This window comes from Anabrus simplex, chromosome 13 (genome assembly GCF_040414725.1).
Source record: "Anabrus simplex isolate iqAnaSimp1 chromosome 13, ASM4041472v1, whole genome shotgun sequence".
Lineage (NCBI taxonomy): Eukaryota > Metazoa > Arthropoda > Insecta > Orthoptera > Tettigoniidae > Anabrus > Anabrus simplex.
In genome coordinates, this window is record NC_090277.1 from 51757209 (window position 1) to 51818156 (window position 60948).

Below are 60948 nucleotides of genomic sequence, written 5' to 3' on the forward strand. Positions count from 1 at the left end.
CCCCCCTATCCGTCACTTGGGACGCGCCACGTGGGAGTATCACCTCTCCCCCTACTACGCCAGCGTAGTAGGTTCGTGGTTTTCAAAATTTGATTGTGAAAAGTTGGGGTGCGAGTATTACTTGCATCAAGGTTGGTATGATGATCTTGACAGATAGGCCGTGACTTTAATTAAGGAACAGCCCCGGAATTTTCCTGGTGTTAAAATGGGAAACCACGGAAAACCATCTTCGGCTGTCGACAGTGGGTTTCCAACTCACTATCCCCCGGATGCAAGCTCAGAGCTGCATGACCCTAACCGCACGGCCAACTCACCCGGTATATCTGGTAATCTTAAATAATCTGGAAGAACAATTTGGTTACTTCTTCAATATTATGATGAAATGACTCATCTTGTTGGTGTCAAAGGAGGTTTATTTCACATATTTTCCTTTGGCATGGCTATTTGTTTCAAAGAACATTCGTCTTAGAAATAATGCTGTCCGAGTTCTTTACACTAGCGAGTGGCTGTATGGTCACGTAGTTGGGTTCGAACCCCACTGTCGGCAGCTCTGAAGACGGTTCTTCCGCGGTTTCCCATTTTCACACCAGGCAAATGCTGGGGATGTACCTTAATTAATATAGTATAATATACTCAAATCTATGAAAATAAAATAGAATGAAGCACAAAGTAAGAAGAATTCGGTAGAATGTTAGAGGGCCGTAGGTAGTTGTAAATTAAAATTAAACATATTAAATAATTTGATGATAGACGAAGAAACAGCGGGATCCAACAAAACTGAACGGTGGTCAGGGGAAGGATCTGAAAAACGGATAATATTGTAACCCTATTTTTGCATCGCTTGGAACACTCCTTTACAATTTCAATAGTAACAAGTGCTTCTTTAGTTTCCTCACCTCCAGTACAAACACGCCTGTGTTGTCTTCTCTTATTCTGTGGTAACTTGTCTCATGCATTGTTGACCGGAAACTAATGAACCATCAGCTCTTTAACCTTCCTATTTCTTACATCAATGCCGAGTGGAAATTGTAGGTCGTAACTGGAATGTTTACTGTTGAAATGCTGCTGTAAATTCCCACTCTTAACCTTAGAATACTAACGTTACCTAGGAGTTACGATTATCTTTGTTTAAACTTTATGATGTACAAATTAAAAATGTTTATACCTTAAAGTAATGTAAACAGTCTCAAGATGTACGAAGTTAAAATACAACAACAGCAGGTCTGATTTGATTGTTCATACGTCACACAAAACACAGTACATAGCATGGTGACTGTGTCCACAGAAATTGGTCGTCATTCTTCTCAACCGCCAACGGCCGTAGCCGTCTTGAAACACCGGATCCCGTGAGATCTCCGAAGTTAAGCAACATTGGGCGTGGTCAAAATCTGGATGGGTTGCCACGCGCTGTTGGTGGGGGGTCAGGGAATTGAGGAGCGGAAAGGAACTGGCCACTCTACCGTACGTAAACTCCGGCTCAGGCACACCTCTGCGGATGTTCGGACCTGCCTTCGGGCAGAATACACACCTTTACCTTCTCAAACACGGTGAGCATACTTGGGAAGCACTTGGAGTTGATTAAGCAGCGTTTCCGAGACAACTATTCTACTTTGTATTCGCGACGTTACACAGAAAAAGCTAACGCAGTTTATTACTATATACGGGTAATATTATATTGTACATCATCTATTTACGCGGGCAAATCAATAAGTACCTGCAATTTCTCTCTAATTGTCTTTAGGTTGGCTCGATGGCGTTGTATGCTCACCAGCCGCTAGATGGCACCGTTGTCTGCATCTGTCGTAGGTTTCAGCGTTATCAGATCAGTACAGCTTGCACTGTTGCGACGTGAAGATGGCTGCGCCACTTTCTGTTTGCACCAAGGAAGAACAGCGTTCCTTATTTTTTTTTTTTTTTTTTTTTTTTTGTGGTCTGAGGGTGTACTACAAGCGGAAATTCATATTGCAGTCACTTGTCCGTTATTCGGGATGATATCACTCACTTGTTCAATATTGGCATCATGGGCTGCAGATGGACGCCCGGATTTTTCCTCATCCTTCACGCTCGTGCGAAACTTTTTGAACTGTTCAATCCACTAGTAATCACTTCGCTGTGGCAAAACATTGCATCCGTATTGTGCTGACAGTCGTCTATGAATTTCCGCTTCTGGTACATCCTCAGACCACAAAAAACGGATTACAGAACACTGTTCTCCCTTAGTGCAAGCAGAGAGTGGCGCGGCCATCTTTACGTCGCAACAGCGCAAGCTGTACTGATCAAGGTTAATAGAGAACTGTAAGGTTAGTCATTCCGCGTTACGGGCTGCCATTGGTTGTCGCTGTGACGTCACCATGGAACATCGCTGGTAGCCGCTGACGGCAGACTGTATTAGCGCGCGGGTAATGTTTCACATTTTAATAATATACCGAAGTGATAGGCCTATTTTATAACGTTTGAACGTCATACAATGTATTCTATAGAAACATACATTCTGTATAAGATAAAGTACGTATAACATCGTAGCGCTACGAAATAAGAGGTACTTAGAAGTGCGCGATATGTTAGGTTTAAATCAACAGATTCGGGACAAATAAGACTATTTTTATTTACTGTTATTCACTCTTACCTCAGTGAAGATGATGTTGACGAAATGCATGGAATCTGCACCTCACTCTGACTGACAGATGGCTTTTATTTTATATCACAAACACTGTTAATTTGTTCAACACTTCACGGTGAAAACTTACACGATACATTGCGATATGTAATAACTTCAAGTCTTGGAACACTAGCACCAAATAAACGGTTTGTCTTTCTTTCCGCTAACATAAGTCTAGAAGAGTATCACAGTCTATACTGCTAATAAGAAGAGATGGCGTCTGACAGGTAAGGTTGGAGGGAGGAGCACTGCACGTGGCATTTCACGATGTTGCCACATTCCAGCATTCCTTTCTGTACATGCTCTTACCCCTCGCTTCCGGCTCACTTGTTCTCTCCGTCATTCTGACCACTGTGATCTGTTGTAGACTGCCTGGCCAGGCGGTGTCGTCCCATATTTTGCGATCACTCTTATACAATCAGGTTCTTATCAGTGACATACAAACAGTCAGGTTGCTGTGAGGGAAATCCTTACTGAAGGATTAGTACAGGAAGACATCCCTCAAGTAACTGGCGAAACTGGGAATCTTACGAATCGTATGTTGAAAGTCATTAAATTACTTATATTTACCGTTTGAGACTGATGCGTTTATATCGGGATTGACAGGGAATAAACAGGACTCAAATAAACCTTTTATGTACCGAGCTGGATAGCTGCAGTCGCTTAAGTGCGGCCAGTATTCAGTATTCGGGAGATAGTGGGTTCGAACCCCACTGTCGGCAGCCCTGAAGATGGTTTTCCGTGGTTTCCTAATTAATTTACACAGCATGTTTCTACTGCCGGATGCCCTTCCTGGCACCAACCTCAGTTGAGGAGCTAATGAAGACGAAATGTGTTATGGTGAATAAAATTGGGTAAGGGGTGCCTATGGATAGGAACTGTACCGGCATTTGCCTGGAAGTGTAGATATTAAGCCACAGAAAACTATTCTGAGAAGAGCCGACGGTGGGATTCGAACCCACGCGTTTCCCGAATGCAGAGCTTGGCTCCATAGCCACAGAGCGTTAAAACGCGCGGCCACTCGGTCTACTTTCATCTATATAAATAAAATTATAATTTTTGTCTGTACGCTTCGATTAGATGTACAAGATTCCAGAACTTAATGTTAAGAAAATGTTTAGATTACAATAAGTTGAAAAAATGACGATTCTATAATGATAGCGCGAAGAGAATATATTGCGTTCGGAAAATAGTGGGTTCGAATCCCATTGTCGGTAGCCCTGTAGATGGTTTTCCGTGGTTTCCTATTTTCACAACAAACACAACAAGCCAGGGTCGTTTCCTTCCCACTCCAAGGCCTTTCCTATCCCATTGTCGCCGTAAGACCTATCTGTGTCGCTGCGACGTAAATCCAGCGGTAAAAGAAACCCTTGTTACCAAACATCCTCACTTTTCCGTAAATTTCTGTAAGAGTATCCATTATATAAAGCTACGCCTTAATTAGCAGTCCCCTTGCTGCGTTAAAGTTGGGAAACCCTGACAGGCTGCTGAAAATTTTACAGTGATCGCAAATGAGACAAGAACTGGTCTTTCTTCACATTATTGTTTTCCACTGTAATGGAACTGGTCGCAAAGAGAACAAATTTTGCTCTGGAATGGAATTAAGGGAACATTCCTTTCCGATAAACTCGTAGCCTCCTCTTCAAAGAATTCTCTTGCAGCACATATCATTTCTCTTCCTTGGTGATGAATTGTCACACCATGGCCGGCGGTATTTTTTTCACGAGGTGGACGAGTCCTGGGCCTCCCTCTCCCTCGAGGAGAATTCATCGTACTCAAAATATAAATACAATGATTGCACGTGCGTACGTACGTAAATAGTATTTAAAATACAATTAGAAACTTACTAACGGCCACTCACACTGAACTGCTTGCAACAAGATCTAGCTCACAAGTGAAGTGAGAGGTTTGGCAACTCCCGGCAAGACGAGCCTCCCAGAAGTTTTATCTCCATGGCAACCGCAGTCGCCCCACCCTTGTTTCCATGGCAACCACACAGCCACTCCCTTTATCCCGCCTCGGCAGGCAGTAAACGGACCTCCCTCTACGAAATGTCACAAGCCATCTCTTATTATTAGCAGTATAGTATATTCACTATCTATCCGACTTTCATCAAAAGGGCTACAGTTCGATTCGTAGTCAATGAAAGCGAGACAGGGTATGAAATAAGTTCTTTTCCGAGTTCTGCGCATAAGGCAAAGGTCCCGTGGCTTTGCACACGAAGTTTAAAACAACAAATACAACGGTAACGAACATTTGACATTTACTTTGGTGATAAATGCCACATTCTCGTTTTTCGCTTACGGGCAGCCTCTTTGCCGGCTGAGTGGCTCAGACGGTTAAGGCGCTGGCCTTTGACCCCAACTTGGCAGTTTCGATCCTGGCTCAGTCCGGTGGTATTTGAAGGTGTTCAAATACGTCAGCCTCTTGTTGGCAGATTTACTGGCACGTAAAAGAACTCCTGCGGGACAAAATTCCGGCACCTCGGCGTCTCCGAAAACCATAAAAGTAGTTAGTGGGACGTAAAGCAAATAACATTAATTAATTTAATTATTATTACGGGAAGCCTCTATTTTTTTATTTATGTTTTGCAGCTAACCAACGCAAACGAAGTAAGGTTCGGATCTTAGCACATGATTTCAAGACTTGTGGATGGACGTCAGGAAAACGGCTTTTCAACTTCACAAACATATTGTTCACAACTTCTGGTTCCCTGTTCAAATCTGTTCGTCCGTGAACTTCAGCAAATATCAGTTCGAATTTAGTGATAATTTCCATAAAACTATCGGAAGGCACGAGCAAACCTCCCCGAAACAGCACGTGTACCCACCCCAGACTTGGGTCATCAGGTGGTATCAACAACTCTCCTGTAGGCGTGCCCAGGGACCTGTGAAATTTTCGGCAGCGATATGCGATGAACCCTGCAACGTATATGAATCCCTCCACACTACAGTCAGTATTTTCCTGTAAGGATAGATCATCACTATCAACAGCTGGCAATTCAGTGTCATTAATATCCCTGTCACCCTCAGTCATCGCCAGAGCTTGTCATATCCGGGAGGATGTTGCCAAACATAGCCGATGTAACAAATTCTCCTCCTTCGGCAGGAGCTACAGGTGACTCATTGGAATGAGGAATATCGCTGGAATTGGCTCCTAACAACAACAGTCTGATGCTATTTTTCACATCAGGTGGAGATGGATGATCGTAAAAATGCCCAAGACCTCTTAGGCGCGAAAATAAAATTTCCAGGCAATCTTGATTCACACTTGCTGTGAGAATGTATTTAATATAATTAATGTTATTTGTTTTACGTCCCAATAACTACTCATTTACGGTTTTCGGAGACGCCGAGGTGCCGGAATTTAGTCCCGCAGGAGTTCTTTTACGAGCCAGTAAATCTACCGACACGAGGCTGACGTATTTGAGCACCTTCAAATACCACCGGACTGAGCCAGGATCGAACCTGCCAAGTTGGGGGAGAATGTATTTAACGCCGAAAGATTCCATATATTTGAACAGCACAAACGAAAAAAGAAACTAGGTCCTCTGACACTCTTTTAAACACCCACGCACTTTAAAGGTAAACAAATACATCCGATACATGTGATAACTGAAGAATTTGCCTCGATCTACCCTGGTCCCGCGTGACTAGCTGTTCCACCGTGACGTCATGCTCTAAGCGAGGAAAATGCAACACCTTCTGCGCACGGCTGAGTGCACCCCCCTGGCTGAAACCTACGACAGATACAGACAACGGTGCTATCTAGCGGCTGGTAAGCACACAACGCCATACAGCCTACCTAAAGATAATTAGAGCAAAATTGCAGGTACTTATTGACTTGCCTACTTTTTTTTTTTTGCTAGGGGCTTTACGTCGCACCGACACAGATAGGTCTTATGGCGACGAGCCTACTTATTATGCTGTATTTTGTACATTTGCTCATTAAATTTCATGAACCTTATACTTCATCCTTATCAGAACTTCGAACGGTTTATTCAGTGAACTGAACTTATAGTAGCTACGAAGCCTGGTTCATTTTTCACCACGCCATCGCGAAACACTGTCAAGGTACGGCGCTGGTTTTCTTGTAGTCCGAGACTGAAGTGCTCCGTGTGTCGACACACTGCTTCGAAGTAATTCGCTGTGCCGTATCGATTTTTTCCATACAGTCAGCAATGTCACTTCGCCATCTCTACAGCGAAGAGGCTTAAGACAATTGAAAATCCAAGTTAACCCTCAGTGCCATCTTTGGAGAAAATACTGTCCTAGGCCAGGATACGTTTCAGTCATGAAAATATTTTTCCTACTTTTAATTGCAGATTTCCTATTCTTTCATACTCTTGACAATGTATAAACCGTGTAGATCCGGAAGAAAAGCATCGAGGTCCGAATTCGGACCGAAGTCCACCATTTGAAGACTCCTGTTACAGAGCATCCGGGGAGAAGCTAGACTACAGGTCTTATAGACTTAGTGCGTTCAATTGTTGCCACAGAACCTCATACACCGTCGCTTGGACACTCGTTGTTAAGTACAGTCATGTTCCATTGCTCCACGAGGTCGGGTATGAGGTGAGATGAATCTTCGTAATGGGTTTTTACCACCGAATGCCCTTCTAAACGCAGAGGAGTTAACGAGTTGAAATTAATGACGTGACATATGACAGCAGGAAGAGAGAGGGTGAAACCAGATGCCGGCACATAGCCTATTCCTGTCGAATAACACCTACAGTTCGCTCAAAGCTCGACGTCTCCATCCGACGGACGAATCACCATCAACAGCGTCATAGGCTCTCACTCCAGATGAACACTGCGAAGAGGTTTGTAATCGAACACAGGCTTTTGGTACGCAATCGAGGGATTGGAAATTGTATAGCACCACCTCTCTTACCCTCTCGGGCAATATTCGGACAGTGAAAATTCTTTCGACCAACAGGAATCGAACCGGCTAATTACAGTGTCAGACCGTATAGACCAGGGCCTCTCAGAGTACACGCATCATGCACCTGGTGCATGCACTGTGCACGGTGCAAAAGACGACTTGGCTTGGTTTTACCAGAGTGCAGACCCCCACTCCTCGATTGGAACAATAGCGATGTCTATCTCTTTCCCTACGCCTGTCTCGCTCTTCCTCACTTGCTCTGTAACGCTCCAAATCCGAGCCCAGTTGAGCCGAGCTTAGCCGAGTAGCCAGAGACGAAGCGTTGGTCCGAGCCGAGCCGAATGGGACCGATGCACAGTGCACAGGAACTCTGCGCCTCAATTTGCACGCGTGAGATTTTGAGCGTTTGAAAGGCCCTGGCATAGACCTTAATGATCATGGCCACAAGGCGGACTTCGTTGTGAAGTACAGTAAGCACATACAACTACACATCCCCTTGAGCAGGAGATCTTGCGAGTCTTTGAGGATGGAGCCCTACCTAAGATGAATTCTAATGCTGAAAACGGCACAAACACAAACACAAGCCCCCGGGACAGAAAAGTTACCTAATAAAAGTTAAAATCCCAGGTCCGGTCGAAAATCGAACCTGGGACCCATTAAACCAATTTTTTTTACAAGTCCCTTTACGTCGCACTGACACAGATAGGTCTTATGGCAACGACGGGACAGGAACGGGCTAGAAGTGGGAAGGAAGCGGCCGTGGCCTTAATGAAGGTATATCGCCAGCATTTCCCTGGTTTTAAAATGGGAAATCACGGAAAACTATCTTCAGGGCTACCGACAGTGGGGTTCGAGAACACTATCTCCCGAATACTGGATACTGGTCGCATATAAGCGATTGCAGCTGCAGAGCTCGGTCATTGAACCAAAGGCCAGTATATTAAGCATTCAGCCATGGGCAATAATAATAATAATAATAATAATAATAATAATAATAATAATAATAATAATAATAATAATAATAATAATAATAATAATAATACCGAGCTCGATAACTGCAGTCGCTTAAGTGCGGCCAGTATCCAGTAATAGGGAGATAGTGGGTTGGAGTCCCACTGTCGGCAGCCTTGAAGATCGTTTTCCGTGGTTTCCCATTTTCACAGCAGGCAAATGCTGGGGCTGTAACATAATTAAGGCCACGGCCGCTTCCTTCCAATTCCTAGGCCTTTCCTATCCCATCGTCGCCATAAGACCTATCTGTGTCAGTGCGACGTAAAGCAAATAGCAAAAAAAAAAAAAATTAATAATAATAATAATCCAAGAAGAAATCAGGCAGTAAGTAGGCGGAAGAAAGAAAATAACACCAAGAAAGGATGGATAATTTTGGGAAGACAAGAAGAAGGAAACTGTTACATCCGGTCCTAAGATGGAGTAATCGAATGAATAATGATATAAATGCCATATTTTCTCAACCTGTTAATAAAATTAGAATTAATCAATGCAATTTCATTATATCAACGAACGTTTAAGACTTATTTATCGAATTACCCTTCCTTGAGTACCAACAATTGAACGTTAATATATCAAAATACAAATAATCATGCATTTAACGATTGCATCTGGACGAACAGCGACGGGATTCAAACTCGGAAACTTGAGCAAAGCCGATTCACATAGTTTGTCAGGTTGGACTTGAACGTGCTTTCTAAGAAGATTACAGCCTCCCAGACCTATTCTGGTACGTGGCATTCATACGAAGGAGCGAATGAGGGACAGCGAGATTAGACTAATTATGTACTGAGTAAACGTAACCTATCAGTTCTAACCTTCATAAGAATTTTTTGAAGGCTCTTTCCACTTTTTAAAAGAGCTTTTTATCTTGCCTCTTCTGCATAATAGCACATGTATTGCAAAAAATGACCTGTTTATTTCTACACAGCCTGGGTGTGCTAAATATTTTTGTACCACGGCGACCATGACATAACCGGCTTGACATTGTAACGCCACGTTTCACCAGTGGAGAAAGAAATGCCTTTCTACTGCTGCCCCAGGATCAAGAGCATTGCACTACCATTCACGGTTCATTAGCAATTCGTAGTCATTAAGATTTTAATAACGACACCGCTCAGAATTTACATACATGTCAGATAATAATAATAATAATAATAATAATATACGGTCCACCTCTGAGGTGTAATGGTTAGTGTGATTAGCTGCTACCCCTGGAGCCCCAAGTTCGAATCCCGGCTGTACCACGCAATTTGAAAAGTGATGCGGGGCCTGGAACGGGCTCCACTCAGCCTCGTGGGGTCAACTGAGTAGAGGGAGGTTCAATTCTCACCGCAGCCATCCTCGAAGTGGTTTTCGGTGGTTTAACACTTCTTCTCTAGGCGAATGCAGGGATGGTACCCAACTTAAGGTCACGGCCGATTCATTCCCTCTTCCTTGTCTATCCCTTCCGATCTACCCATCCTCCCCACAAGGCCCCTCTTCAGCAAAACAGGTGAGGCCACCTGGGCGAGGTACTGGTCCTCCGTCGCAATTGTATCCCCGACTCAAAACCTCCCGATCCAGAACACTGCCTTTGAGGCGGTAGACGTGGGATCCCTCGCTGAGTCCGAGGAAAAAAAAACCTGGAAGGTAAACTGCTTAAGAAAGAAGGAAATAAAGAAATAATAATAATAATAATAATAATAATAATAATAATAATAATAATAATAATAATAATAATAATAGAGCCTCCGTGGCTCAGGCGGCAGCGCGCCGGCCTCTCATCGCTGGGTTCCGTGGTTCAAATCCCGGTCACTCCATGTGAGATTTGTGCTGGACAAAGGAGAGGCGGGACAGGTTTTTCTCCGGGTACTCAGGTTTTCCCTGTAATTACTCATTCCAGCAACACTCTCCAATATCATTTCATTTCGTCTGTCAGTCATTAATCATTGCCGCGGAGGAGTGCGTCAGGCTTCCGCAGCCGGCACAATACCTATCCTCGCCGCTAGATGGAGGCTTCATTCATTCCATCCCTGACCCAGCCAAATGACTGAAAACAGGCTGTGGATTTTCATTTCAGTAATAATAATAATAATAATAATAATAATAATAATAATAATAATAATAATAATAATAACAATACACTGGCGGAAAAATTATCCAAACGCCAAGAAAGGGTTGTGCTAGATTAGAATGGTAGGCGTGTTTATACATCTGAAATATGACGATGATTCAAATTTCCCGGAAATCGCATTAGCGTGGCGCTAGTAGCGGCCCTATGACGCTGCACATCCGGTTTGCATTAAATACGGGCTGTACTGTGCGAGAGTGTTAGTTACCTGTGAGACTGGACGGAGTGATTGTGAGTGAGTCAAGAATGCCTTCAGTACGACGAATATGAGGCTAGTATCAACAGCTCACTGCGGTTGAACGAGGCCGTATAATACGGCTACGTGAAGGTGGGTTTTGCTTCCGCGCTATTGCAGATGCCCTTCGTGTTATGTTAAGAACTATGATGCAATCGGATTGGCGGAGAAAATTTTTCATTTCGACAAAAAGGGGTTGCTTTCTTACTTCTGGGTGTGCGATTCAAATTGACGAACTTACCGTAATTGCTTTGCTCCAGGGATGAGAAGGGGAGGGAAGGGAAGTGGGGTGTATGATGGAGACAGAGGTAACGCTCCGTGCGTATGCACAAGTTTCCTCGTTCGACTCGCACATGATTGTTCTTGTATCTTACAGACAATATTCAGAGTTCGTTTATTCAACAGACATTCAAAGGAAAGAAAAACCAACCTGGAAGTCTTAAGGGAAGTTAAAGAAGAGGGAAGATTTTTAAGCGAAACGGAAAACAGGAAATTAAAAATTATTGGACATGTCATCGCACACAATATTTTCATCACTAACATAGTTGAAGGGAAAATGCTGGGAAAAAAAGGGAGAGGACTAGGATGTAGTATTTGGACGACATCAAGAAGAGGTTAGGTTGTGACAATTACATGGAACCGAAACGAATAGCTAATGAAAGAAAAGAGGGGTTGCATCGACAAGACATTAGCCTTTAGAATATTGATTGATTGTCAGTCAAAGAAAGCACCAGATTGTTTCTCCTCTCGTTTGTCGGTCGGAGTAACGTTCTTTATTATTTAACATGCTCAAACATGAAACTCTGCCGCCACAGGTGTTCAATATGTCCCCTTCTCACTTCGATGCGCAGTTCATAACGGTGCAGTAGTGACCTTTGTACTCAGTTCAGGATGTCTGGTGTGTCGCGAACGACCTGGAAAGCTGCCTGTATTCTTGGTAAAAGTTCATCATCTCTTTTTACGGGGTTCGCACACTAGTGAATGTGTGTAGAACAAACTGTACACTGCCTACTGGGGCTGGGAAGCAACTATGCACAACGAACGAGAACTTAGCATTCGCACAGAGCATTAATTCTGTCTCCCACTTCCCACTTCCCCTCCCTTCCTTCCCCTGACGCACAGCAACAGCAACACGCCAAGTTCGTCACCTTGAATCGCGCGACTGCACCATTGTTTATAAAATAACACTACGAGCATCCCTGATTTATTGCTTGTTGTTTTAAGGGGCCTAACATCGAAGGTCATCGGCCCCCTGATTTATTTGTCGATATAGTTCTGATACAATCCGTACAGCAATACCATTTAAATAGCAGTTGAAATTTCACAATGCTTATTCGAAAATACACTTTTATCTTCAGGGCGCCTCAGCGATTGACACAATGTAGAAAAAAAATCATCATTTAAATTTCTAGATAAACGAAGTCAACTCAAAATCCCTGATTTTGTTTTTGCTCTTCCCTTTCTGCACCTTCAACCAGCAGAGCAACAGCTAACATGTGATTCATTAGTTGTGTTCGGCTGGGCCAACGCTTCCCACACAATTGACAGGCAGGTTTTGACGACTAGCTGGCGAAATAACGAGGTGCGCTTCCGAAAGGTATGAGCGCATGCCTGAAAAATTCTTCTCGGAATTTCCTCTCTCCGCGTCTCCCTTCCGGTAAGTGCATACGACGCTGACCGAATGGTTACGTGCCAGATGCGACCGTGCCGGATGCGACCCGGCTATTATCGTGCCAATAGCGACCGAGCTGATAAGCATCGTGCTGCATGCGACCCATCAATCACTTACAATTGATCTGCATTAAGGGCTGTCACCAAGTGGCAGATTGCTTATAAGTAGCTAACTTGGTCTTTTCTAAAATAAAGGTCTGACACCATTGTTAGCAGGTTCGAGTGCCGTTGGTCGAAGGAAAAATATAATCATGTTGCTGGCTTTACGTCCCAGTAACTACTTTTATGGTTTAAGGAGACGCCGAGGTGCCGGAACATAGTCCCGCAGGAGTTATTTTACGTGCCAGTAAATCCACCGACACAAAGCTGACGTATTTGAGCACGTTCAAATACCACCGGACTGAGCCAGGATCGAACCTGCGAAGTTGGAGTCGGAAGACCAGTATCTCAACCGTCTGAGCCACTTAGCCTGGATGGAAAAAAAAATCACCATCAGAATGTTGGCCGGCAGGGTAGGAAGGTTGGTGGTAGACAGTTTCTAACCACTAGATTGCATGCCAAAAGCCGGGATTCAAATCCAAACCTTTTCGCAGTGTTCAGATGGAGTGAGGGGATATGATGCTGTTGATGGTGATTCGGCCGTCGGATGGTGACGTAAAGCATTGAGCACACCCCTTGGTATTATTCGAGAGGAGTAGGCTACGTGCCGAAACCGGGTTTCATCTCTCCCTACTTCATTATCATAATCCCACATCCAGACGCGCAGGCCGCCCAAGGGAGTCAGGTAGAAAGACCTGCACCAGGCAAGGAATGGGAATGGGAAGGAAGCGGCCCTGGTCTAATTAAAGTACAGCCCCAGCATTTGCCTGGTGTGAAAATGGGAAACCACGGAAAACCATCTTCAGGGCTGCCGACAGTGGGATTCGAACCCACTATCCCCCGGATGCTAGCTCAGGGCCGCGCGCCTCTAACCGCATGGCCAACTAGCCCGGTGGGAAAAGACGTGAACGAATCACCATGCTTCGTGTTGTTAAACGAGTTTACCCCAGAAGTGGCTGCCTCTGTGGATCCATGGTAGAGTGTCGGCCTCCGGATCCCAAGATAGCGGGTTCAAACCCGGCAGAGGTAGTCGGATTTTTGAAGGGCGGAAAAAAGTCCATTCGACACTCCATGTCGTACGATGTCGGCATGTAAAAGAACTCTGGTGATACATTTGGTATTTACCCGACAAAATTAATTAAATCTCAGCCATAGACGCCCAAGAGAGATCCGGTTTACTCTAGGTCCGCTAGATGGCAGACAGAGTAAACCGGAACGTCGAAATTGACGAGCAGACAGCCAGATGGCGTCAAATCGAAATGTCTGCAAACGGTAGCTGAGGCCATACGATTATTATTATTATTATTATTATTATTATTATTATTATTATTATTATTATTATTATTATTACCCCAGAAGTGTTATGTAAAGTAGGGGCAGTAGCTGCTTATTGGACTTATTGAAATGGCATTGCACTTCGTTTAGCTTACCCTATCTTGGGTGATGACACAACTTGACAATTTGCTTGTCAACGCCGGTCGCATTCGGCACGGTTACAGATTATGCGGTCGCTAGTGGCACGGGTCGCATGCGGCACGGTCGGATCTGGCACGCCACCGACCGAATGATGCCAAGTGGGAGCTAGCGACCCGAGCGCTCAAGAAAACATGCACGGATAGTAAGATGACCGGACAAAAATATTAGTCACCTTAGTGCGCACGCAAAGTTCGTTGAGCCTGTCCAGATGGCGCAGCGAACGAGTCCTGTACTCACCCGCACGCGCACTACCTCTACATCAGCATAACGCAATAGCGATCAGTGAGACACTGATGTTTCAAGCGGGCAGTGTACGTCAGCATGGGTAGAAGTAAGCAAATGCAGTAAAGACAATACGCGACACTCAGCGAGATATCGTGGGACAACTATTAGAGCTCTCTCTAGCGGGTAGACCTGAGAACTACTGATCCTGTCATAAGAGCACGAGTATTTGTGTGTGAAGTTTTTGGTGTTATTCATGCGTTTTCAGTGAGTTGACTTAATTATACTGCTAATAATAAGAGTTGGCGTCTGGCATTTCTTAGAGGGAGGTCCGTTTACTGCCTGCCGAGGCGGGATAAAGGGAGTGGCTGTGTGGTTGCCATGGAAACGAGGGTGGGGCGACTGCGGTTGCCATGGTGATAAAACTTCAGGGCAGCTCGTCTTGCTGGGAGTTGCCAAACCTGTCACTGTCACTGATAAGAACCTGATTGTATAAGAGTGATCGCAAATGGGACGACACCTCCTAGCCAGGTAGTCTACAACAGATCACAGCGGTCAGAATGAAGGAGGGAACAAGTGAGCCGGAAGCGAGGGGTAAGAGCATGTAGAAAGGAATGGTGGAATGTGGCAACATTGTGAAATGGCACGTGCAGTGCTCCTCCCTACAACCTTACCTGTCAGACGCCAACTTTAGTTAAGTCTAGTATAAATAGTAGCGCGTGTCATTCCTTGATATCTCCTCTCAACATGAGGGGAAAGGTATGTGCTGTGTTTGGCTGTAGTAACTATGAAGTAGAGAAGAATGCGCGGTCTTTCTTTCGCTACCCTCGTGACAAGAAAATGTAAGTAATATTGTGTTTGCATATACAGGGTGGCCCACTTAAACGTTTCACCGCAGATACATCTGGAACAACAAGGGATACTGAAAAATGACTTTCACCGGCATGAAGGCAGGGAAGGGGCTAATTAACGTAAATACTATGAGCCAGTTTAAAACGTAGGAAAAAAGTATTTTTAACATCAACTTACGTTTTTTTTAAATGGACACCCTATATTATTTCGTAAGCAATCGTTAATATGAAAAATCACATAAGTAATAGCGTTTGTTTCATCGCAATAGGTCAGTTACATTCCGAGATATTGCAACGTGAAGTTGAAGCTTGAAATAAACGAAACGCGCAGCAGTTGCACATCCCGAGAGTCAAGCGCGAACCTCATGGTCCTCTTACTCACGATATGATCTGCGCTGAAAAGTGTAAGTGGGCCACCCTGTATATTCTTCCAGTGACAAAGATATTTTTATAGTACTTCATAATCTTCTGACCTGCTCGACCCATATTTTAACTGGCTTAAAATATAATACGCATATTTTATTGTATAGTGCAGCAGTTAACCTTCAATACCGATGTGTTGTTGTAGGTGTGATCTGTGGGTTTTGAAATGTCACAGAAGTGATTTGGATAAGGTGTACAAGAAAGAAAGGATGATACGTTTATATAAGAATTATAAGATCTGTTCAGATCATTTCCAGGCCAGCGACTTTAGAAATCCTCGACTATACAGCCAAGGGTATGTTACATTTTTACTCTAATTGTACGTAAATATTCCTCAGAGCATCACTATCGACAACATTTTCATACTTTTCTTTCTTTTATCCCTCTTCTCAGATTAAAGCCGGGATTTTATAGATTTTCTTTCTGTTAGTAGGCTTCATGTTAAGAGGAAAATTGTCCAGCTTTTAAATGTTAATTCATTGCATCATGTGTCTGAGAAATGTGCCGATATTTTTATTGATAAGTGTCTTAATGTGATGTTAAAATGTTTTTTAAATGAGAAAAAAAAGACACATATAACCGTAAAAGTTCAGGCAGGAATGCTACAGCAAAAAGTGTAATGCATAAATGAAAGATCAATCCATTTCACAGCAGTCCATTTCACATCTTGTTTATATGTCTAATTTCAGTCTTTAAATAATAACCTTTTAAGTAATTCTTCATTCATTTATCCAGAATTGCTTTAGCAACTTCGAAGTTAATATCTCAATAATACTTTCTTTCTAGACGTAATTTATTTATCCATTTTCGTACATGCATTTCCATTGATATTTGAATTTAGCGCGAGTTTTCAGGTCAAGTCACTAGGAGCGCCACCGTCGAATTGTCTCCCATTTTAACAAGGCTAAATCCGTAAGTGTCGCGTATTGTCTCTGCTGTATTTGATGTAAGGTTGTGACACAATGCAAAAAGGGGCACTCATATTTGGCTGTGCTCATGGCCATACGGTGTGTGAAGTTGCTATGTATATTTGTTGGCGTTTCGCAGCGGACTGTTCAACGTGTCTACAAGAGTGGTGTACTACACGTGGCCACGAAACTCGACGTCAGAATTGTGGTCGGAAAAAGATCCTGACTGAGAGGGACCGGAGACGCGTTTCACAGCTTTTGAACCAAAATCGCTTCCAAAACCGTCAGGAATTGCTGCAGTCAGTGAATGAAGTTCCATCCCAACCTGTTGGCGAGAGAACATTGCGACAAGAAATGGATGCAATGAACATTTGGAGTCGGTCAGCTGGCAAGAGGCCATTGCTCACACACGCATATAAAGCTCCGCGTTTTCAAAGGGACATACATCATCGAACGTGGACAGTTGCTGACTGGCGGAATGTAACGTGGACTGACGAATCATGTTTTCGCATGTATTCCAATAGCATACGTCATCGAGTGCACCCAAGGCCAAACGAAACAATTCATCCTGAATGTGTGCAAGGTCAGGTTCAAGCCGAAGGTGGATCTGTGATGTACTGGGGAGTGTTTTTCGTATCATCGATTGGGCAGCATGTTTATTTAAACACTCTGGAAGATCAGGTCAACATCTGCATGATGAATATGCTACTGATGCCCTGATTTTTCAAGATGATAACAGCAAAGTTCACCGGGCTAGACGCATATGTGACTGGATTTGCGAACACTCTCCCACCCTATTACATCTTGATTGGCCTCCTAAATCACCTGAACTGAACCCTATTGAAAATTTGTGGGACATGTTGGAAGAGCGGGTAAAACGCCGCTTTCAGCATTCCCGCAAGTTGGTAGAACTGCGAGATCAAATCCTCAGCGAGTGACTTAACCTGGATGTGACGTACCTGAACAACCTTGTGAACTCACTTCCTAAACGAATCTAGGTGGTTATCAAGTCTAGAGGTGGAGTTACAAGGTATTAATAATAATAATAATGTTATTTGTGTTACGTCCCACTAACTACTTGTTAAGGTCTTCGGAGACGCCGAGGTGCCGGAATTTAGTCCAGCAGGAGTTCTTTTACGTGCCAGTAAATCTACCGACACGGGGCTGTCGTATTTGAGCACCTTCAAATACCACCGGACTGAGCCAGGATCGAACCTGCCAAGTTGGGGTTAGAAGGCCAGCGCCTTAACCGTCTGAGCCACTCAGCCCGACACACGGTATTAAAATGATGCTTGTAATGATATCTCCAGGAATGACTAATTTTCTGGCCCAACCCCACTGTCGGCAGCCCTGAAGATGGTATTCCGTGGTTTCCCATTTTCACACCAGGCACATGCTGGGGCTGTACCTTAATTAAGGCCACGGCCGCTTCCTTCCCATTCCTAGGCCGTTCCTGTCCCATCGTCGCCATAAGACCTATCTGTGTCGGTGAGACGTAAATCCACTAGCAAAAAAAGAGTTTTTTGCCCAGGGGCTGCCTGGCCGAGGCGGTAAAGGCGTGCTCGGTTCGCCCGCAAGAACGTGGGTTCGAATCCCCGTCAAGAAGTTGTAAAATTTAAGAAGCGAGATTTCCACTTCCGGAGGTGCATATGGCCCTGAGGTTCACTCAGCCTATATCAAAAATGAGTACCAGGTTAATTCCTGAGAGCAAAAGCGGCCGGGCGTGGAGCTAACCACTCTACCCCATCACGTGCCGAGGTTAACAATGGTGGAAGCCTTTACCTTCCACTCCTCCAAGACCCTTCATGGCCTGTACGGAGGTGACTTTGCTTGGCTTTTTTTTTTGCCCCGTGACCTTATGTACACTTCCACGCGTTGCTTCTCTCAGCATGCTGAGTAAACATTTTCTATTTTGTACATACAAAATAAAAGCAATTATTTTATTAACAGAACCTCTGCAATGAACGGGGAATCCCGTTAGTATTTTACACACCTACGCGACTAGAAAGGACTCTTTTATTATTCTATCCCACTCACTACTATTACTAGAGAGAAAACTAGCGAAATATTTCGCATGCATTTTAATGTACTCACTCACACAAACAATCCGTGGTCCGCATTGCAACATCACCTACCTGTAACATAAACAGAGAGAGAAAGAAAGATCAGTTACAAGACAATAGAACACATTAGTATGTAGCAGTGGCCTGAATATGCAACAACACGTCATTCTAATAATGAGCTTAACTACCACCGGGCACGGTGCATTCTGATCAAGGAACGTCACTGAAAGACGTGCGTGGGTGAAGTTCACGTAACGAAGGAAGCTCGACGGCTACTACACTGAGGTATTCTATGCCTGAATACATTTACGCCAGAGCACTGTTTAAATAATGGAAAAGAACGACGGAGTGATACTCAGAAAGAAAAGTGCATGAACAGACCACGTAATAAAATAAACAGAGGCAGGAAGTGGGAGAAACACAAAGGGCAAAGAAGAAAAATACAAAAGGGCAAGAACAATCTCTGCCTGTATTGAAATCAGAATTACAAATCTGATTATATCACTCTGGTAGTTAAAAAGATATCCTATGCAAATTGACCTCGATATGAATTTACAAAAATCAAATGTAATAATATTTCAGAATGGTAGATTGAAAAAAGAAAAAAGGATCACACTTAATACAATGAATGGGATTTCAATATTCTTAATTGATGAGGACGAAAAATGATATCTAGGTGTCAACTTTAAAGAAGACATTTTATTAGATGAACCAGTGAAGAATAAATTAGGGGAAGTCCTTGTGATTTGGACCACTTAAGTTTAAATATCAGTAACTCTACTCACCATAATGAACATTTCTCAAATTCTATACACGATAATTAGTACAATGTATCAATGTCTTTCACAAGATGTCGCCAGCATATCGGGTATACTTACAAGATCAACGGTTCCGTCTTGAAGGAAGTCGAACAAAAGATGGATTTAGGTATTCAGTTCAATATAGATTTGAAATTTGGAAGTCATATTGAATATATAGTTAATAAAGCCTATAGAAATTTGGGTTTCATATTTCGAAATTCCTTAAATTTTCAACGTACAACGTTATTTATTTTATACAACTCTTTAATAAGACCGAAACTAGAATATGGTACTATTATCTGGAGTCCTTCAGACACTAAGTAAATCAAATTAATTGATAAAGTACAAAAGCAATTCTTAAAGTATGTGTACTGGAAACAGTCACACGAGTACCCGATATTTCTGTCCTACTCCACAATGTTATCACACATTGGTGTTAAAACTTTGGAACAAAGATGTAAACAGTCCATGATGTTATTTTTGTATAAAATATTGAATAGTAAAATTGATGATGAAGAGTTACTTGGAAGGATACCACTTTACGTTCCTCGGAAATCTGGCAGGTTCAAGAATTTGTTTTACATTAAGAAATGCCGCACAGAAGCCCATAAGAATTCTCCTCTTAATAAAATTCTGAAACTTTATAATACATTAAATACATACAATTTGGATATCTTTTTCATGAATCGAATCAACTTTGAACTGGCGTGTGATACTTTCCTATACTGCACATACTGTTGAATATTATCTCTGTTTTCTGTATATGTTTTTTATTTCATTCTTCTAGTTGTTCTTTTATTTCTCTTCTATTTGAATTCACAGTTTTCAAATGACCTATAAATTAAACATTTTATTTCTCTTTTAGAATATTATTTTGGATAATGTGTCATGTTTAATACTAAGACTGTATAACTGAACGTGTTACTTTGTGTTAGGCACCACTGTAAAATAATAATTATTAATGTACTAACTGTATATTTTTATTCTATTACCAACTTTGTACTGTTTGGGTAGTTTATTGTATTCTTTGTATTGTCTTTTTTCATTTAATGTTTAGTAGTGTAACTATTAATTTTACTGTATATTGTGAACATAGTAATTGGGCAAAAAGCCTGTTATGTTCATAAATAAATAAATAAATAAATAAATAAATAAATAAATAAATAAATAAATATATAAATAAATAAATAAATAAATAAATAAATAAATAAATAAATAAATAAATAAATAAATGATATGGTGAAAATAAATGTTAATATTATCTTCACGATTTGTTTAAAAGTAATATTTATTCTAACATTTGTTATCGAGTAATATGGATCGATAGCGTGTAACTTGGACCAGGTGATCGTGTAATTTGGACTGGCAAATAACAACACTTATATGTTATTTAATGAATTTATTATGAAATCGAACCGGGAGCCTGCGGTTATGAGACAGAGACACTACCCCTACACCACGGGGCAGGTCTCAAATTATAAAACAACTTCTTTTAAAATCACCAGTAAAACTACGAAGAAACGTAATTATTACAAATTCGTTCCAACGGTCCAAATTACACATTGTCGGGCTTTCCAAATTACACGACATCCAAAAATTTAATCAAAAACTGAATAATGATGCAAATTATTCAGAATTTATGAATGAAATTATGTTAAAACTTACCTACCGGTAGATATTTTATCAGTACTTGTAAAAGCTAGGCTGAAATAACTACTTCACAGTACACTTACATGCAAACATGTAAGCATACAAGGAATGTGAGTATTAAGATTGTTTTCCTCTTTCCCCTGTAACCTTAAGTCCATTAGCAAAACAGCTTCCAGGAAGAAAACTACCGCCGGGCTGAGTGGCTCAGGCGGTTGAGGTGCTGGCCTTCTGGCCCCAACTTGGCAGGTTCGATCCTGGCTCAGTCCGGTGGTACCGGGCGAGTTGGCCGTGCGCGTAGAGGCGCGCGGCTGTGAGCTTGCATCCGAGAGATAGTAGGTTCGAATCCCACTATCGGCAGCCCTGAAGATGGTTTTCCGTGGTTTCCCATTTTCACACCAGGCAAATGCTGGGGCTGTACCTTAATTAAGGCCACGGCCGCTTCCTTCCAACTCCTAGGCCTTTCCTATCCCATCGTCGCCATAAGACCTATCTGTGTCGGTGCGACGTAAAGCCCCTAGCAAAAAAAAAAAAAAAATTGTCCGGTGGTATTTGAAGGTGCTCAAATACGTCAGCCTCGTGTCGGTAGATTTACTGGCACGTAAAAGAACTCCTGCGGGACAAAATTCCGACACCTCGGCGTCTCCGAAAACCGTAAAAGAGTAGTTAGTGGGACGTAAAGCCAATAACATTATTATTATTAGACAACAACCCTCAGCTGTCTTACTGACCTTGCCTCAGACAGAGGTTGATCGAACTTGCAAATACAAAAAAATATTAACGATCCAAATTACACGCATGGGAATGTAACTGAGCTTCGTAACTCGTTTAGTCTTGAAACCTGATTTCTTAAAAAGAAGTGTATATTAAAGCAATAAATTCAGTCTAGTGTGACATATCCTTAACAGTGCGTCCTCGAAACAAAAATTCGACGTGGCTTTCTGCAGAGCACTGATGAGAAATTATCGGAGTAGAAAATGAAAGCCCAGGTTCCATGACATCCTAATAAACAACGATCCATGGTTTGGGTGTTTCGAAGGCTTTTTTTTTTTTTTTTTTTTTTTTTTTTTCGCTTTACGTCGCACCGACACAGATAGGTCTTATTGCGACGATGGGAGAGGAAGGGCCTAGGAGTGGGAAGGAAGCGGCCGTGGCCTTGATTAAGGTACAGCCCCAGCATTTGCCTGGAGTGAAAATGGGAAACCACGGAAAACCATCTTCAGGGCTGCCGAGAGTGGGGCTCGAACCCACTATCTCCCGAATACTGGATACTGGCCGCACTTAAGCGACTGCAGCTATCGAGCTCGGTTTTCGAAGGCTTCATGGAAAACATTCAACTTAACATATGCAACCGCTTCAAGTGCACTCTTAAGTATGTTTTTACAGCATTCCAGAAATTTAAAAACAGCCGAAGACATTTTAACAGAATAACTGATGAAGAACCCAACGTAAAATGAAACAGAAAGAAATTGCGTGATAACGAATCTGAAGCATGGACAAGTTTACCCCATCGGGGTGCAAGAAATCTAATAAGTTGGATATCCACAGAGAATGGACTCTCATTTTTCAAATGGATGAACGCCATGGATATGAAATGCAATGTTGTCGCAGTCAGCACTGTTGCCAGTAGAAGCGTGGAGGGATTGATCCGGTGGCGGTGTACAAAGTTTCCTTTAGAGCTCTCCTCAGAGACAGAAACCGTGAAAGTGAGGCAGGGTTTAAGTTTAAGTCTCGTTGCACACGTCTACGATCCTTAGCCTGTGTCGAAATTGGTGCAGTGACAGGAACCAAGGGGATACAAATTCGTAGAGGAGTTGCACAGACAAAACAAGCAACTCTGGCTCAGAAGAAAGGCAGTTGATTGCTTTAGAAACATCAACACAATTCGAAGTGTATGAAGAAATAGGCTATAGTGTCGCAAGAAATCCACTGAAATTGTTGATCTTCACAATAACTGTTATATTCCTGTTGAATGTTAACTGAACGACAGAGCATTGTAGTCACCGACAGGAAATTCAACAAAGGCTGATTATCGACCGAACAGTCAGATTTGAACGCAATGAAAAGCAGTTCGAAGCGATTGATGCAGAAAAGAAGGCGCACCATGAGCCTTGCCTTGAAATGAAATGGCGTATGGCTTTTAGTGCCGGGAGTGCCCGAGGACATGTTCCGCTCGCCAGGTGCAGGGTCCAGTCGCCGTACTGTCAACCAATTCCAATCGTTTCCGCCACCTTCCGTAGCCCAATTCGCAGAAAGGTTCGCTGAACAGTTGCGGAAGAAACGTGCCTGGATGCTATCTGGTTCATTTGGACTGTAAGATGATCCATTATACATGGTGAAGCGAAATTCGCGCACTCGGGCATCGCAGCGCGCCTCCTCACATGCCAGACCGTCTCTCACAAAAGTTCGTCCTGCGAGTATATCTGGGAGAAAAAGGACGTTGAAGAGTGGCAATCTGGCAACACTGTAACCACATGTATGGTAACCACCTCTGTCAGCACATATTAGTCGTGCTGTACAGTTTTGCAGTGGATGGAGTTTTGGGTTAACATGCAGGAGGTCGAGGGGATCGATCCTGGTTTGAGGCGTATGTTTATTATTTCGTAAATGTAGTCCAGGTGGTATGGTATCTGGCATCTTACTCGTCAACAGCGATTGCAGCGGGTCCTCTAGAAACCATTTGCACTTACATACTACGATCCTAGATATTCACGAACATTCGTTTTCATTGGTCAGCTTTGAAAGACGCCCTTTCCACGTCGTGGGCGTGAATTTATTCGCACCACTTCATCTACCAGATGCGTTACAACGTGTTCAGCGTTATTAATTTTGTAAATGTAGGATACGTGTGACCTAAGAAACGGTGTCTTACTGTATTGCAGCATGTAATGTCCGATGGAAATTAGCAAATAAAAAAGAGCGCCTCAACCCAGGCTCGAACCCTCGACCTCCTGAATGCTAACCCAAAACTCTATCCACTGCACCAACTGTAAAGCACAACTAATATGTGCTGACAGAGGTAGTTACCCTACATGTGGTTACAGTGTTGCCACATTGCCACTCTTCAACGTTCTTTTTCTGCCGGATATACTCGCAGGTTGAACTTTTGTGAGAGACATTTTTTTTTATTGCTAGCATGTGAGGTGTCGCGCTGCGACACCCGAGTGCGCGAATTTCACTTCACCCTGCATACACTGTAGCCTGTCGGTTGGCGATCACGCAGCGTGGAAGTCGACGTTCACCTGGGACATCAATGGCGTGGGGAGGCGAGCAATTTTCACGGCGGTTATTTCCAATATTGCCATTAGTCCACCCACGATACACTCTTATCACAGAGGCACGTGAACAGTTCACAAACGTCGCAGTTTCCCAAATGCTGCCCCCTTGGCCCAATAGCCGATAGTTACAACAAACTTCCCTCACTTGGCATAAAGGAGGCATATAGGTCTACTGTGGAAGGAATTTTTGGACCAAACAGAGTGGCTGGGCGTGTTAACGTGCTACGGCCATGGAGCCATTTTCTGCAATCGGGGGACAAGTGGGTTGGAACCACACCGACGGCTATCCTGAAAACGGTTTTCCGTGGTTTCCCATTTTCACTTCAAGGAAAATATTGTGACAGTTCTTGTTTTTAGCCCATGACCGTTTCCTTCCACGTCCTTACTCGATTTCATTTCCATCATTCGTTCCGTCGTAGGGGAGGTAGAATAACACTCACGGTATCCCCTGCTTGTCGTAAAAAGCAACTGAAAGGGCCCCAGGGGCTCTTAACTTACGAGGGTAGGATGGCGACCACGGGGCCCTTAGCTGTGTCCTGGCATTGCTTCCACTTGTGCCAGGCTCCTCACTTCCATCTATCCTATCAGATCTTTCTCGGTCAACTCTTGTTCTTTTCCGACCCCGACGACATTAAAGCGCTCGAGGTCTGGGAGTCTTTCATTTTCACGCCCTTCGTGACCCTTGGCTTCCTTCGGCTTATACCTTCATTTTTCGAAGTGTCGGATCCCTTCCATTTTTTCTCTCTGATTAGTGATATATAGAGGATGGTTGCGTAGGTGTACTTCCTCTTAAAATAATCACCAATCAACCATCCTCCACTTGTTCGAGTTGCAAACCCAGAGGGACTGTACGGTTCAGAATGCCTTATCTTAAATTAAAAAGGGGAACTGAAAGAAAGAAATCGAGAAGAAGGAAAGGAAAATTTTGAGGAAAATTCTTGGTCCTCAGAAAACGACGGATGGGACATGGAGGAAAGGGAAAAATGAGGATCTCTACAAGTATTCCGAAAAGATCACGGACACAATGCGAAAACGAAGACTGAAATGTTATGGACATCTCGTCAGAATGGATGACAACCGCCTGATTAAAAGAATATTTAAATATATCATTGGATTGAGGAGGAAAACGAAATGGGTGGAGGAGGTTAAGAAGGACGCAGAAGAAATTAAAATAACACCAGAATTGATCCTCAACAGAAAGAAGTTCAGAACTCGAGTAGGTGATCACAAATTGCATGAAAAGCTGCGGAAGAACAGGTATAGATTTGTAATATCTGAGGAGCAGAGACAAATAAGCAGTGAACGAATGAAGAAGTTCTGTGAAGAGAAGAGAAGAAGACTGGCCAGAAAGCATTAAGTTTCATGCGGTCCACCGTTGGCTAAATTCGGAAGCAAGAAGAATCACCAACCAACCAACCAACCATTATTATGCTATTATGAGCCTGTAGTGTGCATATCAATGGGAGGTTATTTTCTAGCGCTTACGGTAATTCCATCTCTATACTTTTTAAGAGAACGTCCCATGAATTCTCCGTAAGTGTTGAAAAGTAGAGGAGAGAGGATACTCATTCCACAGAGTTTGGTGGTGGAGGTGTTAATTCTTTAAGATGAAGTACAACTGAAGAGCCATTCTTTATTAATGCTCATCAGAAGAAAAAAAAGAAAAAAAGGTTTCAAAGAATGAAGGTATGGGAAAAAGAAAGTAGGGCCGCGAAGGTTGTGAAAGTGAAGTACTCCCCAGGTCTCGCAAACGAAATAACGTTGGGGTCGTAAGGGAAGTCATTAAATACATCCACGATATTCTCAGCCTTCCGTACGAGGCTTTGGACTAGGGAGTAAGGGTTGACGATTACAGATCCACTAGCCCCGAGTCTGCAGGTAATAAATTATAGTCTCCTTTACTTTCGCCTTTGCTATCCCATCACCCACCGTCAACACTCTTGTTCTTTCACCAAAGGCATAAGACTAGCTAGGCATGGGGAGTGTTTCGTTTTCATACCATTCTTAATACGTACATTCTAAGGAGGATCGGATATCTCCCTATCAACCCTTTTTATACAATTTGATGATGATGATGATGATGATGATGATGATGATGATGATGATGATGATGAAAGATCATCTCAGACCAAGGGGAAGACCACCGGACAGATGGGATAAAGACATCCGGAAGATTACTGGGATCAATTGGCAGAACATCGCTCAAGACCGTCCCAGATGGAGAGACCTCATGAAAACCTACCTTGCTTCGGACTTAAAGAGGCCACATCGTAAAAACGATTGAATATGGCTGATAGTGATAGTGATGATGATGCTTGTTGTTTAATGGGGCCTAACATCGAGGATATCGGCTCCTAATGCTACGAAATGGAATGACAAATTAAAAGTCCAAAAGTCTGCACTGACCAGAATTCAAAACGTGAGGACGAAGAATGAATGGATGGACTTGAATTTAAAACTATCAGTGGATGCGACCCGCAATGCCTTCCATTCACAGAAACTGACGAAAAACAATATGATTACTGACCAAGGGACTGCTGCTATAACATAACAATGAATCAACAATGCTTGCAGTCTAAAGGGGGTCCAAAATCCAAGTTATCGGCCCCTCATAACGGTACTTATCGATAGAAAAGTAAAACCATGGTATTTGTCATGTTGCAGTACTAATCAAAAGTAGCAGAGACTCGCGGTATTCCACACATTATGGTACTGCTCACAGGTTATGAAATTCGACATATACAACAGACCTATGGTTTTTCTCACTTTGCGGCGCCATTTACAGGCAACGCAAACCTATGGTGTTCATCACATAAGAGTACTAACCACAGGGACCCGCACTATCCCCTGGTGTTCCTCATATAGTGGGTACTAATCATAGGCAAGGCAGAATCGTGGTAATCATCATCCCATGGTCCTGCTCATATGGTGGTACTAATCACAGGTACTGCAAAAGCCGACCGCACGGTGCTCCTGTATGCTACTAATCACAAACCTATTTGGTATACCTAATATAGCGGTATTACGCGCAAGTAAAAGCGACCCATGACGTTCTCCGCGTGGTGGTACTAATCACAAGTAGTTTCATGGTTGCAAGACAATCATCTCTTGGTCGCCCCTTTTAGTCGGCTCTTATGACAGGCAGGGGATACCGTGGGTGTATTCTTCGTCTGCGTCCCCCACCCACAGGGGGTTGTGTGTTTGGTCCGCGAGAGGTATTTTATTTCCCCAAGTCCGCCGGCAAGCCGGTTAGGACCCCCCTATTCGCCACCTGGGACGCGCCAAGTGGGAGTATCACCTCTCCCCCAGCTAAGCCAGCGTAGTAGGTTCGTGGTTTATACAATTTGTTTTACATTGCTCTGACACAGATAGGTCTTTTGGCGACGATGGGATAGGAAAGGGCTAGGAGTGGGAAATGATACGCTGTGAAGCCTGGTGTGAAAATAGGGAAAACACGGAAAACCATCTTCAGGGCTGCCGACAGTTGGGTTCGAACTCATCATCTTCCGAATACAAGCTCACGGCTGCGCGCCCCTAACCGCACGGCCAACACCCTCGGTACCCAATTGTCCTTCTGTTAAGAGGTGATTGTAAGCTTTCACGGAATCCTGTAATTTAACAAAACCGATGATGATGTGATCATGGCCATAGAACCTCCAATTTTACGTTCAATACCGACTCAGATGTAACAGAGCTGGCTTACTGAGTCTAAGCTGCCAGTTTTGATCGCGGCTCAGACCGGTGCTTAAATGTACAGTATTGGCACGTGCAAGAATTCCTGCGGGACAAAATTTCCGGCATCTCGTCTCCGTAAATGGGAAAAGTTGTTAACGGTACGTAAAATCAACAATATTACTATCCCAACCAAAATGAGTAACTTCTTTCAGTTCAAGAATTCAACATCCGTTAGCCGAGATTCGAACTGCCTGGCCGAGGCGGTAAAGGCGTGCTCGGTTCACCCGGAAGGACGTGGGTTCGAATCCCCGTCAGGAAGTCGTAAAATTTAAGAAACGAGATTTCCATTTCCGGAGGTGCACATGACCCTGAGGTTGACTCAGCCTACAGCAAAAATGAGTACCAGGTTGATTCCTGGGGGCAAAGCGGCCGAGCTTAGAGCTAACCACTCAACCCAATCAAGTGCCGAGGTTTCGGATAGTGGAAGCTTTTACCTTCCACTCCTCCAAGGGCCTTCATGGCCTGTACAGATATGACTTTGCTTTGCTATATTAATATAAGCAAGCGAGTTGGCTACGGGGTACAGGTCACATGGCTGTTTGCTTCCATTCAGGAGATTGTGGGTTCCAAACCCATTGTCGGCAACCTTGGAGATGGCTCTCCATGAATCCCATTTTCACACCAGGCCACCGTCCTTCCTTCTCAGTATTAGACCTACCCCGATTGTTACTGTCCGTGAAGGAGTAATTAGTCTGACTGAAATTTTTGATGTAAAAGTTAACCATAAATTTTATCGTTCGGATACTTATTTGTTATTTAGTGCATGACTTTTAGTGCCGGGAATATCCAATGAACCGAACTCGATAGCTGCAGTCGCTTAACTACGGCCAGTATCCAGTATTCGGAAGATAGTGGGTTCGATCCCCACTGTCGACAGCTCTGAAGATGGCTTTCCGTGGTTTTCCAGCTTTTTGCTACTTGTTTTACGTCGCACCTACACAGATAGGTCTTACGGCGACGATGGGACAGGAAAGGGCTAGGAGCGGGAAGGAAGCGGCCGTGGCCTTAATTAAGGTACAGCCCCAGCATTTGCCTGGTGTGAAAATGGGAAACCACGGAAAACCATTTTCAGGGCTGCCAACAGTGTGGTTCGAACCTACTATCTCCCGAATACTGGATACTGGCCGCACTTAAGCGACTTTTTCCATTTTTACACCACGCAAATTTTTGAGGATGTAGCTTAATTAAGGCCACGGCTGCTTCCTTTCCACTCCTAGCCCTTTCCTGTCCCATAGTCGCCATAAGACATACCTGTATCTCGGTGGCGCAGGTCCTCCATTTAACGCTCACGCGTCTGGGTGAAATATGATGAGATACAGAGACGGTGAAACCCGATTTCGGCACGTAGCCTACTCCTGTCAAATAACACCAAGGAGTCTGCTCAAGGCTTTACCTCCCAATCCCACGAAGAAATCACATCAACAGTGTCATTTACCCTCACTCCGTACGAATGCTGCAGAGGGGTTAGGAACTGAATCTAGTGCTTAGAAATAGTACACCCCTTAACGATCATGGCCACTAGGCGGCGGCATTTACATTACAATGAAAATGAAAATACTCAGCCTATTTCGAATCATTCGATCAGATCAGGAATGGAATGAATAAAGCACCCATCTAGCGACGAGAATAGCATTTTTGTTTTGTTTTGTAATTTCCTTTATGTCGTGGCGACACAGAGGTGTCTTGCGGCGACGATAGAACAGGAATGACCTAGGAGTGGGAAGGATTCAGTCACAGCCTTAATTAAGGTACAGACCCAGCATTTGCCTGGTGTAAAAATGGGAAACCACAGAATATCATCTTCAGCTCTGTCGACAGTGGAGTTCTAATCTAGTATCTCCCGGATACAAACTCACAGCTGCGCGCCCCTAACCGCACGGCAACTCGCCCGGTAGGGTAGGAATTGTGCCGGCTGCCGAAACTAGTCGCACTCCCCTGAGGCAATGATTAATGACTGACATTATATTGGAGAGTGTTGCTGGAATGAACGAGGACGGGAAAAAACTGAGTACCCGGAGAATTCTAAAATTAAAAATTGTTTCTGTTAGTTGTATATAATGTAAACGTAAGGGTAGTTGATAAGTGTGTACATTGTAAGTGTGTGTGCAAGTGTCTGTGTGAGAGAGACATAGGACTGAAGTAACGAGCTAATAAGCTAATAAGCTGCATATTGTGTGGGTGTGTAACTTAAGCTTAATTTAGGAAATAGTATAAGTAGTGTAATTAGTATAATTAGTAATAGGCAACCTTAATATTATTTGTTGTATTGTGGTTAAGTGTAAGAGAGGGCCGTGTGCCCTAACTTCGCCACATGAAAGAAGCCATAATAAATAAATAAATAAATAAATAAATAAATAAATAAATAAATAAAATCCTGTCCCGCCTGCGCTTTGTCCAACACAAATTGAATGGGTGAAAACCATAACGGTATAAGTAGCATTTTGGTCATTCAGAGAAAAAGGCATTTAGACATCGCCACCTCTCATATAAAGCATGCTATTTGTAGTTATACCACCCATCCCTAGAGCGCAGAATATTACCGCTATCACTTGTATCTCTTTCCTGGTGAAAGAATACATCCTCCCGGAGTTACATCCTGCACTTAATTCATTTTTTTTAAATCACTTATACCGTTATGCTTTTCATCCATTCAAATCTCACATGAAATGACCGGGATTTGAATCACGGAACCCAACGATGAGAGGCCAGCGCGCTGCTACCTGAGCCACGGAGGCTTATATTACAATGTATGCATCTTGAATATTCAGCCCGAAGGCTGGTTTGATCATCAACAGCTCCGCCAACAGCTGTCATAAATAGCCTAAGTGTCACTGATGAGGCATACCAGGGACAAGAGGAGCGAGGTAGTTTCCCGTTGCTTTCCTTACCAGGCCATAAGTTGCTATTACATATCAGTCTACCAAGCCCACTGAAATGCACGCAACAACCGACGCCATTAGCAACATTTTCACACCATTCATAGCAGGGACTGGATGCATAATGAATGTTATTTTAACATCACTCATACCTTGGTCACTTTCATATTGTCAAAACCAAGGATGAGACTGAGACAGGCCAGTGAAAGTAGCAAATTTATTCTAGCCCATACCAGAAGACATAAATGAAAAAATGAAATGGCTTATGGCTTTTAGTGCCGGGAGTGTCCGAGGACATGTTCGGCTCGCCAGGTGCAGGTCTTTCGATTCGATGCCCTTAGGCAACCTGCGCGTCGTGATGAGGATGAAATGATGATGAAGACGACACATACACCCAGCCCCCGTGCCAGAGAAATTAACCAATGATGCTTAAAATTCCCGACCCTGCCGGGAATCGAACCCGAGACCCCTGCGACCGAAGGCCAGCACGCTAACCATTTAGCCATTGAGCCGGACACCAGAGGACACAGAGCACTGTAAATACAACATACCGCCAGCAAACATACTGTTGCCTACTTTATTATTTTACCTAGCTTGATAGCTGCAGTCGCTTAAGTGCAGTCAGTACCCAGTATTCGTGAGATTGTGGGTTCGAACCCCACTGTCGGCAGCTCTGCAGATGGTTTTTCGTGGTTTCCCATTTTCACACCAGGCAAATGCTGGGGATGTACCTTAATTAAGGCCATGACCGCTTCCTTTCCGCTCCTGGCCCTTTCCTATCCCATCGTCGCCATAAGACTTATCTGTGCCGGTGCGATGTAAAGCAATAAAAATGAAAGATATTAATTTTCAAAAGTTGTAAGACTGATAAATGTGAAAAGCTCTCTGAAAATTTGAGTAACAATTTAAAACTATTCATGAATTTTGGTCGACTCTGTATCACACAGAAGCTCTTTGCAATGGGTTGGTCATAGCCCTCAGATCTCGATATCTCTGGTCAGGCGTGTTACGTGACGGATATGGCCGAAGATAAGTTTAAATGTTACGGAGTCAAAATTCCTAACAGGTGCCTGACATTTGATTCGTCCACCGGTAGTACACTGCCCTAGTATAAGATACAATACAATAACCTAGTGACCTTCATGACCATCTTATCCGACAACTCCCTTCTCGATGAAGCTGTGGGTACCTCGTGGTGGGGTGAAAGGCGAGGCGAGGCAGGGCAGGTAGTATATATAAAAGAGTAGCCACCCAGCAGACAATACAACACAACTCAACAATCAGGTCGTACTCCACCATGGTGTTCAAGGTAAGATACTCAACATCCTCACGTGGAATATTCAACAGTTGTTCGTATCCTGATGGCTGAGGGATCATTATAACTTCACTACGGAATTAAGGACACCGCAGTGCAATTGGATTCAAACGACTTAGCTTAGTTAAACAGCATTGGATATGGTCAGTACTTGCCTAAGTGACCGTGTTCTGTTGCCTATTGCAAAGAACTAGCAACTCTACTGAATGTCAAATAGACTAGGGCAGTAGATCATGATCTACGACCAGTAACGATGTAAAATTTCTACTGTTTTGAATTTGTAATAAACTTGGAACTACATCACCGCCGATTAATAATAATAATAATAATAATAATAATAATAATAATAATAATAATAATGTTATTGCTTTTACGTCCCACTAACTACTTTTCTGACGGTTTTCGGAGACGCGAGGTGCCGAAATATTGTCCTTCAGGAGTTCTTTTACGTACCGGAAAATCCAACTTCAAATACCACTGGACTGAGCCAGAATCGAACCTGCCACGTTGGGGTCAGAAGGCCAGCGTCTCAAACGTTTGAACCACTCAGCCAGGCAATCAACATTTGTTTTTTCTTTTCGCAATTTGGTTTTTTTTTTTTTTGCTAGGGGCTTTACGTCGCACCGACACAGATAGGTCTTACGGCGACGATGGGATGGGAAAGGCCTAGGAGTTGGAAGGAAGCGTCCGTGGCCTTAATTAAGGTACAGCCCCAGCATTTGCCTGGTGTGAAAATGGGAAACCACGGAAAACCATCTTCAGGGCTGCCGATAGTGGGATTCGAACCTACTATCTCCCGGATGCAAGCTCACAGCCGCGCGCCTCTACGCGCACGGCCAACTCGCCCGGTGCAATTTGGTTTACGTCGCACCGACACAGATAGGTCTTATGGCGACGATGGGATAGGAAGGACCAGGGAGTGGGAAAGAAGCGGCCGTGGCCTTAATTAAGGTACATCCCCAGCATTTTCCTGGTGTGAAAATGGGAAACCACGGAAAACCATCTTCAGGGCTGCCGACAGTAGGGTTCCAACCCACTATATCCAGAATGCAAAATAAACATATCAACACTGGAAGTGGCCAGAGGATTTTTTTGCTACAACGTTGTTGTGTTGAAATCAGTGCGATCTCAAAGGTTAAGCAACAATGAGCTTGGTCAATAGCTGGAAAGATGACCACATGATTGATTGGTCTCATGTGATAACTATTTGGTTCAGTTGAAGCTCGAAGTTGCAGTTCCAATCACTGTGTTCGCTTGTCAAGTTCAGTGCTAGGAAATGCTAGTTATGTTCAGTTATGTGATATTCGGAATATAAAATATTTCAGGAATGTCTTTAACAACGACTGGAATTATGAACTGATTTAATATTTTTACGTTGAACCGACGCAGATGGGCCTTACAGCGAGATGGAAGAGGAAAGGGCTAGGAGTGCGAGGGAAACTAGAGAGGCCTTAAGTTACAGCCTGGTGTGAAAATGGGAAACAATGGAAAACCAACTTCAGGGCTACCGACAGTGGGGTCGAACCAACTATTTCCCTAAAGCAGGCTGGCAACAAGGTGACCCAAACCGCACAGCCACTCGTTTGGTATGATTTAAATGAGTAAATCAAACAATTTTAATCACACAATGTTCAGTGATAAATCGGTCACCCAACGTTAAATAAGACATTATAGTTAACTCATTCTAAACGTTACTAGAGAGCAAGCTTCGTAAACATAGTTCTGAATACGCGTGGAAATCTGTGTTACACTTTACGATTAGCAATGGTTTCAAAAACTGTACTGGCAAATTCATGTGGGACTTGGCGGAGTTTGCATGCAACCCCGATGCGAGGAGTAAAACAAGGAAAGAAGGAAAGGAAATAGAAACGGTAGTCACTTTGATCTAGATTGGAAATATTCGGTTTCGGAATCCCAGAGGTATGATGGAGCGTGTATTATGGTACTTGGCCGCGTGAGCCGTTATGAATACAGAACAGCACATAATTATAGTTCGTGAGGCCATTCATCGCAGACCATTTTCGAGACAGGTGTCTCGGTGAAAGTGGAGTAGCCGGGGCAAGTTTAAGTGATGATTCACATACACTTCGCACGAAATATTCAGACAAAGGTTACCACTGCCCTTTAAAGCATGAATTCCCACTACTGATTTGTTACAGCCGGCTCGTAAATTATGACGCGTATAGGTTAGGGGTATCAAAAAACTCGAGTCTCATCATCATAAGAAAGCGGGTGAGCATTGAGATTGGAACTTATTCTAACTTTGAAGTCAAGTAATTTCAAATTTGTACTATTTACGGACTCTCTGGAGCAGTTCGACGTGATCTGTACGTCCATCGCGAAGCAAAGTTCACGAATTCTTTTCCCGTAAACCACGGCCAGTAATTTCATACGCTTAGTTCAGTTTAGTTGTTTAATTCCACTATAGCAGATCTGATTAATCATTTCTAGATATGTCGCTGAAATCTTACGAAGTCATCTGCGACCTTCATAGCACGAAACATCATGAGTCTTGAAATGATCAGTTTTCATAATTCTATAAATCATTATCCTACAGACCTACGCATAAAGATAACAAAGAAATAATTCAGTGTAAGATTATTATGGTTTCTAATATTTTATCAAATGCAGGGAAACCTTAGAATGTAGATGGAAGTCAGGGGAGAGAGGCGTAATATTTGTTTTAATAATAATGGCTAGAGGAATGAATAGGGGCTGCCTGGCAAAGGCGGTAAAGGCGTGCGCGGTTCGCCCGGAAGGACGTGGGTTCGAATCCCCGTCAGGAAGTCGTAAAATTTTAAAAACGAGATTTCCACTTCCGGAGGTGCATATGGCCCTGAGGTTCACTCAGCCTACACCAAAAATGAGTACCAGGTTAATTCCTGGGGGCAAAGGCGGCCGGGCGTAGAGCTAACCACTCTACCCCATCACGTGCCGCGGTTAACAATGGTGGAAGCCTTTACCTTACACTCTTCCAAGGGCCTTTATGGCCTGTACGGAGGTGTCTTTGTCTTTTAGAGGAATATTTACTGGAAAACGAAAAGGAATAATTAATTGAATTTAGTACCTATTTCCCACAACATCTACACTGTTCCAGTTACATGGAGATCATAATAGAAATGAAGACTATTTGAATACCACCTCGAGAAGTGAAGGGTATTTAAATACGAAATTGAGAGCTGAGTATCCCAATATGTGTAATTTGTATTCATTTAGTAGGTGTCTCTAATTGAGAGTCACCGGGCAAGTTGGCCGTGTGGTTAGGGGCGCGCAGTGGTAAGCTTGCATCCAGGAGATAGTGGGTTCGAACCACCACAGAAATACGCAATAGTGATTACATCCCTCCATAAAGCGTTGGCGCCAGGAAGAGCATCCGGCCATAAAACAGGACCAAATCCACATTTGCGACATAGTTCGCACCCACGACCCCATAGGTGTGGGGAAAAGCGGTAGAAAAATTCAAATCTACAAAATGAAAATAGAATAAAATACGAAGTGTAAGGAATTACAGGTAGCTAGAAGACTAGATGACCGCAGGTAGTTTTATTCACCGGTATTGAATTCCAGGGATTAAAATAAATTAAAATAATAAATATATTAAATAATTTGATGGTATCTATAAAAACAGAACGGGGCTTGGGGAAGGGTCTCAAAAAATCGGCTGGTCCGTAGTAAAAACTGGCAATATGAAAAATCTAGGCTAGAAGCATGCACCGCACTCTGGCAGTTCATGCCATCGCAGAGGTGGAGCATACATTATGAGTTTTATCTGATGCACATATTATTGTATTTGTACACCAGCTTCTGGGTCTTTCTAATCATAGAATTACACATTTTTCCAGAAAATGTTGCCATATTACAATGTGCCGTAAGTTCTTCTTAATACATTACTGTACTTAAAAGTATACTTTGGGCTCGATTATATTATTGACTGATTCGTTCTCATATCAGCCCACGGGATTCTCAACATCTACCTTCAACAGTATATTTCGAAGTGTTTCAAGTATATCTTTTCGAGAGTCCAACACTTTCAAGCATGCAGGAATTCGGACAACGCTAGCGAATTAAACGTATTTTGATAAGTAGTAATATCGCAGTTTTAGCCGTACCAGGTCTTCCATTTATCTTTTCAGTATATCCACCCACATTTGTTATTAATGACTGGATCCCGGACTTTTATGCAGAATGAAAAATGCAAAATAATTTGGTTCGTAAGAAGTGTAGTCTAGTCTGCTCTTCCGTAATGTAGTGCGAGTAACATAAATTATAGGTGTTCTGATGGGCCGAACCCCTGTTGTATATGCAAATCTCATAGCAGTACTACTGTGCAGATTAGACTATACTTGTTACACGCTTCAGTAAGTTTGCATTCTAATCTATTACTGCATAAAAATGCAGCCAACAAGCTGTTTATGTCTCTTGTGATTTAAGTAGTGCTTTGTCGGCTGATGATCTCTTATTTTGGTTTTATCCCCATTTATTTTTAATCCCACTTCCTTACTGCTTCCTTCAACGTCTCTATAATCTTGTCTTTCTTCCATTTCAGTTCGTCGTCTTCGCCGCCCTCGTGGCCGTCGCTAGGGCTGGTATCCTCGGCGCCCCCGCCGTCTACGCTCCCGGTGCTCCTCTGGCCGCCCACGGCTACGCCGCCCCCGCCCTCGCTCACGGACCCGTAGCCTACGCCGCTGGCCCCGCCGTCGCTAAGGTCGCTGCTGCCGTCGACACCGACTACGACCCCAACCCTCAGTACAGCTACGCCTACGACATCCAGGATGCCCTCACAGGAGACTCTAAGGGACAGCAGGAGAGCCGCAGCGGAGATGTTGTCCAGGGTAGCTACAGCCTGGTTGAGCCTGACGGCACCCGTCGTACCGTAGAGTACACCGCTGACCCCGTCAACGGATTCAACGCTGTTGTACACCGAGAGCCCGCTGTCGCTGCTGTAGCCAAGGTCGCCGCCCCCGTCGCTAAGGTAGCCGCCCCCGCGCTGGCTTACGGACATGGACTTGGCGCTCCCGCTCTTGCTTACGGTCATGGACTCGCCGCTCCCGCCCTGGCTTACGGACATGGCAAGGCCTTCATTGGTTAGACTGATTATGTGTACCAAAACCCGAACAGCGCTTTCTTTACTCTCTAATTTGTTACACAACGGCACCATCCATTGACTGGACTGTAATTTATTTTTTGTATGTAAAATAAAACTATTTAATCTATAATCTATGTGATTAATCAGCAAATACCCCTCCATTTGGCGGCACATTCTAAATGGAAAATTATAATGTTTAATCCACTAATAATAATTTCGTGTGGCTATTTCTAGGTGAGTGCAGCCCTTGTAAGGCAGACCCTCCGATGAGGGTGGGCGGCATCTGCCATGTGTAGGTAACTGCGTGTTATTGTGGTGGAGGATAGTGTTATGTGTGGTGTGTGAGTTGCAGGGATGTTGGGGACAGCACAAACACCCAGCTCCCGGGCCATTGGAATTAACCAATGAAGCTTAAAATCCCCGACCCGGCCGGGAATCGAACCCAGGACCATCTGAACCAAAGGCCAGTACGCTGACCATTTAACCAACGAGTCGTTTAATCCACTATGGATTAGATACATCTTGGTGGTTACAAACTCAAGTATATTATGCAGCTGAGGAGTGATGTCGTCAGAAGAAAGGACTCACTTGTGAAAAGGACACTGAGAACTATAGTAAGACTTATTTAATTTATTTCGTGTGGCTATTACAGCTGGTCGAAATATTGGCAGGTAGGAAGGCCAACCGAGATAAGCTTGGCATTTGTGAAAGGAAAGTAAAGTGAAGATCCTCGAGCATACGGTTATTTTCCTTTAACTTAAGTCATAACGAACTTACCTGATCTTTCTCCGGAAATCTCTCACTGCCTCTATGGATATTAATCCCTTCCAATGCTTATCACTTGTTTACGACTCACCTCAGGGAAGGTTTTGCCCTTTAACTGCCATTCCTCCCGTACCGGTACCTCTGCCTTCCATACGGGTTTATCTTGGCGTTCCGCAAAGCTTTGGAACTCGCTGCCGGGAGATATTAAGAACTTTTCCATAACTTTAGCCGTACGTGTCTGTGAGCTTGTGAGGAGAATGAGTCAGTAATGAATGAATGAATTAATGAGCAGCGAGAAATAACATTGATGAGCAAATAATTTAGAGATTCCGGTACCTGGCATGTAACAACTACTTTTATCTTTATGATGCGGTGGCATCGGACACTACAAGACACGAGAAGCGTTCGGGAGTCGTACTGATCTCTGACCACTGCACAGCCTCCCATAACGGGAAGATTCGTCGAAGCATGTTCCGGGTACCCAGTATCCCTCTTGAGAGCATCCCACACGTACTGTATAGGATTGAGGTCAGGTGAATTTGAAGGCCAGGAAAGTATCTTTATGTCCAAACAGTGTTTATCGAACTAATCGGGTAAAGTGCGAAGGGCGATGAGACTGTTCATATAGGTCTTCTTCAGGGTGTGGGAGGTGACAAATGGGTGGATATTATCTCACAGCAGGTACCTGAACGATACCCCAAGTACTAAATTCATCTGGTGAACTACGGTGCCATTTCATCAAAACGCAGCTACTTCAATTGCTCATCAGTGCATGTACAGTACTGTGTACACCATATTTTGCCAAAAAAAAAAAAAAAAAAATAACCCTCAGGTCTAGGCATCATTTTATATATATTCTGGATCTCGCTCGAATTTCCATATTTCTGTACATGATTGTGGTAAATAATAATAATAATAATAATAATAATAATAATAATAATAATAATAATAATAATAATAATAATAATAATAAGTTATCGAACATGGAGAATAGAGAAGGCATAGGACACAGAAGTACGTAATGCGACTACGTGTCGTTCAAGGGTTAGTTTCAGTCATTACAGCAGTACTGCTACGTAGGGGGGATGAGTTGTAACAGAAAGGAGAGAGAGACAGACAGACAGACAGACAGAGAGAACACACTTCAACAGTAGCCATTACAGTCCTGTTCTGTTGATAAATTTTTAGGAGCTTAGAACACTGTAGGCTGTCATATTTCGTTTTCTTCCGGCTCGACAATATTCGGGCATTCGAAGCAAGGATTTTATTCCCAATCTCCTCCTTTCATGGTTCCTTTATCTCCCTCATTCTTCGAGCCATCGTTTCTTCACGTTTGTCTCCTCATTCAGGTCGTGATCACCATCTATCTGGTAAACAAGGGTTAACGATCAAGCGATTTTGCACCTTGCTAAAACAATCACCACTTTACCTTTTTAAATTCTCAAAAAAAGGGATATCCGGCCTTAATTGCCCGAGACAATAAGGATCCTCAATAAGTTTACAATGGGCCTACAATACATTTTTAAATAGGTAATACAAATGTAATATACTAAGTCATTATTATCTTAGGATAAGAACATAAATAGTGGCTTAATATTGTCAAAGAAACTTTCAAAATATTTAATTAAATATGCTGTCGATCTGTTAATCAAGGCCCAGCTTCTTGAGATAGGAGCTCGTGTCCTCACGCAGATTCCGTACCAGTATGGCCAGTGTCTTGGAAAAGCAGTCCAAGAAGAAAATAGACAAATGCAAAACAGAAGTAATGGAGTACAGTGGAACGAGGGCAGGTGATGCAGAAAATATTAGATTAATACGTAGATGAATGTTGTTACTTGGGTAGTAAAATTACTGTACTAACAATGACAGAAGTAAGGAAGACATAAAATGCAGATTAGCACAAGCAAGGAAGACCTTTCTTAAGAAAAGAAATTTCGAACATTGATGTAGGAATTAGAAAGATGTTTATTAAGACTTTCGTCTGGAGCGTGGGGAGGTGAAACATAGACGATAACTAGCTCTGCAAGGAAGACGATGGAAGCTTTTGAAATGTGGTGTTACAGAATAATGCTAAAGGTGAGATGGGTAGGTCGAATCACGAATGGAGAGATACTGACTCGAATAACTAATGATTAGAGCAAGGTGTGAGTATGACAAGCAGACTAGAAAATATGTAGGATGCAGTATTTACGTAGAAGAGAAAAAGCACAGCATAGGGTGGTATGGAGGGCAGCATCAAACCTGTCTATAGCACAGGGTTTTTCGTTTGTGAGACCCAATTGGCGTATCTACACATGAATTTTAGAAACCAAGCTCAGTGACCGCGTGTTTTAACCGCGCTAAGGTTATGTATCCAAGCTCTTCATTTGGAAGACGCGTGGGTTCGAACTTCACCGCCGTCAGTCCCAGGATTGGTTTTCTGTGGTTTGCCATTTTCACTTCCAGGAAAAACCAGGACAGTTCCAATTCATTTGCCACACCCCTAACCACTTTCATTCACCGTCACTCATCAGCTCCTCAAGTAATGTTGCCGTCAGGAAGGGCATCCGGTCGTGAAAACATGCCATACAAAATCATCTCGGCTTACCTCCGACCCCTCAATAAGGAACGGGACAGCTCAGTTGTCCGCCTAAAATAACTCGTAAACCGTTCAACATATCGACATTCCGTTTTCACTTTCAGTAATGGTACCAGGGTGCTCATAATCGAACTTACATTACTTTTTATAGTGTCATTATCTTCTGAGAACTACAAATTCTGCGCCGTAATTCTTTCAAATATTGGACAGGTACTTCTCGAAAAAAAGGGGGCTGGCTGGTCGAGGCTGTGAAGGCGTTCACCCGGATGGACATGGGTTCGATTCCCTGTGAGGAAGTCGGAAAATTTAAGAAACGAGATTTCCACTTCCGGACATGGACATGGCCCTGAAGTTCACTCAGCCTACACCATAAATGAGTACCACGTTAATTCCTGGAAGCAAAGGCGGCCGGAAGTACAGCTAAGTACTCTACCCCATCAAGTGCCGAGGTTACAGATACTGGAAGCCTTTACCTTTCACCTCTCCAACGGCCTTCATGGCCTCTACGGGGATGACTTGGCGTTTCTTTTTTAATGCTGAAGAGATTTCTTAGCAGCCAAAGTAAGGGTCCCCATAAAGTAAGCAATTTCCTCAATTGTTGCGGTTATACTTTTTCGTTAACATCATCATATTACTTTTTAGGAAAATTAGAGAAGAAGAAGACAAAAAGTACAGGACGGTCTTAAAATTCTGCTTCCTCCATGTCTTTTTCTCTTCTGCTTCTTCTTCTTCTGCTTCTTCTTCTTCAAAGTTGAAAGGCTAAAGGGCCCGGAAAGTTTTAAAATTGTGAGTCTTGGATAGTTCTATCAAACTTTAAAAAAAGCATTCAAAAATCACTTCAGTCCTAAGTGCAGTTCCCGAAAAGCGGGCTATAATCGATTGTTTCCTTACTCGTTTCCTTTATGATTCAAATCCCAGCCAAATTGACTTATTTATATAATTATTTCTGTAATGTGTTCCTTTGTTCAATACCCTCAGACGTTTTTTGATTTTGAAAAATATCCACACCAAATGTGTTTATAAGGGCTTAACTGAAACTCTGCATTGACTCACATTAGCGCTCGTAGTGGTGCTTAAGTGAAACAACGCATTGACTCACATTAGCGCTCGTAGTGGTGCTTAAGTGAAGCAATGCATTGACTCACATTAGCGCTCGTAGTGGTGCTTAAGTGAAACAATGCATTGACACACATTAGCGCTCGTAGTGGTGCTTAAGTGAAACAACGCATTGACTCACATTAGCGCTCGTAGTGGTGTTTAAGTGAAACAATGCATTGACACACATTAGCGCTCGTAGTGTCGCTTAAGTAAAAAAATGCATTGACTCACATTAGCGCTCGTAGTGGTGCTTAACTCTTTCCGGTCTCAAAATTACGTTCAGGACGCGCTGCGGGCATAGCCCGTAGTAAGGTTTGACAATTCGCTAAACATCGAGAACGAGCTATGCACGCATTCTGGTGGTTACACCGTGTTTCCTAATGTATTAGTTACGAGAGTATTTAAGCAGGTGGCAGTTTTATATGTCTAAGTCAGAGAATTTTCGATGTATTTGAACAGCAAGCATCAGTAGATGTTGTCACACAGTGAGCTCTAAGACATGGCTTCTCGCGGCAAACATGTGCTTGACGAAAGTTATATTTTCGATATTTTATGATATATTATAAGTTTATGCGGAAATGAACATATCATTGACATATGAATTCGAAACAACTTCTTGCATTTCATTATGATTGGAGTTCGTATTACGGCCTAGCTCATGTTCCCGCGTGTTTCATATTTGGGTGAATACGTAAGATTGTCTACATATTCGTAAAGTTGTCTGTTTAGAAGACTGTATTTTCTCTTTCTCAGAAGTCTTTTGTGGTAAATGGAACAATATTTTTACATTTGAGTAACTTTTAACAAAATTTATCAATTATAATAAAATTTCGTAAGAGCACCCATTTTCATTATTGTAATTATTATTATTATTATTATTATTATTATTATTATTATTATTATTATTATTATTATTGAAAAATTATTTTTATATCGTACTTATTATCGTTGTAGTTTTGTAATTGCAATGCACATTTTATATTAGCGAAATAGGGTAAATATTACTATTTTCAGAAAAATGTACTTGCTTCATTATCCGTCAGACCTTTCCTCCATTCGCAAAACATGGTATAATATATAAACAATTTTAAAATCTCAAGTGATCGTTGACATGATACAAAGAGCGCTTTTGAAAATTAGATGCTCAAACAAGCACAAAGAAAAAAGAATCATGTCAATATCTCCCACAGGTACAGAGATATAATATTTTAAAAATCCTTAAAAATGCGCAGTCCAGAACGTTTGTTAGGGATATTAAGGCCCAGACTGGAGTGGGTTAAGTGAAACAATGCATTGACTCACATTAGCGCTCGTAGTGGTGCTTAAGTGAAACAATGCATTGACTCACATTAGCGCTCGTAGTGGTGCTTAAGTGAAACAATGCATTGACTCACATTAGCGCTCGTTGTGGTGCTTAAGTGAAACAATGCATTGACTCACATTAGCGCTCGTAGTGGTGCTTAAGTGAAACAATGCATTGACTCACATTAGCGCTCGACGTGGTGCTTAAGTGAAACAATGCATTGACTCACTTTAGTGCTTATACTAACAGAAAAAAGGCAAACTGCTAATCTATTCGACCGGATAACGATGATTGAGAAAAGGATTGTAATTTTTAGGATTAACTAAAGAATATATTCTCATACTTTATTATATTTTATTTACATAAAATTCGTAGCTCATATCCCTAGGATATCTTCAACATTGAGTTGCTTGCCTGTAGGGAGTTGGTTTTCTTTTTACTTCTCGAGAAAATGTGGTGTTTTTCAAACGTGCTTCATTTGCCAGCGGGGGACTCGCGTGTTGGATTCGCGGTACGTATGAAGCATGGGCTAGCTGCTGACATACAGGTTGCTTCACTTCCTTCGCACAGATAGGTATTCTCAATCTTCAGATATATTTATTTTATATTCGCCAGTTTTATTCTTAATTCACCCTTGACATTAAAATGTATTTTATGTTTTCTCTCCCTTGTTAGTATAGGCTATGTTTCTGAAATGGTAAAAGTAGTATTGCAATCACCTTGATGTTTAGTTTTTAATTTTTTTTGCTAGGGGCTTTACGTCGCACCGACACAGATAGGTCTTATGGCGACGATGGGATAGGAAAGGCCGAGGAGTTGGAAGGAAGCGGCCGTGGCCTTAATTAAGGTACAGCCCCAGCATTTGCCTGGTGTGAAAATGGGAAACCACGGAAAACCATTTTCAGGGTTGCCGATAGTGGGATTCGAACCTACTAACTCCCGGATGGAAGCTCACAGCCACGCGCCTCTACGCGCACGGCCAACTCGCCCGGCAGTTTTTAATCTTTATTCATCCTCTTGACATCATGTGTTAGCCAGGAGATCTTTTCAGAAACTGTGCGGGACAGCTTGGGGATCTACTGCAAGCACTCTACAACATTCTGCCCTTGGTCTGGTATATTCCAGTGCAGAATATTGTTCTCCTGTATGGCTTAATATCCCATACACCCGATATGTTAATACACAGCTGAACATCATCATGCGCCTTATTTCGGGCACGATCAGATCCACGCCAGTCTATAGGCTCTCCAAGGTAGTTAGAGTAATAGTTCGCGTCACAGCTGTCGGAAGAGGATCCTCATAAAGCCTTCCGAATCCTCGAAGCTGAGAAAGATAGCTTTCGATAATGTCTTGATTACTTCTGTCACCATTCATTTACATCAGTGGTTTTAGGGAATACATGAAAGTGTATGTTTCGTTCCTTCGCGTGCCTGCTATGATTTGTACAGCCTGCAATGGCATGACAAAGCATAATAAAAAAGTATACACTATTACTGCTTTTTACGTTTTATCTCATAAAATAAACACACACGGTTTCTTATACACCACACATATGTTACTATCGTGTATTATTACCACCTAGCTTCTGCGTGCACAGCGATTCTTATTCGAACTACCTCTACCTCATTTAGAGCAGATACATCGCGAGGGTCCAGCGTGACGTCACAGCTCTGCTTTGCCACTGCGCACCTCTCTCGTGATCCCTACCTTGTATTCTACGTACCTTGTAGGCTCTCGATGCTTACGGGAATAATGCCACCTGATCTGAGCAGATCGAAGGCCCTCTTAAGAGAGTACCGCAAAATCTGCAAAGCCCCCAACTACCGGTACAAGAAGACATCCGAGGGCCAAGGCCGAAATCACGTACCTACCTTTGCTTAATGCTGCTGACCTGATCGGCAACAACTTTAACGCTGTGAAAGTTTGGAAAAATCGCTGGGACTCTTCAACAGACTTGTCCCTTCACAACTTGTTTTCTGGTGCGCAAATAGCAAAAACGTATGAAAATGTATCTTACGCACTTTTACATATTATTGCCATTATAGTTTTTATATTAATTGTTATAATTAAGTTACAGGGGTAGTTAGTTACAGCCAAAGGGACCTCTGGTCCTACTTGTAATTAACTTACAATAAAAACATTATTTGTACTGTACTCATAAATAAAGTACATACACTATGATAAAATGTATGATTTAATACCTTTTATATCCCAACAGATAACAAGACCATGAAAAAGTAATGCAAGTCCGATTATGAGCCCTTTGGTACCATTACTCGAAGTGAAAACATAATGTCGACATCTTGAACAGTTCACGAGTTACTTGAGCTGGACAACTTAGCTAAATAACCCTGCATATGCATTTTAGAACTATGATATTCCAGGCTTAACACGGCCACATTTCGTGCCCGGATTCCAACGATAAGCCGACGCGCCTCTCGACAAGTACGAACCAATCGATATGCTGATGCAATTTCCTGCAGAAATAAAAATTCTTTCCTCCGTTGTGAACGATACGTGCATTTCGTCACTCCCCCATACGGCGTACAGTAGTTGCGCAACTAGAGTGACCCACTTAATATCAATAATTATTATAAGCTGTTCGATCTTATGAAACTTGACCCAACCCAGGGACAGCATTTCACGGCCATGCGCTGCCAACTTGAATACGAAACCAAAGAACTTTCCCTCAATGCACAAAAGCGAAAATTTACTTGAACAGACTTTATTTAAACGCAATTAATCACTGTTCGTCATAGACATAAATGAGTCTATTTAAGTTAATCAATCAATGAATATTCAAGATAAACTTAAATATTATAATTAAGCGGTCCACCTATTCAATACAATATATAATTTATTATATCTAGGACATGTTTCGTCCCCTAAGGGACATCATCAGCTAATAATAAATTAACATTAATATATCAGAAATAAATATTAAAATTGGAAAGACATATTAAAATTTTGACAATTTAAAATAAGATCTTCAAATTTTGTTAAAATTGTAAGTCATAAGACAGGTAAAACAGTTAAATTGTCCATATTTCTCTTGTTGATGTTCTTGGAAAATATCAGTTTTGCTTATAGAATCTTAAAATATCATTTGTTGTACATAGCACACTTGATTTGTATCACTTGGTAAAAGATTTGTTGAAACTTAATAAGCATTCCTTAGATGGTATACTAAAATTTAAATGCTTCAGAATTAAAAGAATTTATTACTTGAAATGAAGCTGTTAAAGCTTTTTACTTGTAATCTATTTAAGTTCTCAAAGAATATATTTATCTCGGATTTCTGTCTGACATCAAATTCTGAGCCACCTGGAGAAGAGAGAGATGAGAGTAAACGAAGATACTATCTGGCTAACGTATCAATAATGTGTGAAAGGTTTTTTTTTTTTGCTAGTTGCTTTACATCGCACCAACACAGATAGGTCTTATGGCGACGATGAGACAGGAAACGGCTAGGAGTCAGAAGTAAGCGGCCGTAGTCTTAATTAAGGTACACCCGCAGCATTTGCTTAGTGTGAAAATGGGAAACCACGGTAAACCATTTTTAGGGTTGACGACAGTGGGGCCCGAACCTAATATCTCCCGGATGCCAGCTCAAAGTTGCGCGGCCATAACCGTACGGCCAACTGGCCCGGTGGGCTCAAAGATTAACACGGTCTAAATACAATAAAGAATTGTCCATCAATCAAAACAAAATTAAAACATTATAAGACGCTGGTTCAACGAGAGGTGACATAAGGAAAGGAAACTCTTTTTTAAAGTCACGCAGAAAAAAGAATCGACAAAAATCATAAAAAAGTAGAGAGAATAATAGCTAGAACATCCATAAATAAAAATAAAAAAGCAAAAGATGGACAATGGTGGATAGTGCCAAGTGAAGTGGTGTACAGAGAATTGGAATCCATTAGAGATACTCTACGGAGGAAGAGGATCTCTTCTTTTGGACTCATTATGAGGACACCAGAAACCGGATTACCAAGAAAAATTATAGAGAAACTCTGGAGTCAGAAGCAACAAGTAAAATGGACTACGGAAATTAGAGAGGGTATGGGTCCACCTCTGTGGTGTAGTGGCCTGGGTTCGATTCAAAGCTCTGCCACGAAATTTGAAAAGTGGTACGAGGGCTGGAACGGGGTCCACTCAGTTTCGGAAGGTCAACTGAGTAGGGGTGGGTTCGATACCCACTTCAGCCATCCTGGAAGTGGTTTTCCGTGGTTTCCCACTTCTTCTCCTGGAAAATACCGGGATGGTAACAAACTTAAGGCCACGGCCGCTTCCTTCCCTCTTCCTTGTCTATCTCATCCAAACTTTTCATCCCCCGCAAGGCCCCTGTTCAGCATAGCAGGTGAGGCCGCCTGGTCGTGGTACTGGTCATCCTACCCAGTTGTATCCCACGACCCAGAGTCTGAAGCTCCAGGACACTGCTCTTGAGGTGATAGAGGTGGGATCCCTCACTGGGTCCGAGTGAAAAACAGACCCTGGATGGTAAACTGATAAAGAAGTAGAAGATGAAGAAGAAAGGATATTGAAGAGCTAGAATAATCTACGGACAATTTGCAAAAAGAATTGTAAATAAACTGAAAGACATAAAAAGTAAGATTTAAACCAAAAATAGACAAACAACATACAGTGAAAAAGGTATTTACATTTGAGGAACGACAGAAAATATCAGAACGAAAGAGAAGCTACTGGGCAATACGGAAAGAAAACTTATCGAAGAAGATGACCAGAAAATTATTTATTGAAGTGGTCCAAAGAGATCGTAATGAAAGATATAGGAAGAATAACATACATACATACATACATACATTATCATTATAGACCGTTATGCCTTTCAGCGTTCAGTCTGCAAGCCTCTGAGAATTTACTAAACGTCGCCACAATTCTCGATTTGCAACTAGTGTTGTGGCCTCATTTAGTTCTATACCTCTTATCTTTAAATTGTTAGAAAGCGAGTCTAACCATCGTCGTCTTGGTCTCCCTCTACTTCTCTTACCCTCCATAGCGGAGTCCATTATTCTCCTAGGTAACCTATCCTCCTCCATTCGCCTCACATGACCCCACCACCGAAGCCGGTTTATGCGTACAGCTTCATCCATCGAGTTCATTCCTAAATTAGCCTTTATCTCCTCATTCCGAGTACCCTCCTGCCATTGTTCCCACATGTTTGTACCAGCAATCATTCTTGATTCTTTCATGTCTGTTACTTCTAACTTATGAATAAGATATCCTGAGTCCACCCAGCTTTCACTCCCGTAAAGCAAAATTGGTCTGAAGACAGACCGATGTAAAGATAGTTTCGTCTGGGGGCTGACTTCCTTCTTACAGAATACTGTTGATCGCAACTGTGAGCTCACTGCATTAGCTTTACTACATCTTGATTCAATCTCACTTACTACATTACCATCCTGGGAGAACACACAACATAAATACTTGAAATTATCGACCTGTTCTAGCTTTGTATCACCAATCTGACATTCAATTCTGTTGAATTTCTTACCTACTGACATCAATTTAGTCTTCGAGAGGCTAATTTTCATACCATACTCATTGCACCTATTTTCAAGTTCCAAGATATTAGACTGCAGGCTTTCGGCACAATCTGCCATTAAGACCAAGTCGACAGCATAGGTCAAACTGCTTACTACATTTCCACTTAACTGAATCCCTCCCTGCCATTTTATACCTTTCAGCAGATGATCCATGTAAACTAAGAACAGCAGAGGTGAAAGATTACAGCCTTGTCTAACTCCTGTAAGTACCCTGAGCCAAGAACTCATTCTACCATCAATTCTCACTGAAGCCCAATTGTCAACATAAATGCCTTCGATTAATTTTTAATAATCTACCTTTAATTCCATAGTCCCCCAATATAGCAACATCTTTTCCCTCGGTACCCTGTCATATGCTTTCTCTAGATCTACAAAACATAAACACAACTGCTTATTCCTCTCGTAGCATTTTGCAATTACCTGGCGCATACTGAAAATCTGATCCTGACAGCCTCTCTGTGGTCTGAAACCACACTGGTTTTCATCCAACATCCTCTCAACGACTGATCGCACCCTCCCTTCCAAGATGCCAGTGAATACTTTGCCTGGTATACTAATCAATGAGATACCTCTATAGTTGTTGCAATCCTTCCTGTTCCCTTGCTTATAGATAGGTGCAATTACTGATTTTGTCCAATCTGAAGGTACCTTACCAACACTCCACGCTAATTTGACTACTCTATGAAGCCATTTCATCCCTGCCTTCCCACTATACTTCAACATTTCAGGTCTAATTTCATCTATTCCTGCTGCCTTATGACAATGGAGTTTACTTACTATCCTTTCCACTTCCTCAAGCATAATTTCACCAACATCATATTCATCCTCCCCATGAGCTTGGGTGTTTGCAACACCACCATGATAATTTCCTTTTACATTGAGAAGATGTTCAAAATATTCCTTCCACCTCTCCAGTGATTCCCTGGGATCTATTATGAGTTGACCTGAATTACTCAAAACACTGTTCATTTCCTTTTTCCCTCCCTTCCTAAGATTCTTTATTACTGTCCAGAACGGTTTCCCTGCTGCTTGACCTAGCCTTTCCAGGTTATGACCAAAATCTTCCCATGACTTCTTTTTGGATTCAAGAACTATTTGTTTCGCTCTGTTTCTTTCATCTACGAACATATCCCTGTCTGCTTCGGCCCTTGTTTGGAGCCATTTCTGATAACCCTTCTTTTTACGTTTACAGGCTGCTCTCACTTCATCATTCCACCAAGATGTACGCCTTTTCCCATCCTTACACACAGTTGTTGCTAGGCATTCCCTTGCTGTTTCTACTACAGCATCCCTGTATGCCACCCATTCACTTTCTATATCCTGAACCTGCTTACTGTCTACTGTTCAAAACTTCTCACTGATCATATCCGTGTACTTCTGTCTAATTTCCTCGTCCTGGAGATTTTCTACCCTTATTCGTTTGCGGACAGATTTCACTTTCTCTACCCTAGGCCTAGAGATACTTAGTTCACTACAGATCAGATATTGGTCTGTATCATCGAAAAATCCGCGAAAACCTCGTACATTCCTAACAGATTTCCTGAATTCAAAGTCTGTTAAGATATAGTCTATTATGGATCTGGTACCCCTAGCCTCCCATGTGTAGCGGTGAATAGCCTTATGCTTGAAGAATGTATTTGTAACAGCTAAACCCATACTAGCACAGAAGTCCAACAAACGCTTCCCATTCCCATTAGGTTCCGTATCTTCCCCACATTTATCAATCACCCTTTCGTATCCTTCAGTTCTATTACCAACTCTCGCATTGAAATCGCCCATTAGCAATATTCTATCCTTGCTGTTGACCCTGACCACGATGTCGCTCAATGCTTCATAAAACTTGTCAACTTCATCCTCATCTGCACCCTCACATGGTGAATACACGGACACAATTCTTGTCCTAATTCCTCCAACTGACAAATCTACCCACATCATTCGCTCATTTGTGTGCCTAACAGAAACTATGTTGCCTGCAATGGTATTCCTGATAAAGAGCCCTACCCCAGACTCTGCCCTTCCCTTTCTAACACCCGTCAAGTATACTTTATAATCTCCTATCTCTTCCTCATTATCCCCCCTTACCCGAATATCACTTACTCCTAACACATCCAGATGCATCCTCTTTGCTGACTCAGCCAGTTCTATCTTCCATAAGCCCCATTAATATTGATAGCTCCCCATCGAATTCCATTTGGTTCGCCAAGTTGTTTCCAAGGAGTCCCTCGCCTGTCAAATGGGAGTGGGACTCCATTACTCCCATAGGTCCGAGGAAGAATAATATTTATATAAATATAGAAATAAGTATAGAATCATGGATATGTTTCTGTGCTTACAAGACGATAGAGAGAGTACGAATTCTTTGGCTGTTCTCCTTTTAGTAGCCTCTTATGAGTGGTGACAGATAATGCATCATTTCACTCCAACCACAGGAGAGATGAGGAGTTCTTATAAATCAAAATAAATATGTAGCATCATGATCTACATTCAACAATATGGCAACTGATCCAGTAGCCTACACAACATTCCCATGACATGTCACAAGATAGCCGCACGTCCAACAAAATGGTCGCTGATTTAGCGCACTATTTCATGGCCATAAACATTCGCAAGATACATACGAGTATTAATAGAGGCACCTGTTATTCACAAAGCGCGAAATCGCGACATTTTTGCGAAACTTTACAAATTCGGTTCAAAACACGAAACCTTAAAATAATCGCGAAATAATCCACGAAATTATGTGGAATCACTATTTGATCCATGAAGCAAATTCCCATCGTACGAGAACTTTCAACTAGTGTTTAGAGATCTAGTTGGTAGTTCGTGTAGAGGGAATGAGGATATTGACGTGACTGCGGTTCATCTTGCCTTGAAGTCAGAACATGGGCATTTTGTGGAAGCTACAGTGAAGGCTTTATGGATCCCAGTCTAGCATCAGCGTATGCGGTTGGTATTGTGATTTAATGTGTACGTATATGAAGTACTGTGTTTTAAAATGAACACGAACACCTAGTCCCAGGGTTGTAGAAAAGGGTACACGCGGGTGTTCTCCGTATAACCTCTGCTTAACTCCACTCATTAGAGTATACCTTCTACGTTGAATTCTTTCCTTTTTAACTTCGCCTTTCTGTCAGTGAGTTTTACCTCTTCATCGACGCTCATAATCGTCATTATCGAAGATTCAGCTTGACGAGTAACATTATCAGGCATCACTAAGATCATCGCTGTTCGTTACCTACGTGTCCAGCCTTATGTTCATACATTCAAATGCCTTACCAGTAAACTGATTAAGGCCTGAGAAATATACGTAGACCTGACTGCAAAACTAGGATACTGCAACATACACCGAATCTGTTCCAGAGGAATGTGTGACGCAGATCAAAAGAGGTACCTTGGATAGTTTTTTTTAAATAAATAGCTGGAAGTAGGTCCAGTAGAAAACTACTATGAGAGCAAATTAAGATTTTCAATCTAGCGCATTAAAATATGCTTTCCTTCTTTATCATAATACAATGCCTTACATATGCCAGTTTTAAGCCAAATTCAGGGAATTTCGTTGTATGTAGCTGGAACCCACTCATTTTAACAGCCAGTGTGGTATGGCATCGTATATTTGTTATCCTCTGACTTAGCGTATAGCCTGTGAGAATTTTGGGACTACAGCGCTTCCGAGTCCCAGAGCCAGCGTAAGTAATCATACGCAGCTGACAGCATCGGCTCCACCGGGATTTGAAACCGGGGATGCTACACTGACCATTCAACCGAAGAGTCGGACATTTAATTTCTGGAAGAGGTTTCACGTGGCATTAATCCGGATATGTTTTAGGTGAGGGCAGGATGGGAAAGGAAAGAGCTAGGACACGGAGGGAAGTAGTCATAGCCTTAAATAAGGGACGGTCCCAGCATTTAATTGTTCTGAAAATGGAAGAACCATGTAAAGCTACCTTCAGTGCTTTGATATACCTGCTTTGTTTTTTACCCCTGACCCTTCAATTGCAGATATCAACATAATACTGAATTCATTATATGTTAAACTACTTATACAATAAATAAATAAATAAATAAATAAATAAATAAATAAATAAATAAATAAATAAATAAATAAATAAATAAATAAATAAATAAATAAATAAATAAATAAATAAATAAATACTTCTTTGCTAAGGGAAACGCGAGCAGCAGCTGAGCAATAAATCTCAGTGTTGTTTATATTGACACATACCGTACAATTGTAAAAGTCAGTTTCGTTGTGTAGGGGAATAGCATATAGGCCCTACTCAAATTTTCAAAAACTTATGAAGAACTTGCGTTTAGCTTAATCAATCTCTGTGAAAGCGGGTTTGTTCACTTTTGTACGTAACAGGAAATAAATTAAATGGAAGAAAACAAACCACTTTTCCCTTTCTGAAAATCGAATAACCATAAATGTCTCCCGGCCAAGGCCATCCATCAACGGCTGCTAATTTCAGATCGCAGATCGCAGATGGCTGTCTGAGATCGCAACCAGCCATAAGACATGGCCTGTACGGTTGCTATTATCCGCACATTTTATGTTGGTGCATTTACACCCTAGTGCTGAATCGGTCGACCTCGGCGATCTTCAAGATTCGTACTGGCAACCTTTGAAACAGAAACTATGAATCGCTTAAGCATCGTTGTGCGACATCTGGCGTATACTTTACGTACTAGTACTGTTGTTGTTTACACAACAAAGCCAAAGTATAGAATTCATGCTAGGAACAAGATTCGCATCGAGAAATGTTTTATAATGTTATATAATGTGTATGTGACATAGTTGTTGGCTTAAGATGATAACGGTTTAGAAACTTCGTATCGATCGATCATATTCTCGATTCAATTCAGATTTCATTTTCCTTCGGTTGGTAGCACTATCGATACCGGGACACCTCCCTCCTTACTCCTCACCCCCGTACACATATGCACCAACATAAAGTGTGCGGACTATAGGTAACACTGTCTGACCATCCATCCATACCTTATATCACTGCCTGCACGGTTGCTATGGTTACAGTTCCGTCACACATTTTGTCGCGTTACGTTACACACATATTCGGACGACCCTCAGCATTAAGACATATTTATATCAGAATGGCACATGATAGAACGAAGCTTTGTGATTTATTAGTCAGTGCAAGCCTTCCTATTAACAATACAAGTTAGAGCATGTGCATAACAAACTCTTATAATTACCAATATGTTCCTGAAGTGCTTCATAACTATCACACAAATAGATATGCTATTTGCTTTACGTCGCACTGACACAGATAGGTCTTATGGCAACGATGGGATAGGAGAGGTCTAGGAAGTGGAAGGAAGCGGCCGCGTCCTTAATTCAGGTACAGCCCCAGCATTTGCCTGGTGTGAAAATGGGAAACCACGGAAAACCATCTTCAGGGCTGCCGACAGTGGGGCTCGAACCCACTATCTCCCGATTACTGGATACTGGCCGCACTTAAGCGACTGCAGCTATCGAGCTCGGTCACACAAATATGTTACAAGTTGTAGTCATGTTTTGAATTGATTGTATAATGTACAAATTATTAATACGTAAATATAATGTTAATTCTTCAAAGGGAATCAGTAACAGAAATTGAATGAATGTTTCCTCATTTCGCTCATGCACCTAACTTCTCCTCCTTCCTCTTATTATTTTCCTTCTCCTGCTAATGTCGTCCCCTACCTGAGGTTTGCGGCCTGCACATGAAATATTTCGTTTTGGAAATGGACGCACGGAAAAGGGATGAAGTTGCTCCTCTCAATCATGATCATACCACGTTTCCAGTAACGTTACGTACTTTTGATTAGACAAACTGTGATCGAAATATTCTATTTTCTTCTTTGCATATACCCTATCTGTTATATATTTTTCAGATGAGTCTTTATTCATTACAGAATTATATCAACAGAGCAAATTTTACTATATATTAAATCATTTATTCATTAGAACCCTGATGGGTCTTGGTCTACCAAGCGACCGCCGCTCAGCCCCAAGTCCTGCAGATTACGAGGTGATGCATGGTCAGACCGATGAAACCTCTCGGCCTTTGTTCGTAGTCTTTTAGACGGAGTTGCCACTTCATTGTCGGGCAGTACCTTAATTGTAATTACCAAGGCTAAGAGAACCTCGATCCACCTGTCAGGTACAAGGAAACATCCCTGACCTGACCGCGAGCCGACAGCGGAGTAGAGGTGTGCATGTACAAAAACTGTATTATTAAAAAATACGACGATTGTCTGTATAAATAGATTTAAAACGACAAAAATACGATGCATGTTTTGCAATGTATTCTTTACTTCGAATTCTTCATTGAAACTTTACTTAAAACTCAAAATTATCAGACTTTAATTTTCTGTTCCAAGAATTCTATTTTCATTTTACTTTCAAGGGCAATTGCTATTTTAAAATATGTGAATTGTAATTTACAAATCAAGTAGTCTTCGTTTCAAATCAAATCGATATTTAACAAAAAATGCTTAATGACAACATGTTCATTAAAGTAATCTCTGCCTAATTCATCGAATTCCACGATGAACTTTAAGAATGAATACGCTTATTTTGATTTTCCAAATAAGAATACAACAATATTAACTATCAGAAAACAAATTTCATTCACAAAACATTAATATTGTATTTTCCTGACTCTGAATTTAACTGGTCAACAAAGGATAATGTATAGTTTACTATACAATAAATTTCACTTTGAATCTTCACTAGAAAAAACTAGACTACTTTAATAACAAAAATACATAACGTTAATTACTTTTGGGGATACATAGTGTTCATTTAATTTTCCAGTTAATTAAGATAATAATAATATTAATAATAATAATTTTATCTGATACTAAAATGTGCTTGCCGTAAGGCAGAGAATAACACACAAGTGATTTACATGTATTTGTAAAAAAAAAAATGATACATTCTTAGTGCCTTTCCATGTTCTGTGACGTCCGTACAGATGGTTTCTGACGACTGCAACTAAAAATTTTATAACAGTTATTACAATCTGATCCTGAAGTTCTTTCTGCGATTTGTGTTTCCCTCTACTTCACGAATCATTTGGGAATTGTTCCTTTGACTCCAACTAATAGGTCCTTTACGGTGATTCTGTCGACGTTTTATGATCTTTGAAAGAAGGAATTTTTTTTGCCAGTTGTTTTATGTCGCACCGACACAGATAGGTCTTATGGCGACGATGGTATAGTAAAGGGCTAGGAATGGGAAGGAAGCGGCCGTGGCCTTAATTAAGGTACAGCCCCAGCATTTGCCTGGTGTGAAAATGGGAAACCACGGAAAACCATTTTCAGGGCTGCCGACAGTTGGGTTCGAACCTACTATCTCCCGAATACTGGATACTGGCCGCACTTAAGCGACTGCAGCTATCGAGCTCGGTAAGAAAGGAATTACTGGCTCATATATTAAGTTTCTTTTCTCTGTAGACCTCCTCGAGTTTATATTTCGAAAAGCCTTATTCTTCATTTAAATAATTTCGTAAAAAACCTGATTTATTTTTACTGACGTATCTTAAGATTAGAAATGATACATAGTTTTCAAACCCTGTGAAGCATTTCGATGGTCATTTAATTGGTGTTACTCGGAATAATAATGGTGAACATCTGTATTAAGCAGCTGATTTAAAACTCATGTTTTAGTCATGTTGCAGGTAGTTTTCATCTTCTGTGACGATATGCTGGCAAAATAAATTAATTGCAAAAACTGGTCGTTTTAAAGGAAATTGCTAAGTATTTCTCAAGTTGTAAATACTGCAAGAGACAGCCTTGAGGCACTGAGTGAGGTGCTCAGACCAGTTTTACGAATGGGCTGGGCCTTGGCCAATGCAGCAAGCAAGAGTCACCCAAGAGGGGAGGATTGGGACAGAGAGAGGGAGGAGTGGGGTGAAAGGATTGGTCCCTTTTGTATTAGATAATTACATCATAACCAATACGCCACATTTGACACAATTCGAGTATAAATACCTTAACGCGGTGGACAAAGGGTACCACTTGTTGTTCTAGCACTGCGCAGCAGACACCATGGCATTCAAGGTAAGTACAACGTACAACATATTAACATAGCATTCGATATCTCGATATTGATTAACACATTAATAAAATAATGGGTATAACTTCGGAATTTTTGAGACTTCTAATATTACATCGGAATAACAAGCTCGTTAAGTTCTGAGATAATGGGATTTTCAGCTATTGAGTAGGCTACACAAAGTAAATCTTTTATGTCAAAATCGTGAATTTCAAACATTTCAGCGAAGAATATGCAGAAGTTTCAATACAAAACTGTCAAAAGTGATAGGCCTATAGATTATTATTATTCTCCATCATCGATATGGCGTACGGAAAAAAGTTTGTTTTTTCTTATGTATATAAATGATAGGAGTAAAAAACGGCAATAACACAAAGGTATTTTTTGCACATGATTTTATATTGTATAGAATAGTAAACAAGTTACAGGTTAGTGAGAGACTATAAAAAGACTTCGACACTGTTGTGACCGAGCTCGATAGCTGCAGTCGCTTAAGTGCGGCCAGTATCCAGTATTCGGGAGATAGTAGGTTCGAACCCCACTGTCGGCAGCACTGAAAATGGTTTTCCGTGGTTTCCCATTTTCAGACCAGGCAAATGCTGGGGCTGTACCTTAATTAAGGCCACGGCCGCTTCCTTCCCACTCCTAGCCCTTTCCTGTTCCATCGTCGCCATAAGACCTATCTGTGTCGGTGCGACGTAAAGCAACTAGCAAAACAAAAAACAAAACAAAAAAAAAACAAAAAAACACTGTTGTGAGATGGACAGCAGATAATGGTATGATGGTACAAGGGATGAAACGTAAGGTTGTGAGTTTCACTAATAGAAGAAGTCCTCTCAGTTTTAATTAGGGTGGATGTAAAGGAGAGGGCATTTAATTCTCTGGTAAGACCCCAACTAAAGTACAGTTCCAGTGTATGGGACCCATATCAGGATTACTTGAAACGAGAACTGGAAAAGGTCCGAAGGAAAGCAGCACTGATTGCTCTGTTTTCTTACAAGTCGCTTTACGTCGCCCCGACACAGATAGGTCTTATGGTGACGATGGGACAGGAAAGAACCAGGAGTGAGAAGGAAGTGGCCGTGGTCTTAATTAAGGTACAGCTCTAGGATTTGCATGGTGTGAAAATGGGAAAACACGGGAAACCATCTTCAGTGTTACCGACAGTGGGGTTCGAACCCACTATTGCCCCGATTGCAAGCTCACAGCCACGCGACACTAACCACACTTGGTCACTTGCCTGGTCTTTAAAAATTTTCCAGAATTTTTCATATGTAGCTAATTTCGAGGATGAACCAAAATAGCCATATTTAATTAAAAACCGAAGAGTTACAGGCGAAAGGACTCTAAAATATTTATATTTTCAAAAATTAAAATATTAATTCCTTCCTGAATCCATGCAAATGTTGCTAATTTCTCAGAGGTAAATGAAAATCACTGCTTTTTAAGAAATATGAAATAAATGCCCAATTTTGCATTATTTTATGTATATCGTGTTTCTTTAAAAATACGGGAGCAAATATTTTGAAATACTGTTATTATTAAGGCCCGGATTTTTTATGCAGTAACAGGTTAGATTGCAAACTATTTTGGTTAGTAGGAACTGTCGGCCACCCGTTCTTCCATAATGTAGCAAGAGTAACATAAATTATAGGGGTTCTGATGGGCTGTACCCCTAATGTTTATGCAAACCCTGTAGCATAATCGTTGCGAAAGACTATACTTGTTACTCGCTTCAGAAAGTTTGCATTCTAATCTATTAGTGCAGAAAAATCCGGGCTGCTAGTTATTAATAACCAAGAGCATCGAAAACTTTAACTGAATGCCTCATTCGTTATGACTTAAGACCTCAAGCTTGCTTGCTTTCTTACCTCCACAAATAATTTCTATAAACTAATGATTTACTCTTTGTTTTATTCTCGCAGGTTGTCATCCTCGCCGCCCTTGTGGCCGTCGCTAACGCCGGATACCTCGGCGCACCCGCCGTCTACGCCCCCGGCGCACCTCTGGCCGCTCGTGCCTACGCCGCCCCTGCCTACGCTGCCCACGCTCCTCTGTCCTATGCTGCCCGCCCCGTAGCCTACGCTGCTGCCCCCGCCTACGCTAAGGTTGCCGCCCCCGTCGCCGTCGACACCGACTACGACCCCAACCCAAGCTACAACTACGCCTACGACATCCAGGATGCTCTGACCGGAGACTCCAAGGGACAGCAGGAGAGCCGTCAAGGAGATGTTGTCCAGGGTAGCTACAGCCTGGTCGAGCCCGACGGCACCCGTCGTACCGTTGAGTACACCGCTGATCCCGTCAACGGATTCAACGCCGTCGTCCACCGTGAGCCCGCTGTTGTTGCTAAGGCCGTAGTTGCTGCTCCCGCCGTCGCCAAGGTAGCTGCTCCCCTTGCCTACGCTCACCCCGCTGCCTACGCCGCCCCCGCCTACGGATACGGCAAGGCCCTCATCGGTTAAGTTCCTAATCTATAATTTATTCCTTCAATCCTTAACGCACATCCCACCTCACGTTTGACATGCAACCTTCCATTCTATTTTGTAAATTAAACGTGCAATAAACATCTACTTAAAAAAACTCTCGTACAAAATTATTTGAAACATTCTTCTTCCATATAAATATCCCATCTCCCGAATTTAAATGTATCAAGTACTTTTAGAAAAAGCAATTAAAATGATAAGATTTGACGATGAAACAAATTGACACTGAAATTATTGCTGATCTGCTGTCCAGGTTTCCCTTGCATTATCTGATCCTGTAATAATTAGGTGAGGAGTTCCTCAAGGGTCTATTATTGAACCTTAATTTTTATATACATACATGCATATATATATATAAATGATATCAGCAAAGAACTGGAATCAGAGATAAGGCATTTTGCGGACGATGCTATGCTGTATAGAGTAATAAATAAGTTACAGGACTGTGAGCAATTGAAAAAAGTCCTTGATAATGTTGTGAGATAGACAGCAGGCATTGGCATATTGATAAAAGGGGTTAAAAGTCAGGTTGTGAGTTTCACTTCAGTAAATGTCGTCTCAGTTTTAATTACTGCGTTGATAGGGTGAAAGATCCTTAAAGTGATCACTGTAAGTACCTAGGTATTCATATAAAGAATGAATGATCTTCACTGGGGGTAATCACATCTAGATGGGATTGCAAACAAAGGGTACAGATCTCTGCACATGATTATGAGTGTACTTAGGGGCTGTAGTAAGGATGTAAAGGGGAGGGCATGTAAGTCTCTGGTAAGATCCCAGCTAGAGTATGGTTCCAGTGTATGGGGTTCTCACCAGAATTACTTAATTTGAGAACTGGATAAAATCCAAGGAAAAGCAGCTCGATTTGTTCTGGGTGATTTCCGGCAATAGAGTAGCGTTACGAAAATGCAACAAAGTTTGGGCTGGGAAGACCTGGGAGAAAGGAGACGAGCTGCTCGACTAAGTGGTATGTTCCGAGCTGTCAGTGGAGAGAATGGCATGGACGAATAGTCCGACTCGTTGGCTGAATGGTCAGCATGCTGGCCTTAGGTTCAGAGGGTCCCGGGTTCGATTCCCGGCCGGGTCGGGGATTCTAATAGCTTCTGTTAATTCTTCTGGCTCGGGGACTGGGTGTATGTGTGCGTCCCAACACTCTCCTCATCATATTCAGACAGCATACCGCACTAAAAACCACCACAGAAACACGCAATAGTGATAACATGCCTCTATATATAGGGTTGGCGTGAGGAAGGGCATCCGGCCGTAAAACAGGGCCAAATGCCCATGTGAGACGCACAGGTGTGGGAAAAGCGGTAGGAAAAGAATTAAAGAAAGAAGATATTAGTAGACGAATAAGTATGAGTGGTATTTTTAAAAGTAGGAAAGATCACAATATGAAGATAAAATTTGAATTCAGGAGAACAAATTGGGGAAAATATTCGTTTATAGGAAGAGGAGTTAGGGATGGAATAATTTACCAAGGTAGATGATCATAGTTAAAAATAAAAGTTTAAATAATGATTATTGAAAGAAAGGTGAAACTGAACTTCAGCAATGCAATCCAATAAATAACAAATAATACAAATGTTCATACGGTTAATTGCATGTTTATTGAACCTTGAACGAACATACCCCATTGCTATCTTTAGAAGTATGTCTTATTTAAAGTGAAATTTTACCTTCTTTAATTTTCCAACAAAACTTCATTCATTCACTGATGAGCACCTGATAGATTTTTTAAAA

The 60948-nt window shown here is 42.1% G+C and overlaps 2 protein-coding genes across 2 annotated transcripts; both read left to right on the forward strand.

The window, feature by feature from the left end:
* Positions 1 to 25403: 25403 nt before the first annotated feature.
* Positions 25404 to 37352, forward strand: LOC136885003 (cuticle protein 21-like). The gene is made up of 2 exons (XM_068230039.1): positions 25404 to 25594; positions 36662 to 37352. Exons 1-2 carry the CDS (start codon positions 25404 to 25406, stop codon positions 37350 to 37352), a joined length of 882 nt encoding a protein of 293 aa, XP_068086140.1.
* A 19360-nt stretch (positions 37353 to 56712) lies between these two features.
* On the forward strand, positions 56713 to 59184 carry LOC137502923 (cuticle protein 21-like). The gene is made up of 2 exons (XM_068230127.1): positions 56713 to 56724; positions 58645 to 59184. The coding sequence occupies exons 1-2, from the start codon at positions 56713 to 56715 to the stop codon at positions 59182 to 59184; spliced, it is 552 nt and encodes a 183-aa protein (XP_068086228.1).
* The last annotated feature ends 1764 nt before the right edge of the window (positions 59185 to 60948 follow it).

What these genes read in the sequence shown, in the direction of transcription:
- LOC136885003 (XM_068230039.1), top strand. Translation starts at nt 25,404, where the DNA reads ATGGATGACAACCGCCTGATTAAAAGAATATTTAAATATATCATTGGA. An exon ending in GAAAAGCTGCGGAAGAACAG is followed by an intron (nt 25,595 to 36,661) that starts GTATAGATTTGT and finishes ATAAAAATGCAG; the next exon opens with CCAACAAGCTGTTTATGTCT.